This window comes from Nicotiana tabacum, chromosome 19 (assembly GCF_000715075.1).
Source record: "Nicotiana tabacum cultivar K326 chromosome 19, ASM71507v2, whole genome shotgun sequence".
Lineage (NCBI taxonomy): Eukaryota > Viridiplantae > Streptophyta > Magnoliopsida > Solanales > Solanaceae > Nicotiana > Nicotiana tabacum.
In genome coordinates this window covers 126,286,928-126,359,016 of record NC_134098.1, presented here as the reverse complement: position 1 = coordinate 126,359,016, position 72,089 = coordinate 126,286,928, and the positions used below count along the sequence as shown (strand labels likewise).

Below are 72,089 nucleotides of genomic sequence, written 5' to 3'. Positions count from 1 at the left end.
CATGGATGAAGGTTCATTATGCGTTATGAAAACTGTTTATGAAATATATCTAAAAGAAGAAAGAAAGGAAATTGAAAATTTCAGTTGGCACAATATGTAAAATACTTGTGATTCGGAGTTGAGAACAAAATCCTCGCATTTTTATATGATGTAAAATATTTAAACCGGGCTACAAGCCGCGGTGAAAGTTGTATAAGGACGAGGTCCTTGTGGTGAAAATTTTTATGAGTTTAAATTCTCCCTTTGTGAAATTTAAATTTGTACTATAATATTAATAATAGGGAGTCATGCCTGATGGGCTTATTTGATAATTCTTGTATATCTTTCTGTGCATATTTAGCCATAATTATGCTGTAATTATTGAGTTTTAACCTATGAGGTGAGTGCCCGGGTGGCGTTAAATGTGACTCATTAATTCGGATAAATAATTATGAGGTATTCATGCCTCGCGTGTTGCTGTCAGTGTTACGAGAAGTTGAAATGAGATTTTGGTGAATATGAGATTAATTGAGGATGTTGGAATTGATTATAAACAACTATTATGACCAGAGATGTGGTTATGGACATGTGTGTGATGTGTGCGTAGGCACGAATTGCTACAGCCGGCTGGGACTAATACCGTGTGTTGATGTGAGGAATTTGAAATTTATTGGAGTGTAAGGAAATTGGCTTTAAAGCTTACAAGTGTGAATAAAAGAAATAATCTCCACTGAGATGATGTTGTCGGACCCCTGTTAAATTTACGGTGACGTAGAATCACCCGTGAGTATGTGTGAAATAATGCACTCAGTAATTTAATGTCATCAGAATAATTCTTGGCACGTTCGAGGACGAACGTATGTTTAAGAGGAGGAGAATATAACGACCCGACTTATCATTTTAAGAATTAACGCCCGCTCAGTGACTTAAGGTCTCGAGAAGTTTCGCAATATATATTATGACCCGTGGGTGTGGTCGAGTTTGATTTTCGAAAGATGCAGAATTAAATTAAAAGAACAATTCTTATTTAAAAGCTTAAATAGAAAGAGTTGACCAGAGAGTTGACTTTTGAGCAAACGACCCCGGAATGGAATTTCGATGATGGCAATAGCTTCGTATGATGATTTCGTACCTAGGCGTATATTCGGATTTGGATTTGGAAGTCCGTATGACAATTCGACGTATTTTGGCGAATAATGAAAAATAGAAGATTTTTGGAAAGTCCGACCGAAGGTTGAATTTTTGATAACGAGGTCGGATTTCGATTCCAAAAATTTGAATAGCTTCATTATATCATTTATGACTTGTGTGCAAAATTTGAAGTCATTCCGGATTGATTTGATATGTTTCGGCACAAGATATAGAATTTAAAAGTTCAAAGTTCATATATTTTGATTTGAGGTGCGATTCGTCATTTTGATGTGATTTGAGGCCTCGAGTAAGTCCGTAATATGTTTTCAGACTTGTTAGTATGTTCGGACGGGGTTCCGAGTGGCTCGAGTGAGTTTGGGGTGGTTTCGGACCATTTCTAGTTGCTATTTTTTGGGCACAAAGGTATGCATCGCGATCGCGGACAAACGGTCGCGATCGCGAAGAGCAATTTTGCTGTTTGGACACTGTGAATCGCGATCGCGTAGAGGAAATTTATGTTACAGTGACCCGATTTTAGAAGCTTATATCTCGCAATCTATAAGGAATTTGGAGATGATCCAAAATTGAAAGTTGTATCCCTTTGTGTCTAGTTTTCAGAAAGGTAAACCATTTGTCATTTGGAGTTGTGTACAAAAAGTTGTGTTGGATACACTATAGGCTGTCTGGGAAGAGTTTGGAAATCTCTATTGTACAGTACTGATTTTGGAAGCTTATATCTAGCAATCTCTAAGGAATTAGGAGATAATCAACAAATGAAAGTTATAGTCCCTTGGTGTCTAGTTTTCAGAAAGTTAAACCATTTGCAATTTGGAGTTTTGTACAAAATGTTATGACCATTATACTAGAGGTTGTCTGGAAGAGCTAGGCACTTGTTCTTCGCGATCGCGAAAGGCAAATTTTGGACTGAGAAAAGTTGTGCTTCGCGATCGCGAAGCATTTTCCGCGATCGCGAAGAGTAAATACCTGGGCAGTAGCTATATTTCGAGGTTTCAGCCATTTTTAATATATTTGAAGCTTTGGAGCTCGGATTGAAGCGATATTTTAGGCAATTTTCACCATATGGATTGGGGTAAGTATTCTATATCCTAAAGTGTTTATATTTCATGAATCTATGATTATATTCATCGTTTAATTCAGATTTTAATGGAAGAAATTAAGATTTTTGGCAAAATCTTTCAAAAACGAAAAATTTAAGATTTGGAGGTCGAGTTGTTATCGGAATTTGATAAAATTGGTATGGTTGAACTCGTATAGGAATGGGTGTTCGAATTTCATGAAAGTTATGTTAGGTTCCGAGAGGCGGGCCCCGTGTTGACTTTTGTTGACTTTTAGGAATAAATTTTTAAGTCGACGTATTATTATTCAGAATTGTTTCCGATGAATTTTAATGAGGTTGTATAATTAATTTGGATAGATTTGAGCTATCCGAAGATCAATTCAAGCAAGAAGGCTATTTTGGAATATCGGCCTAACTTCAAAAAAAAGGTAAGTATCTTGCGTAACCTTGAGTGGGGGAATTACCCCTTAGGCATTGAGTCTTATGTGGAAATTATGTGATTGGAAGCCGTGTACGTGAGGTGACAAGTACATACTCGAGCTTATATGTGCAAATTTTATTGGTTTAAAGTTTTAGGCATTGTTATGTATTAAATTGGATAATTGTTGGCATTTAGTAAATTCTTGAATTATCACGCCTCATTCTTTATTTGTCAAGTTTGTATTTTATATAATAATTTTGTGTTATTGTCACTTGGATTTTAAGTGAATTCTGTGTGTTTGTTGATTTGATATTTTTCTTGAAATTAAATTCATGATGGAATCCTTATTTGTAAATATTTATTAAATAAGTTTAAATTTAGGAGTTAATATAATTATCAAGAATTTGGATTAATGAAGGCGTTGCCCTATACTGAGTATTTTTCACCCCTGTTGATTGTTTTGAGGTTTTATATATGTTGTGTGGAGCCTTTGGCTATTTATTGAGAAACTTATTGATTCTGCTACATATTTGGAATTTGGTTGTGGTCAGTGGCAAATTGTAATATAAATTGTTGTATTGTGTTGTGGTTTGAACACTCTCCTTGATATTATTTATGCTTTCTACCTTGCTTGTTAATGATATACATGTGCTTGGTAAGGAAGAGTGTAAAGCACGAAGGGTGATGTCGTGCCATTTGAGAGTGTAAAGTACGAAGGGTGATGCTGTGCCATTTGGAATTATGTTATCATGTGAGGAAGAGTGTAAAGCACGAAGGGTGATGCCGTGCCATTTGAGAGTGTAAAGCACGAAGGGTGATGCCGTGCCATTGAGAGTGTAAAAGCACGAAGGGTGATGCCGTGCCATTTCATTTATATTATCAGGTGAGGATGAGAGTAAGAACACGAAGGATGATGCCGTACCATTATTTTTATATTATTATATATTCATGGCATGAAGGGTGTTTCCGTGCAGGCGAGGACGAGAGACATACATTATATTGTGATATCGTTTTGTTGTGTATACATTCATGCCTTTATCTTGAGATGTTATTGTGCACCTACGTTTTCTATGTGACTTGTAGTCGTGGTTGCTTCCTGTGTGCCTCTCCCTTTATTTCTTTTTTTGTTATTGACATTTTCCCCAGCTAGTTGATATTGTTATATGTAAGCACTGTGAGAAAGAGATAAATCCACGAAGGGTGTTGCCGTGCCAATTGATTTGATCTACGTATATACATTGGGTGAGAATGAGACAAGTACACGAAGGTATTGCCGTGCCATTTGATGTGATATATTGAATATATTTCTCACACCAGGAAAATTAAATGAGGTGTCACATGGTGACTTTTACTTGAAAGAATTATATTCGAAAGATATTTATTTGAAAGAGATTTACATGAAAGAATTATATTTGAAGATATTTATTTGAAAGAATTGTATTTGAAAGAGATTTATTTGAAATAATTATATTTGAAATATATTTATTTGAAGGGATTATATTTGAAAGAGATTTATTTGAAAGAATTATATTTGAAATATATTTATTTGAAGGAATTATATTTGAAAGAGAATTATTTGAAAGAATTATAGTTGAAGATATTTATTTGAAGGAATTATATTTGAAAGAGATTTATTTGAAAGAATTATATTTGAAAGATATTTATTTGAAGGGAGTATATTCGATATATATTTATTGGAAAATATTATATCTTGAATATTATTATTTGAAATGCATATAGGCGAAAGATTTATATTTGAAGGACTTGATTAATTGATTGTACTTGTACTTATTATTTGTTGAACAATATTAATGGTGTTCTTGTTGCCCTGCTGTGTATATCACTGGTTGATTAGTGTTGCCATCATTGTTATTTGTTTTCTATTATTTTTATATACTATATTGCACATGTTATCAGACTAATGAGTGCCTTGACTGTACCTCGTCACTACTCCACTGAGGTTAGTCTTGATACTTACTGGGTACCGACTGTGGTGTACTCATACTACACTTCTGCACATTTTTGAACAGAGCCAGGTATTGGAGATATCGAACTCGGAAAAAGTTAGAGTGTGATCGCAAGGATTCAAGGTAGAGCTGCTTGGTCGTTGCAGTCCCTTGGAGTCTTTTCATTTTATGGTATTGTTAATTATTAATCAAACAGTATTGAGTATTCGATCCTTGAGATCATTTCATATATTCAGTTAGAGTTCGTGACTCAGTATTACCAGTCTTGGGAGGTTGTATTAAATTATATGTTTTACAAAAAAAAAATTGGCTTGAATTGTAATTATAATCGGCTTACTTAGTCTTAGAGACTAAGTGCCATCACAACGCCTGTGGTGGGATTTTGGGTCGTGACACCCGAAAAGGGTAGAGAGGCTGTTTCTGGGAGACTCTCGGCTCAACAGAAGAGACAATAATATCAGAAAAGAAATAAAAGAAAAGGCTTGTAACAACAAAAGATGCCAGAAAGATAATAGCAGCAACGAATAAGTGAAAGTACAATAACACAAAACTATGCAAAATAACAATATGAACACAACATAGGCCTCTAACAAACCTAAATAAAACTCTATCAGATTACCCGGTACAAAGAGGGAAGAACTATCGACTACCCCTAGCCTACTACCCTAATGCTCGACCTCCACATGTTCCTATCAAGAGCCATGCCCTCGGAAATCTGAAGTCGCGCCATGTCCTGCCTGATCACCTCGCCCCAATACTTCTTAGGCCACCCTCTGCCTCTTCTTGTACTTGCCAAAGCCAACCGCTCACACATCCTAACCGGGGCATCTATGGTTCTCCTCCGTACGTGCCCGAACCACCTAAGCCTCGCTTTCCGTATCTTGTCGTCCACGGGGGCAACACCCACCCTCTCTCGAATATCTTCATTCCTTATCTTATCTAGTTTAGTATGCCCACACATCCATCTCAACATCCTCATTTCGGCTACTTTTATCTTCTGGATATGTGAATTCTTCACTGGCCAACACTCAACCCCATACAACATAGCCGGTCTAACCACTGCTCTGTAAAACGTACCTTTGAGTTTCGGTGATACTTTCTTGTCACACAAGACTCCAGACGCTAACCACCATTTCATCCACCCCTCCCCAATATAATGCGTGACATACTCGTCGATCTACCCATCTCCCTAGATTATTGACCCTAGGTACTTGAAACTTTCTCTCTTGGGGATGACTTGTGAGTCGAGCCTCACTACCATGTCCGCTTCCCCCGTCACGCTGCCGAACTTACACTCCAGATATTCCGTCTTTTTTCTACTCAACTTGAAACCTTTGGACTCCAGGGTCTGCCTCAAAACGTCCAGTCTCTCATTAACGCCTCATCGCGTCTCATCAATCAGAACTATATCATCAGCGATCAACATACACCATGATACCTCCCCTTGAATATGGTGTGTCAGGGCGTCCATTGCCAGGGCAAATAAGAACGGGCTAAGCGCAGATCCATGGTGTAACCCCATAACTATCAGAAACAGCTCTGAGTCACCTCCCGCAGTCCTGACCCGTGTCCTAACTCCATCATACATATCTTTTTATCGATCTAATGTACTCTACCGGCACCCCTTTCACCTCCAGGCATCTCCAAAGCACGTCCCGAGGGAATTTGTCGTACGCCTTCTCTAGGTCAATAAACACCATGTGCAAATCCATCTTCCTATCCATGTACTGTTCCACCAACCTCCTGATAAGGTGGATAGCTTCCGTAGTAGAACGTCCCGGCATGAACCCGAACTGATTTTTAGAAATAGACACCACCTTCCTTACCCTCCCTTCCACCACTCTCTCCCAAACTTTCATGGTATGACTTAACAACTTGATGCCCCTATAATTGTTACAATTCTGGATATCACCTTTGTTCTTGTACAACAGAATCATCATACTACATCTCCACTCATCTGGCATTCTTTTTGTCCTGAAAATAATATTAAACAACCCAGTCAGCCACTCTAGTCCTACTCTACCCACATACCTTCAAAATTCTATTGGAATCTCGTCTGGACCGGTCGCTTTGCCCCAACTCATCTTACACACAACTCTCACTACCTCCTCCATCTTAACACATCTACAGTACCTAAAGTCTCGGAGACCCTCAGAGTGCCCCAACTCCCCCAGCACGATGTTACCACCCCCCTCTTCATTCAGAAGTTTATGAAAGTACGTTTGCCATCTATGCTTAATCTGGGACTCCTCCGTCAACACTCTACCTTCCTCGTCTTTGATGCACCTCACTTGATCCAGGTCACGAGCCTTCCTCTCTCTCGCTTTTGCCAGCTGAAATAACTTCTTGTCCCCACCTTTTCATGATGTAGAAAAAGTATTTTCTTTCGTTTCAACAAAACGCATACTTTCTTTTCATGATGTAAAGCAAGTATTTTCTTTCATTTCAACGAACTGTGTGTTTTCTTTTCATGATGTAGAAAAAGTATTTTCTTTCATTCAACAAAATGAGTAATTTCTTTTTATGTTGTAGAAATGATACTTTCTTTTTTTTAAAAAAAGTATTTTCTTTTTAGTTATCGAACTCAAATTTTAACGTTGTTCTTGTGTGAAAAAGTAAAGTACAGTAACACATTAGCTCCTTTAGGTTTGTGTGAATTTTGAAAAGAATAATTAAATTTTTAAAAAAAATAGAGTTCCGGGGGGGCAGCACAGGAGACATGCATACAAAATTATTTTCCTAAAAATATTTTATACTCTCTAGCTAAATACTAGAAAATATTTTCTGGAAAAAGTTTTCACTCACCAACCAAACAAGGGAAAACAAGTGATAAAACTAATCATTTTTCATAAAATATTTTCCATGGAAACACATTTTCCTTAATACCAAACACACCCGAAATATTGACTATGAGACTATGACGGTGAGAAACGATGAATACGAATAGAACATTTAGATTTATTCCTCCTTTTAACTCCCAAAATATAGCATAGATATTCTTGTTGCAAATATTAACCAAACTAGTATTAGTACCCGCGTGATATGCGAACATAAATCATGTCAAATTATGATTTGGGTAATTTGGATATGTGCAAATAACCTTAAAATTAAACCTTCTATATAGAAATTATAAATAATTATTAGATATTAATTAAAAAGCATGACATGAAACTATTTTTCAAATCTCAAAGTAGATAACTTGTTTCCTTTTTCTATACCGTAATAACCTAACCTCTTGATTTTGGCACTTGTATTTTATTTTACGGTCAGTATTAAAGAATACTGAACATATAACGTTGTGATCTGTCTTATTTGAGCACATTACACTCATTCAACAAAATAAGTAATTTTTTTTCATGTCGTAGAAAGGATACTTTTTAAAAAAAAAAGTATTTTCTTTTTAGTTATCGAGCTCAAATTTTAACGTTGTTCTTGTATAAAAAAGTAAAGTAACACATTATTTCCTTTAGGTTTGTATGAATTTTGAAAAGAATAATTAAATTCTTGAAGAAAATAGAGTTTTGAGGGGGGGGGGGGAGGGAGGAGCACATGAAACATGCATAAAAAAATATTTTTCTAAAAATATTTTATGCTCTCTAACCAAATACTAGAAAATATTTTTCGGACAAAGTTTTTACCCACGACAAACAAGGAAAAACAAGTGATAAAACCAATCATTTTTGGGGAAAACATTTTCCTTTCATACCAAACACACCCAAAATGTTGACTGTGACTGTGAGAAACGATGAATATGAATAGAATATTTAGATTTATTCTTTCTTTTTAACTCCCAAAATATAACATAGATATTCTTGTTGCAAATATTGACTTCATTAATTTCAAATTGTTTGCTAGGTTTACCCAAAGATGCGGCATTATTAAATACCAACATTTTGCGTCATGCCTTAAAGTCGTACTGTATAGACGGTATTTTTTTTATTTTTTTTTGGTTCAAATATAGACGGTATTCTACTTGTGAATAAACAAGAGTAAGAAAGACTAATGAAAAATAAATAAATGAGCAAAATGCATTTTAATTATTTATATATAGTTTTAACATATTATAGTACCTTAGATACCATTTTTATTAAGTTACCATCTAATACTTATCATAACAATTTACTTGCACTCACCATATTATAACTTGATTATATAAATTTTTTTGGCATTATCTGTGCATAAAATTTAAATTCCTTAATTTACGGGAGTAACACGTCTTATTATCTTTTTCTTTTTGTGAGAGAATAAAGCTCATCAATTAACTTCAAAATCTACTTCTAATCTCTAATATGCCCATTTAAATTTGAAAACGAATGAAATCTATAGACTAAAGTACAAAAAGGCACATTTCAAGAAATATATAGGACCAGAAAGTATGACTTGAATTTATATATATTTTATACAAAACGATACAATTTACTCAAGGAATTACAGGGGGGAAAAGGAAAGGATTAGCACAAAAGGAATCGAACACATTCAGTTGCATAAACCATAACGTAGACTCATCAACAAGAAAATATCATTTCACCAACCACAGAAAAATATATATACAAATGAATGAGGTGAGATTGAAAGCAACAAATAAAAAAGGAGGTTCCATGACACATTGCAATTAACTCAAATTCAGAGTAACAGTAACTGAATCTATCTATAAGACAGAAATGTGATTACAACTCAAATATCAAAATGCAACAATTTAGTAACAGAATTACAATAGAAATTGGAAGTAAAGTAACTAGGGATATATAGAAGATGGGGATGAGACATTGAGAAGGTTAGACTTAGAGAATGGAAGACGAGGAGAAGCAAACACTTTTCTCAGCAATATGCATAATCTCCAAAATAACCGACTACTATCCCTTTTTAACAAAAACTTCTTTGCGCCAATACTCAACCTGGATCCCAAATCAATTTGGCCATATTGCTTGTTTTCGGTCCAATAGCTCTTCTCACCCCAATAATTATCTGTGTGACATTGGGCTGAGCCTTATTCATAACAATACTCATGTCCTCAATGAGAACTTGTCCTCAAGGTTCGAGTCAAGAATAGTGTTAGAAGCATGACCGCCAATTGCAACCCAACCACAATGTCCGAAGTTGCCAAAGAATCGCATGTGATCCAGTATACTTCTTGCAACAACGACCGATATGGAAACAACAAGAAATATGTTCTGCTCATTATCAAACCCCTCATAGGCAAATAAGATCTTTTTCTAACACAAATGGAGTGTAAACGTTTGCACCCATAAATGGTGTAGCACATGTAAAAACAATTGCGCATTTGAAAGGAGAATATATGACCCCAATAGCAACCAAGCCACTGATATGTGCCATGTCCCCCAAGAGAACAATTTCTTGCTTGTTACATAGTTTGCGGGTACATGCATAATTATAGAGGCGATCACAAGCACTTACCCTAGCAACGAGATAATTTGCTGTACAATTTGCATGAGGCTTAAATAAAGCAGCGTACACTTGAAAGTTAGCAGGGGTTCCAGTTAACAACTGAGCATTGTATTGGGCTCCCATTATCCATGTTTTAGTTGTTTATGTGTGGGCGTGCGGGATGGTGTTAGAGTACCCCAGATTAATTAAGGGAATGGACTGTTGTGTCATCTTTTCAAAAGCCCAGACCATTCTTCTGGATCAGCATTTTTCCTATTTCAGGTGCAAGGGAAGAACCAACCTTTAGTCAATAGGAGCCCTACCTCCCTTTTTCCGACCAATTCATTACATGGTCTTGGATAATCTTCAATTCATGAGTTGACTTTTGGGGTTGAATTAAGTCCAAATTTTATTTTTTAACAGTTCACTGTTCACCGGTTCATATTTTAGTTGATTCCACTTACCTGATTTTGTAGGTGGCAATTGAATTGCCATATCTCTTAGCCCAAACTCTTGTATTTACTGTCATCACATATCCGATGATTGGATATTATGGGTCAGCCTACAAGGTTTTCTGGTTTGCACACTCTTGTACTTCACTTACATGGGAATGATGCTTGTTTCAATGATGCCAAGCTTTCCAGTAGCTGCAATTCTTCAGTCAGCCTTTTATGTATTGTTCAACCTCTTTAATTTGCTGGATTCTTGATGCCAAAGGTTGTTAAGTGGTTCAGAATTTAAGCCACTTTAATCTAGAAATCAATGAGACAACTGCAATTACCTCTTTCTACATATGCTTTTACATTTCAATATTGCAGCAAATCCCAAAATGGTAGATCTGTTTCTATTATCTTAACACCTACATCATGGAATGCTTGCTTCACAGTATGGAGATATAGAAAAGGAGATTACCGTGTTTCAAGAAAAGAAATCAGTAGCAGCCTTTCTTGGGGACTATATATTTCGGATTTCACCACAATCAATTACCTATTGTAGTAGCTGTTGTTTTGATTACGTACCCCCTAGTCTATTTGCATTTTTCGTTGGGAAGTTGAACTTCCAAAGGAGGTGGTGTTGCAGCCTATTCATTTGTATTCCAAATTAAATAACATCCCTGCTTCTTTAGTTCTTTTTGTACATTAAACTGGTGGCGAACAAGGTTATGGTATAGTCATAATCAGTGTGGTGGTCAAGAGGGCGAAGTGCACAAATATTCGCTTTTAGGACTGCTATTTAAAGCATACCCGAAATTTTGCTCAAGTGTTTAAAATTTAGTCATCCGTCTGTCACAAATCTCTTTTAAGAACAGAAGTGCGTATAAAACTAGATAAGTCTAATGGATTCAGCACTAATTTGCTGATTGAAGCATCAGTAAAAGACAAAGGGAAAAAAGGATGGAAAAACTCAATGCTCCTTCATCACGAGCTCAACAAAGCTCCATCTTTGCAATTCGCATCAGGAAAATCCCCTATCTTGTTTCCCTTATGATTCGTGTTGGTATCACATGATTTGCAGCTCCAAAGAGAAAATTACCGAGGCAAGTATCGGAATATCCTGGAGAGTTTGGTGTACGTGGCTTACCCTATTTCGTCTGTCTACAGCTAAAGTGGAGAGCAATGATACAATAATGAAGATGGAGATTTTCTTCTCCCAAGTTGGTGAAGACACCAAATGTCTACTACTATTACTACTACTACTACTACTTAAAATGGTGCCTCCTTATACGATTTGATTGGCTATGGAACTATCAGAAATCTTCTACCCACAAGGGTTAGGGCTGCCATGTGAGTATCAAGCCAAAGTTTTGAGCTTTTTGCTGCTATTAAAATATTTCTGTCCACGTCATTGGGTCTAATTTATGTTCTGGGAATTTCAATTAATATATGTTTCGGGAATTTATGTTGTTGTGATATTAATATTGTGTTCCTTTTTGTCCTTTTGTCTTTTTATTTTTTTGAGCCGAGGGTCTTTCGAAAATAGTCTCTTCAAAAATAGTCTATCTACTCCTTCGGGTAGGGGTAAAGTCTGCGTACACATTACCCTCCCAGACCCTATTAGTGTGATTTTACTGGGTTGCTGTTGTTGTTGTTGTTGTTGCTGTATGTTCCGGGAATTTAGTTACAAGTGAAAAACCAGGGAGAAGAAGGTTAGATTTTTTCTTGGTCCGATGTTAAACATTATTTTGTCTCCGCTAAGACCAATGATTTGGAAAAAGAAATTGCAAACTTAAAGGACTTGTAATGTTCAGTAACAAATTTGAAGGACTAAAATAGTCCAACCCATAAACTTATGGGACCATTTGAGCCATTCTTTATTCTAGCTCTAGACATGTAGGTTGATGAATAATTATGATATTTAGGTACGTAACCCATCCTTAATTTGACGTAAAACATAGCATTATTTAGTATTGGAATGAATTGGACCAATAGAGCTAGCAAATACTAATGATTAATTATGCAGATGGCAATTGATCAGGCCTTACTTAGATTATGTAGTAGTTGACTGTTCTTTCACTGATAAATGTTCATTTGATTGATACTAATATAGTTTTGCTGTGTTGTAGTACTGTAATATTCATCTTCCTGGGGACCTTCTATTTAGCTGGGATGTCTCACGCCTTTACAAGAGCTGACATACAGAACTCACCCTCCCCCACCCACCTCCCGCCAACTACAAAGAATAGTTGGAATATTATAATACATGCCATAAACAAAGCAGTAACGGGCATGACCCAGCTATAATGAAGCTCTATTGTAGATAAAGGAAGACCCTAGCTCCTAGTTTAAGTCTTTGAACTTTGGAACTTATGAACTTACATGTCAGAACCTTAGAATAATCATTTCTTTTTTGTCCTCCTAGGAAAGTCAACTGACTCTGTCCCTTGAGGAGTTAGAGAAATGTGCAGCACTCTTTTGTTTATTCAAAGATTTTTCTTTTGTTATTCTCCATAAACAAGCCTTATTTCATTTATTATCAACTGTAAACATCTGTTTACTCTCTAGGTATGTCTCTTTAATTTACGTTATCTATATAAAGAAATCAAGAATGCTTTTATTCATAAAAAAAATGAATGATGTATTTCCTTACCTCATCTATGTTACGGTCTAAATTTAGCTGTTCAAGCAAGCAAGAATATTTTATGTTAGACATGCACGGTGCACCCCTCTTTGTTTTCTCCCTATAAATACAGCTTTGGAGCGGAAAATATTTTACACCAAAAATGGCTCAGTTGGTTGGTTCAGATGAAATAGAGTCATTTAGAATGGATCTCGCAGAGATTGGAAGAAGCTTGAGATCATCATTTAGGGGCCAGTCTTCGAGTTTCAGGAGCAATTCAGCCTTGAGTGCTTCTCAGAAGGACGACGCTGTAGATGAGGAGAACATGTTGGCCTGGGCAGCAATTGAGAGACTGCCAACATTTGATAGGTTGAGATCATCTCTCTTTGAGGAAATCAATGGCAACGACGCCAATGTTAAGAGGAAAAGAGTAACTGATGTTACCAAGCTCGGAGCTCTAGAAAGGCATGTTTTCATTGAAAAGATGATTAAGCACATTGAACATGACAACCTTCAATTGTTGCACAAAATCAGAAAGAGAATTGACAAGTAAGATTTCTGTTACATAACTTGGCTGTAAAAGACATCGAAAGGTCATTGCTCTTGCTTTTGAATTGCCATCTTTTTGGTGATTGATAATGCTAATTTATGATCATCATTATTTGTATGTCTCATAGTTTGTCTTCTCATATTATCAAAGGTTTATCTGTTAGACTTAATTCAACGAACTGAAAATGTTTTTGACTCTTGTAGAGTTGGTGTAGAATTGCCTACAGTGGAAGTGAGATATAAAAATTTAACCATTGAAGCAGAATGTGAGCTAGTTCATGGAAAGCCTCTCCCTACACTTTGGAATTCTCTCAAAAGCATAACGATGGTAAGTTTTTTCCATTTGATTGAGCACCATTTATATTTTCATCAATTTGATCTCTTACATGTGTGCTAGTTCAAACTAAAGTAGCAGCTGTTTAATGCTGGATTTAAAAATTGATAATCAGGAGGCATTTATTAGGACTTCGACTAGGAGAAGACGTGATTAATTGAACCATTATTAGCTGGAAATAGTTGAATCTTTCTTGTGCTAATATATCCAGTTCGATATTCGGGTTATCTAATTTTAATAGTATTTTCCATTAGGTCATTTTACCTATATGTGACAACAATAAGTTATTTTTCTGATGCATTGCAACCAATTCTGTTAGAAAAAGTAAGAGAGAATTGATGAGCATCTTCATAGTGATCCTGGTTTCAGAGCTCAAATGTTAAATGTATAGCATAAGGTGCAAGCTCCAGCATTAGGTTATTCTATTTTGCTACTTGTGATTCTACAGGTTTCTAAATCTAGTGATTTAATTTGTTCAACAGAACCTTGCTAGGCTTCCAGGTCTACAGTCAGAACTGGCCAAGATTAAAATCCTTAATGATGTCAGTGGTGTAATAAAACCTGGACGGTATGTCGCCCGAAGCTCCTCCATCGCATATGCTCACTTTAAATAGTTATGCCAATGTAATTCACTATAAGTACGCCAACAACTTGGATTTCTAGTTTCCGACTTGCGGGAGACAGACCTTTTTCTGGTCATTGTTTTTACACTGTCAGTGATTCTCATCTCGTATCTGGTGCAGTTAGTGTCTCATCAATCCTCGCTCGTTGATTGAACAAGAATAACAACAGCAGAATCTGTGTTGGTTGTATTAAGCTCAGTTTTTGGTGAAAATGCTTGTGAACTAGTCATCCTTGTTTTTATTTGTTGTTTGATATTTTACATAGCCCTATTCAGTAATGGCCATGTTTTGACAGCACGTAAGAGAACCAGTTATGTGAACCAAAAAAGCATTCGGCCTCTCAATCATGTATTTACCTTGGGAACATAATGTGCATTGTGTACGCAGTACAAACCTCCAGACACTGGAACCGTTTGGTTGATTAATGTTCTCAATCAATTTGATAGTTGCAACTGAGAGATGAATAATATACTTGTCGCATAGTATTGTTCTGAAGAAAATTAGTTGACTAGCATTAATGCAAGTGATTAGTTAGTGATTACATTATCATATGCATAAACTTGCAAGAGGTTCTTTTGAAGTACATTTGTTGTGAAGTGGTTTTTATTTGGGTAAGTGTCAGAACTGGTCTTGCATTCACGATAATCTTGTGATGTGAAGCTTGGTGCAGCTTACTTTTTATTGCTAATTTCAGTCTACCTTTTAGTAGTTTCTCCCTCCAGCATGTTCTGATATGGACAGTTAGTTCTTCATTTTGAAGTCATTGTTTTAAAATGTGAGTTCTTGAACCGGACACTTAGAATTTACTTAAGACATTTGCTATTTTTACAGAATGACTCTATTGCTTGGACCTCCTGGATGCGGCAAAACATCACTACTGAAAGCACTTTCAGGAAACCTGGACAAATCTCTAAAGGTCTCTTCAAGTTGTTTTGCTCTTAATGTCAGAAAAGATTAAAGTTGTTTTTGTTTTAATGTCGGCAAGAGAAAAATATAGGAATACTTTCTTAAAATAACCCGTCAGCTGATATGAAGCAACTACTTTGATCTACAACATACTGGATGTGAATTAATAGGTCTTCTTTTGTAGGAATTGTTTTATTAGTGGGTTGCTCTAGTGGTAAGCACCCTCCACTTCCAACCAAGAGGTTGTGAGTTCGAGTCACCCCAAGAGCAAGGTGGGGAGTGCTTGGAGGGAGAGAGCTGAGGGTCTATCGGAAACAGCCTCTCTACCCCAGGGTAGAGGTAAGGTCTGCGTACACACTACCCTCCCCATACCCCACTAGTGGGATTATACTGGGTTGTTGTTGTTGTTGTTGTCTTAGCCACTTTTAGTTCCTTTATATCTTTAAGATCTCAGCTAGGGAACACTTAATTGCTATCTTTCTCCCATTTCACCAAGAGAGCAGAAGCTTTATTGACTTCACCAACCCCTCCTCCAAGAAGAAACTATTGAGCAATTGCACTAATTTTTGCACCTTCACTTGAACAAGAGTGATGTTGAATTCATGGTATGGATGGAGTTCAGAATATATGGAGCTAATGTCGATCTTTTGTGTCTGCTTCTGGCCATGTCTAACAGGTTTCTGGGGAGATTTCTTACAATGGTTATAAATTGGAAGAGTTTGTCCCACAGAAAACTTCTGCATATGTAAGCCAAAATGATCTACACATCCCTGAAATGACTGTTAGAGAAACACTAGATTATTCATCTCGTTTTCAAGGAGTAGGAAGCAGAGCAGGTATGCCTTTCTGCACATAAAAGATAAACTGTAGAGATGAATGTTCCAGCACTGTTTCTAAAGCTATGCCTTTCCTTTTGAAGAGATTATGACTGACCTAAGCAGAAGGGAGAAAGAAGCAGGAGTTGTTCCTGATCCAGATATAGACACTTACATGAAGGTAGTTTTAACATCAAGTTGTTTTCATTTCATCTTTGTTGAGCTATAAGGATTGCTTGATGTATCTATCGGACAAGATTATACCATTTTTATCACAGTGTGCTTCCTGCTTCTTTGTTCAAGTAAAATGCCTGGAAATCATTTTTGCATTCCTCTGCAATCAATGTTGTAATTGATTTTAACCTTCTAAATCAAATTTCATCATATAGGCGATATCTATTGAAGGACAAAAGAAAAACCTTCAGACGGATTATATTCTGAAGGTAACTTTATTGAAGTACCCTCTTTCTTAATCCTTTGTTAGCAATCGGAATAGAAGTTAATGATTGCCATATTCTTGTCACTGTGTTCAGATTCTTGGACTTGATATTTGTGCTGACACATTGGTTGGTGATGCCATGAGAAGAGGTATCTCGGGTGGTCAAAAGAAAAGACTGACAACAGGTAATTTTAAACCACGATCTGCTTTGTAACAATGCTGTCAGTTTGTATTTCCATTAAGTAGGCTAATGTACTTGATACCATTTGCAAAACAAGTATAAAGGAACCAACTATTTGTGTGACTTAGGCGAGCTGATTGTTGGCCCCATAAAAGCATTGTTTATGGATGAAATATCGAATGGCTTAGATAGCTCGACTACATACCAGATTGTTGCTTGCCTTCAGCAGCTGGCACATATTACAGATGCAACTATACTTGTGTCGCTTCTTCAACCAGCACCAGAGACCTTTGATCTGTTTGATGATATAATCCTGATGGCTGAAGGAAAAATTCTTTACCATGGGCCAAGAAATTCTGCTTTAGAATTTTTTGAAAGCTGTGGGTTCAAATGTCCTGAAAGGAAAGGGGTGGCTGACTTCCTCCAGGAGGCAAGTCCATAGCAGCTGTTGTTAAATGGTCCTTATATTTTTCTCTGTCAATTAGAAGCTCACCAAATCTGTTCATTGTTTTCAGGTTACATCGAAAAAAGATCAAGCACAGTACTGGCATGGAACTAAAGAAACGTATAAATTTGTGTCAGTTGATATGTTATCCAGAAAATTTAAGGAATCTCCTTACAGGAAAAAGCTGAATGAAGAACTTTCTGTTCCATATGATAACTCCAGGAGTCATAGAAACTCTATAACCTTTCGTGACTATTCACTTCCTAAGTGGGAACTCTTTCGAGCTTGTATGTCAAGAGAATTCCTTCTCATGAAAAGGAATTCTTTCATCTACATATTCAAAACTGTTCAGGTAAGTGATCTGTCTTGTCTTTTTATGATGGTACTCCAAGTTACAAATATTCTCTACTCATTCGCTTTATCCTAAGCAAAGATAGAAGTCACATTTTCCTTCTTTAGATTTATCACAACTTATTGCAATCTATGCTTCTACTATGCAGCTCGCCATTATTGCATCCATCACTATGACTGTATTTTTTAGAACTCGGATGGATACTGATCTTGTACATGCAAATTATTATTTGGGAGCTCTGTTTTATGCTCTCATCATTCTTCTTGTGGATGGATTCCCTGAGCTGTCCATGACAATAACAAGACTTGCAGTTTTCTATAAACAGAGCGAGTTATGCTTTTACCCAGCATGGGCATATACAATTCCTGCTACTATTCTCAAGATTCCTCTTTCTCTATTAGAATCTGTCATTTGGGCATCTATGACCTATTATGTCATTGGTTTCAGCCCTGAGGCTGGAAGGTGAGTGCTACATGTAAATATCTTCTACTTTCTTGCTTCTATTCCTTCTACTAAATTTGTTTTGTTAGTTATATCACTATCTCCAGTAGGCTTCCGCTCAGCAGCTTGCACTTCGCTAATTCCAGTTGTATTTAAGGAATGATTTGAATAATTTCATGCATTTTCGTGACTATTCTGTCACTTACAGGTTCTTCCGGCAATTGCTTCTATTATTTGCCGTGCACATGACATCAATCTCCATGTTCCGTTTCTTGGCATCTGTCTGCCGGACTATCGTTGCTTCTACAGTTGCTGGTAGTTTATCAATCTTATTTGTCTTATGTTTCAGCGGATTCATAATACCAAGACGTAAGCATTCCTACTTCTTTGTTCATTTTGATATGATGCTCATGTGAGGGTGAGTAGCAGAACTAAACTACCGGTTATTTGACAACAGCCTCAATGCCCATTTGGCTGAAATGGGGATTCTGGATTTCTCCGCTGACATATGGTGAGATAGGTCTTGCTGTAAATGAATTTCTTGCGCCAAGATGGCAAAAGGTGAGAGTCAATAGCTCAAATATTTTCTCTCTAATTATGCAATACTGAAAAGTATTCTCTAAGGCATATGTATAAGAAAATGAAAACAATATTGGTGGTTGTTTTTTCATCTTCTGTCCTGAAATCACGCTCCGAAAAAAGAAGAGATCATCCGTTTAAGATAATGATATAAGTGTTGTAGTTTGTCAGTTCTTTTTTGTTACTAAAAGACTGAAATTGTCTAGGGAAGGTTCTAGAAGTTCAATGACAGATATTCATGTCGGTAGTTATTTAGCCCAAATCTGTAACATGCAAAGCATAAATTGTCTCTTTGATTCCAGAAACACTTGAATAAGCAATGTTCATCATATACATAACGAATCACATCTTATAAAGCATTAGTACTTTTTTCCTTGACGAGAAACAGTAATCTAAAGGCTACCTTGGACTCAAGTGCTTAATGTTCTTTTGTATTCCTGCTATAACAATCCATTCAAGCCCTTCATAGGCACTCAGTAGCAATAACTGATTTTTCTCTCCAACTAGGGTACAACAGTTTCAACTATAGCTAACCTATAAAATGTGCCATAAAATTCTGCATGATGAGAATTACTCCAAATTGATAGCTTAGCAGTCTCATTAGATGTTTACCTCATTGATACATACATGTATTAACTTGAACCAATAGCTTTATCTGTCTTATCGCAGATTTTAAATTTAGTTGTCCATATCATATTCAATACTCAGTTCACATGCTTCATATTTAAACAGACGCTACCAACAAACACAAGTATAGGGAATGAAGTCCTTGAAAGCCGTGGGTTAAACTTTGATGGATATTTTTACTGGATATCAGTTTGTGCTCTGTTTGGCTTTACAATACTATTCAACATCGGTTTCACCTTGGCCTTAACTTTCTTAAAAGGTACGTTCATCTTTTTTGTACTTCAAAGAATCTGCACAGTACACTTTGTAGTTTACGTGCTGGTTTTCTTGAAAATGCGATGCAGCTCCTGGTTCTCGCGCCATTATATCAACGGATAAGTACTCCCAAATCGAAGGAAGTAGTGACTCTATTGATAAAGCTGATGCAGCAGAAAATTCCAAGGCCACAATGGATTCTCATGAAAGAGCAGGTTACCCTCTTATTCTATTGCACAAATAATTGGCTGAGAAATCTTGTTTCTTACCATCTTTCTCATCATTTTATAGTTGCTTCCTTGCTCTTCAAAAGATGGTTTCTTCTGTTGTTTTCCAGGAAGAATGGTTCTACCTTTTGAACCTCTATCACTCGTGTTTCAAGATGTTCAGTACTATGTTGACACTCCTGCGGTATCTTCTAAATCTATCTCATTTCGTATTTAGATCATTTTTGGATAACTAAGAGTTGTTGAAGCTGAGTTTCAGTGGCTGAGGTTGTGGTTTTATGTCCATGTCAGGCAATGACGGAGCTCGGTTTCACTCAAAAAAGACTCCAACTTCTTTCAGATATTACCGGCGCACTTAGACCTGGTATCCTTACAGCCCTTATGGGTGTCAGTGGTGCTGGAAAAACGACCCTCCTTGATGTTCTTGCTGGTAGAAAAACAACTGGTTATGTTGAAGGAGAAATAAAAGTTGGTGGGTATCCTAAAGTTCAAGAGACATTCGCTAGAGTTTCAGGTTACTGTGAGCAGACAGACATACATTCTCCTCAGATAACTGTAGAAGAATCAGTTATATTTTCTGCCTGGCTACGACTTCATCCTCAGATTGACTCCAAAACGAAATATGTACGAACTAATTAACATAGAGTTTGAATTACTATTTCTTTCATGAACACTACTCTTTCTGGCTATATCTATATTTGAACTGCTTTGGCGCATCTCCAGGAGTTTGTGAAAGAAGTCATTGAGACCATTGAGCTAGATGGAATAAAAGGCATGCTGGTTGGCATGCCGGGTGTTAGTGGGCTTTCAACTGAACAACGTAAACGGCTTACAATTGCTGTGGAGCTTGTTGCAAATCCCTCAATTATCTTCATGGATGAACCCACAACAGGGTTGGATGCAAGATCAGCTGCAATTGTCATGCGCGCTGTGAAAAATGTTGCTGATACAGGAAGAACAATAGTTTGCACCATCCACCAACCAAGCATTGACATATTTGAAGCATTTGATGAGGTAAGATGCATGTAAGGAGTAAATACTTAGTAATGCAGATTGAAGTGGAGTTTGAATGACTTTCCAGTATGCAAACACTGTGATTGCATTTAATGGTGCATGTACTTAATGGTCCATGGTTGGGTGGAGAATACTTTCCAATTTGTGCACTGAGAACAATCAACAAATGCCTGCTTGAACATGCAATTTCAAGGTTTTAAGGTCGATTATATATTCATAGGCTTCAGTCAGATTACTCACAGAACCTAATGTCATGTTGCGTGATATATAAGTAGCATTTTAGAATTCTTGGTTAGTATTTCTCAATTTATGTGTATCAGTGCCTGGGGAAGTTGTCCTGGAAGCCATTTAAACGGTGACTTATGAGACCTTCCGAATTACTATTTAATAATATCTAGTTCCTTACAAATGAATAGAAGAAGTGTCGTCACATGAAGGCTAAGTCATTTATCTCTGTTGTTTCCCACATTTAAGGATGATTAAACATAGACCTTACAGTATGTCTCTTGATTTCTTCTTCACGTTGCCGTGAAACTTGCAACCTCCATTTGTAGTAAAAGCAATGACATCTACTTAGAAATAGGATGATTAAACATAGACTTTACAATATTCTTTTTTTTTATAAGCGTGGTGCTATGGCCAACTTGCACGCATCTCGACTAATTCCATGGTATACTTGCTACCTCCCACCAGTAACATGTACCAGGTAACTCTGTTCACCAAGGCTTGGACAAATGAGAAGAAATCACCTAGTGTTTTTGCCTCTGCTGGTATTTGAACTGAGACCTCATGGTTCTCAACCCACTTTATTGACCACGAAGTCACGCTCTTGGGTGCTAGAAGTTACACTATGTATCTTGATTTCTCCTTCAAATTGCCGTGGAAATTTGCGATACATCTAATCAGAAATATCTTTCAGTTTGTGTAACTATGTATCCTTCATGGATATCATCAAAAAGTTATTTGTTTTAAATGTGCTCTTTTGCAGCTGATTCTATTGAAAACTGGTGGGCGCATGATCTACTGGGGACACCTCGGTCGAAATTCTTGTAAAATGATTGAATATTTTGAGGTGAACTAATTTCCCATTTTATTAATGTTGCAGCAAGCTAGTAATAAAAGCTTCTTTGCATAGTAGTTGACATTGCTGTTTGTTTTTCTCATTTGACAGGGTATCTCTTGTGTCCCAAAAATAAAGAACAACCACAACCCAGCAACATGGATGCTAGAGGTTACATCAACATCTAGCGAAGCTGATATTAGCATAGACTTTGCTGAAGTCTATAAAAATTCTGCTCTACACAAGTTAGTCATAGCTATTCACCTCATCTAGCATTAGTTCTATAATGTATCTTACACATTGTATCACCTAAAAGCACATTTTGCACATAACTAGTGCATGACTCCTCTTTGGTTTACACTTATTACAGAAATAACGAAGAGCTTGTAAAGAAGCTGAGTTTCCCACCAGCTGGTTCAAAAGATTTGCATTTCCCCACCCGGTTTTCACAGAATGGCTGGGGACAATTCAAGACTTGCTTTTGGAAACAATACTGGTCCTATTGGAGGAGTCCTTCATACAATTTAATGCGCTCTCTGCACATGCTTTTTGCTTCCCTTGTTTCTGGATTGCTCTTTTGGGATAAGGGAAAGAAACTGTAAGTCAAAATACTGTTAAACCAAAGCTTCAATTAACTTACCGACAACATGCTTCATTATACCGTGCGAATTAAAAACTTTATACATCCTCATATAAATTTCTTGGCCACTTCTAAGTAACATATTTATCCCAAAAGTGATGCTTAAAGTGATTGTCATGACACAGTTGAAAACGGAATTAGGTCGTCTGATCCAATATTTTCCGCTCAGATATCCTTTCCTGTACAGTTTGTTAACATTCAACATTTTGGCTTAATTTTATCTTTGTTGACATCACCCACACAGCTAAAACCGAACTCTGGAGTTTCATTTTTGGTTTGTGAAGGTTGATGCAGAACTGAAGTTCTGTTTAAATGATGTGACTATCTCTCTCCCATGATAATGGACTTGGTTACATCAACTAAAATAGAGTCACTTTATATATACATGTACATTGCATATATATGTATATAGACACACACACGTATATATGTTATCTTATACTTAAGCAGCTTGATTATTTTTCTTAGACTGTTCTTTTGTTTCTCTTCCTCTTTTTTGACAGAGATAACCAGCAGAGCGTCTTCAGTGTATTTGGTGCTATGTTCACTGCAGTAATCTTCTGTGGCATAAATAATTCATCTTCTGTTTTACCATATGTGACCACAGAGCGATCAGTCCTATACCGGGAAAGATTTGCTGGGATGTATGCATCATGGGCTTATGCATTAGCACAGGTATATATAAGGATTACAAAATTGGCATGTTGACTACTTGAAGTTACTGGGGATTCAGTAATGCCAAATCTTACACTTGTCTTCAACAGTTCACTGCTTCATATTTGAGTTGAGTACCATGATTTTGTAGGTGGCAATTGAAATTCCATATCTTTTAGCTCAAGCGCTTGCATTTACTGTCATAACATATCCGATGATTGGATATTATTGGTCGGCCTATAAGGTTTTCTGGTACTTCTATTCGATGTTTTGCACATTGTTGTACTTCACGTACTTGGGAATGATGCTTGTTTCAATGACGCCAAGCTTTCCAGTAGCTGCAATTCTTCAATCATCCTTTTACACAATGTTCAACCTCTTTGCTGGCTTCTTGATGCCAAAGGCCGTAAGTGGTTCAGAATTTAAGCCACTTTGAATGTAAAAATCAATGATAATTTTGTAATTACCTCAGTCAGTGTGTGACATTTCAATTTTTGTTTCTTTTCCCTACATTGCAGCAAATTCCCAAATGGTGGATCTGGTTCTATTATCTAACACCTACATCTTGGACGCTGAATGGGATGCTTACTTCACAATATGGAGATATAGAAAAAGAAATTACCGTGTTTCAAGAAAAGAAAACAGTAGCAGCCTTTCTTGGGGACTATTTTGGTTTTCACCACAATCAATTACCTATTGTAGCATTTGTTTTGATTGCATACCCCCTAGTTTTTGCTAGTCTATTTGCATTTTTCATTGGGAAGTTGAACTTCCAGAGGAGGTGATATTGCAACTTATTCATTGTATGTTTCAAATTAAATAGTTTCCATGTTACTTTTGTACATTAGACTGGGGGAAAATAAGGTTATGGTATATTCATAATACCAGGGAGAGAAGTATGGGATCTGATAAGATGCATGAATTTCTATTCTGTCTTTTCTAAGAGTAGATGAGAGTTTAAAGATTATATTAAAACGGTAAAAACTTAAGTGTTTGAAGCAATTCCATTCACAGATATTCAGAAATTGTGGTACTGTCAAATTACCTCAAGTTGAGAAGGTAAAGGCATTCTTGGTAGGAAGTAGAAGCATTCAAACCGCAACAAAGATTTTATCACTACCGTTAATAGTAAAAATACAGTTACACTACCATTAAATGCTAAGCATAAGCATCTAGATATCATACATGTATGCACTTACGTGAGTTGGGACAAATAAGGTCCAACCCCATATCAATTAATAGCCTGAAAATGAATCTGTAGCCTACGAACAATTATTTACAATCATCTCAACAGCTGAATTGCTCAGATAAATTACTGGGGAATAAAGTTCTTAACAAATTGCACAAAATCGAGCTATGAGCAAAATAACTTAGTGCTTTCACAAATAAGATAATGGACGAGACAGATGATGGATTGCGTAGAGGTGTTCAAACACGCAGCGGAAGACAATAACAATCCTAGATAGAACTTTTCGTCTTTAAAATTTATTTACATGTCAAAGATAGGATCTAAGACGTACCTGGTGAAGAGAGTATCATTTTAGAGTTTTCTTCGATAGTGCGAACACTCTATGCGTATCCACACCGAGACTGATCCTTGCTATCAACTTTTTGATAAATGAAACCCGCGAGCAAATTGAACGAATTATTGTGCTAAAGTTCTTTTCAAAAACTTTAGCTCATAGGTGAAAGACCAAGAAACTAAATTTTCTTGTCCAAGAGTATTTCTTGACTCTTTCAATATCTGTGGCAAACCTATTATATGTTGTAGTTCATTTCTTTCCTTCTTTTTTTTTGCCTTCTTCATATATGTACTGATATATATATATATATATATATATATATATATATATATATATATATATATATATATATATATATATACTATACTTGGAAAAAGCTGCCTTAGTAACCCTTTTTCCAGTGCTTTGAAGAAAAGTTAGAGGCGGCCACTTTTTGCAAGTCTAATACCAAACGTAAATTTACAATTGAAATTGGAATTCCATTAAGTTAAGGACAAAACTCACCAACCGTGCATGCCAATTCTATAATTAGAATTTTTCATAATATTCTAATGGAAAGATACAATTCTATTCCATATTGGTGGCTGCGGAGAATCGTGGACTTTCCATGAAGTCCAATTCAAAACATTGGAATTTTCCTATAGAAAACAAGAAAACAAGTTTGAGTTGTCGACGTCCTTTTATGGACTTTCACGTTACTTCTTCAATTCAAACTTGGATTCTAATTTAGAAATCTTTTACTATTATAAAATTCAAATCTCATCTAATGAGTTGAATTTGACGAACTCTTTAGGAATTCAATTCCTAATTGAATTTCACAATCAAGTCAAAATAGTGTGTATATATATATATATATATATATATATATACACACACACACTATACTATATATACATAGTATATAAGTCATATTCGATAGTATACATATATATCACATACATATTTTAATCAAGAGGTATAATTTAAATTTCCTTTCCAAATAGAAAACTTCAACTTGTCCACAATATTAATTATATCCTCCGTACTAGCAAAGAATATAATAATTTTTTATTTGGACTAAAAATTAAATTTATTTGATTAATTAAATTCTTTAATTTAATTATCAAATAATAAAATAATTAATCATTTAGTAAAGATCAGAACACTCGTTAGTGTGCGATCCCATAGATTAAATACTAAGCCGGTAGTAAATTGATCATCAATATACTAATCAAGGGTGGTGTCTAGAAACACTCCTTAACGACTGGATAACATGAAGTATACAATTTACTTTCATGAACCCGTAGAAGAATAATGCATTAATTCCTTCTGTTCTTATAGCTCTGAGTCACCCTAGGATATGGTTTAACTGTCAAATCCTAATAGGCGACCAACTATGTGTTCATGTCAAAAAATAATCGATCATTGAATGACCTAAGAAACTCTTTTCTACTTTCATTCAATCGCCCTGACCAAGGTCTTAATTTTGTCGGTTATAATTCATTACAACATGGAGCTTAAACTCATTACCAAGAGTTGACAGATTCCATCTTGATCAATTACTAATTCTACAAGTATTTAATCATACCCAATATCCTTTCAATTATCGCCCTAGGGCCATATGTGTCTAGTATCAAAACACAATAAATAACTTGTCAATTACTATGATGATATTAGGTCAAAGGAAACTCTTACATCACATTCTTCAAGAGAATATCTTATTGACACTTTATGGTAATTCTAACCATTAGGAATTATCCAATGAATCGGTCCAATGATCATATCTCTATATGCATCATCTATTTATGTGATTCAGTTAATGAGATCAACTAATCTTATCCCATAAAGACGATCACATAAATATTGATTTAACCGAATTACTAATGTCCAAATCAATAATCCTACGATCAAGAACAAAATTTAGATTAAGTTGTAAGAGACTTTACTATCATTATTATGATCTCCATCATGATGACAACTCTCAAAATTTAATCAAGGACCTTATTAAATTAATCAAGCAATTAATAATAACTATGATAAACGAATATCAAATGCCATATATTTTTATATCAAATAACATACACAAAAATATGTTCAAATCATCAAATATGAGATTGGATCTAGGGCATATCTAATATATCCCTAACAATCCCCCACTTGCTCTAGAGCTAATCGCTCTTGTACTTCATTCCCAATTCCCACTTGTGCTTGTTAAACTCTTTTGCTCCAAGAACTTTAGTGAATGGGTCTGCATCATTTTTCTTTCCATTAACCTTTTGAATCTCGACGTCTCCACGTTCAATGATCTTTCTTATCAAGTGATACCTTCGCAGAACATGTTTGGATTTTTGGGGTGATCTTGGTTCTTTTGCTTGAGCAATGGCTCAAGTATTGTCACAAAATAATGGAACTGCACCTTCTATTGAAGGAACCATACCAAGTTCAGTTAAGAACTTTTTCATCTATACAACTTCCTTAGCAGCTTTACTAGCTGCTATAAATTCTGCTTTAGTCACTGAATCAGCTACTATAGTTTGTTTGGAACTTTTTCAACTCACTGCTCCACCATTTGAGGTGAATACATAACCAGAAATAGATTTGCTATCATCTCTATCTGAAGAGAAGCTTGCATCGGTATAACCTTCAAGTTTTAACTTAGAATCTCCATAAATGAGGAATTGGTCTTTAGTCCTTCTTAAGTACTTAAGAATGGTCTTTACCACCTTCCAATGTTCCTCACCAGGATTTTCCTGATATCGGCTAGTCACTTCTAGTGCATAAGCCACATCAGGACGTGTACATGTCATGATATACATGATAGCTCCCACTGCACTAGCGTATGGGATCCTACTCACGCGTTCTCTCTCTTCAGGTATTTTAGGACAATCCTCCCTACTGAGAGTAATTCCAGTACCTATCAGTAGATAACCTCTTTTGGAATTATCCATATTATACCTCTTTAAGATGCTATCAATGTACAAGGACCGGGAAAGCCCAAGCAGCTTCCTAGATCTATCTCTATAGATCTTTATTACCAATATATAAGCTGCTTCTCCCAAGTCTTTCATGGAGAACTGTTCAGATAGTCAAATCTTGGTACTTTGCAATGCCGGTATATCATTTTCTATGAGCAATATATCATCAACATACAATATTAAGAATATGATTGTGCTCCCACTAACCCTTTTGTACACACAACGCTCTTCTTCGCATCTAACAAAATTAAACTTTTCAATTGTCTTATTAAAGCAAATATTCCAACTTCGAGAAGCTTACTTTAGTCCATAAATGGATCTATGTAGCTTGTAAATTTTATTATGATCAGGTGGAGATGTGAAACCTTCAGGTTGTGTCATGTACACATCCTCTTCAAGCTCACCATTAAGAAAATCTGTTTTCACATCCATTTGCCATATTTCATAATCGTAGTATGCTGCTATAGCAAGCAAAATCCGAATTGATTTGAGCATTGCCACGGGATAGAAAGTCTCATTATAGTCGACTCCTTCTTTCTGACGATATCCCTTGGCAACAAGACATGCTTTGTAGGTCTCCACCTTTCCGTCTACTCCAATATTTTTCTTAAAAACCCATTTACAACTTATAGGTTTTATATCCTTTGAAGGTTCAACTAAAATCCATACTTTATTTTTCTTCATGGATTCCATGGCCTTTTGCCATCTCTCATAGTCAGAACTTTGTATAGCCTCTTCATAGGTCTTAGGGTCATCATCATTATGATCAATCTCATTTGACACATAATCTTGCACCATTAGATTTAATCTAGTTGGTACATGACGTTCTCGTGTAGACCTTCTAAGAGGTGCTTGTGCAACTTGCTCACCTTGTGTTGGATTTGGTTGTTCTTCAATTTGGTTTGGAACTGGTTCATTAACCTGTTCTTGAACTACATTTAGTTGTTGAACTTCAACCACTTGCCATGGCAACTTCCTTGTCAACTTCAAAACATCCAATAAAGGTTCTTCAACTTGTGTCTCATGATCTTGATATTGTGTTGATTCATTGATTTCTTGAACTTCATCAAGTTCTATTTCTCTGCTATGATTTCCTTCTAAAAGAAATTCCCTTTCCCAAAAGGTTGATCCTCTAGCCACAAACACTTTATAGGGTGATAGAAATAATATCCCATTGTTATTTTTGGGATACCCAATGAACCTACACTTATCAGATCTTGAGTCAAGTCTATTAGATTGCAGTCTCTTAACATAAGCTGGACAACCCCAAACTTTAATATGCTTAAGGTTAGGCTTATGTCCTTTCCATATTTCATATGGTGTTGTAGATACTGACTTAGTGGGAACTTTATTAAGTAATTATGTTGTCGCTTCCAAAGCATATCCCCATAAATATATTGGAAGATCAGTGAACTCCATCATAGATCTCACCATATCTAATAAGGTTCGATTTCTCCTTTCAGATACACCATTATGTTGTGGTGTTCCTGGAGGTATCCACTGTGAGAGAATCCTATTCTCTTTGAAATGCCTTGTAAAATCTTCACTAAGATATTCTCCACCTCTATCAGACCTTAGTACCTTGATACTTTTACCCGTCTGTTTTTTAACTTCACTATGAAATCTTTTAAACATTTCAAAAGATTTAGATTTGTGTTTCATAAGATACACAAATCCATATCTTGACATATCATCAGCGAAGGTGATGAAGTAAGAATATCCACCTCTAGCTTGAATTTTTATGGCCCCACAAATATCTGTATGAATTAGTCCCAATAATTCAGTAGGTCTTTCTCCACTTTCAGTAAATGGAAATTTGATCATTTTTTCTTTGAGATAAGATTCACAAGTTGGATATGATTCAAAATCATACTTGTCAAGGTACCCTTCCTTGTATAACTTGTTAATTCTTTTCTCTCCAATATGACCAAGCCTACAATGCCAAAGGTATGTATGATTTACTTGATCATCTCTTTTTCTCTTAAGACTTGAAACATGCATAATCGAATTAGCATTCACATTAGGTAAGACATAAACATCATGTTGGAGGTAGCTATTCACATATAAATTATCACCATAATAAATAGAGCAAATACCATTGCTTATAATAATGCGAAAACCACGTTTGTCTAACGTAGAAGCTAAAATTATGTTCGAAACAAATTTAGGAACGTAATAACAATCATCCAACATAAGTACTTTGCCCGTAGGCATTATTAAAGAAATTGATCCTATAGCTACGACCACAACTTTTGCATCATTTTCAACTTGTAGATTAATTTCTCCTTTCTTTAACCTTCTACTTATTTGGAACTCCTGCAATATATTGCAGATGTTATAACCACTGCCAGTATCTAATACCCACAATGAAGCATTAGTAGTAGTTAATGAAACTTTAAAAATATTTTTCATTTGAGTTTTACCTTGTTTCTTGTCATTTAGAGTTGCCAGATACTCCTGGCAGTTTTTCTTCCAATGTTCTATCTTCTTACAATGGAAAAATTCAGCATCAGATTGGTCAGCTTTGCCTCCTTTGCCTTTGGGTTTGGTCATACCACCCTTAGGCGCATTAGGCTTCTTCTTGGGTTTATTTTTACCCTTACACTTCTTTTTAGATGAGTTTCCAACCAACATGACAATTCCTTTCTTTTTCTCAGATGCAAGTTGATTCTCATAATCAATTAGCATGTTAAGTATCTCATGAAGATCACAATCCATTTTATGCATATTAAAATTAATAATAAATTGTGAAAATGATTCAGAGAGTGACTGCAAGTTCAAATCTTGAGAAAACTCTTTACCCAGTTTGCACCCCAACTTCTCAATTTCTTCAATAAGATCAATCATATGATTGACATAGGGTCCAACTGGAGAGTTTCCAGTCAATTTGGATCCAAATAAAGCCTTAGATAGTTGGTATCTAGCTGTCCTGCTTTGTGTACCAAACATCTTCTTAAGATGTTCAATAATTTCAGTTGGATCCATATCCTGATGTTTCCTCTGGAGCTCAGAACTCATAGAAGCGAGAATGATGCATTTAGTAGTAAGACATTCTTCCAAGTATTTCTGATAAATCTTGGTAGCATTATCATCATCCTCATCTGGGACTTCCTTGGCAGACTTATCAATTATATCAATAAGCTTTTCATGCATGAGAACAATTCTGAAATTTCTGTACCAATCATCAAAATTTGGTCCTACCAACTTGTTGGTCTCAAGTATTCCATGCATTGATATAACAAACATATTAAGAAATTTTAAATTAGAAAGAAAAGACAATATTATAAGAATATATTTACACATATTATAAAGACATGAACTTTTATCTAAATGATATTTTCACTAATTATTTTAAACTAGTTACCCTTATTATAGTTTAGGAAATCTTTATTTCTGTTAGTGGAGTAAAGGAATCCTTTAACAATATGTACGAGCCACTTGGAAGTCAAGTCGTTTCTCACATATATTTTAAAAGTAGGTACGGTTACTAATTGCATCCCCATACAATTTTCTTAAATAACTATATGTCAATTAGTCCCCTGGTAGTCAGGTCAATCCTATTGGCATAGTTGAGTTCAACCATCATGATAGCAAAGAACTTATTAAATTTTATACTCCCCGGGTGGTCCAGGCGTCTAGTGTAAAATTAAATAATTCTTTCAATCCATGCATCTAATGCAATAAATAATTTTAACATATTCTCAACCTATAAGTCTCCTGGTTGTCAGGCAGCTCCTTATAAACAAGAAGTAAATAAAATTATTTCTTTTGATGAATAGCTTTACAATAAAATATCTAATATTTTATTAGTAAGAACTCAAATTTTAACAAGAGGGAATTGTTACTAAAATAAATTTTAATAACAAGATGATCCAATCTTTTATAGAACATTAATTTTGTTCAAATTGTTTACATGCTTTGTCCTAAATTAATTTACATCACATGTAATAATAATTCAAAATCATATAACGAACAAGCACGTGACATAAAACTAAATTCAGCATACTTCTAACATGTTTATCTTATATATCACATAAAATAATTCATGCTAGAACATTATTATTAATTTATATCTCATAAACTAATAACAATTAAAATAATTGTATAATCTAATAACCTATTATAGATTACCGTCGTATCTTGTACGAAATTTCAAATTCAAGTTACGAACTATCTCAGTAGTTTAACTTATATGAATACATATTTTATTCACAATAAAATAATATCAATCCATATGCATTCAAACAATTTGACTATTGCACAAGACACATGTATTATGGTTTGAACTCTTCAAATATAATCTTAAAATATTTCGTAAATAAATTTTAGACACAATAAACCACGGCTCTGATACCACTGAAGGATTGCGTAGAGATGTTCAAACATGCAGCGGAAGACAATAACAATCATAGGCAGAACTTTACGTGTTTAAAATTTATTTACATGTCAAAGATCGGATCTAAGACGTACCTGATGAAGAGAGCCTCGTTTCAGAGTTTTTTTCGATATTGCGAAGACTCTATGCGTATCCACACCCAGACTGATCCTTGCTATCAACTCTTTGATCAATGAAACCCGCGAGCAAATTGAACGAATTATTGTGCTAAAGTTCTTCCCAAAAACTTTAGCTCATATGTGAAAGACCAAGAAACTAATTTTTTTTTCCAGAGTATTTCTTGACTCTTTCAATATCTATTGATGTGGCAAACCTATTATATGTTGTAGTTCATTCTTTCCTCTTTCAATATCTATTGATGTGGCAAACCTATTATATGTTGTAGTTCATTTCTTTCCTTCTTTTTTTTTTGCCATATATATATATATATATATATATATATATACTACGATTATAAAGGTTGCCTTAGTAATCCTTTTTCCAGTGCTTTGAGGAAAAGTTAGAGTCGGCCACTTTTTGCAAGTCTAATAACAAACGTAAATTTTTAATTGAAATTGAAATTCCATTAAGTTAAGGACAAAACTCACCAACCGTGAAGACCATTTCTATAATTGGAATTTTCCATAATATTCTAATGGAAAGATACAATTCTATTCTATATTGGTGGCTGCGGAGAATCATGAACTTTCCATGAAGTCCAATTCAAAACGTTGGAATTTTTCTATAGAAAACAAGAAAACAAGTTTGAGTTGTCAACGTCCTTTTATGGATTTTCACGTCACTTCTTCAATTCAAACTTGGATTCTAATTTAGAAATATTTTACTATTATAAAATTCAAATCTCATCTAATGAGTTGAATTTGCGGAACTCTTTAGGAATTCAATTCCTATTTGAATTTTACAATCAAGTCATTAATAATATTTATATAGATATCCCTTATATTAATAACTATTAATTATATATATCACATATATATTTTAACCAAGAGATGTAATTTAATTTTCTTATTTAAAATAGAAAATTAAACTTGTCCACAATATTAATTATATCCTCTGTGCTAACAAAGAATATAATAATATTTTATTTAAACTAATAACTAAATTTATTTGACTAATTAAATTCTTTAATTTAATTATCAAATAATAACGTAATTAATCCTTTAGCAAATGTAATGACCCAACCGGTTATTTTGACTTTTAGAACTCCGTTACCCTAAATAAAACTTTCCGAATATATTTTTAATAATTTACGACTTACGGGGGTGATTGGTTCAGAATTTGGAAGTGATTGGGTTGAAATCGGAATAATTGGTTCCTTAGTTTGGTTTTAAAAGGCCAAGTTTGACTTCGGTCAACATTTTGAGAAAACGACCCCGGAATCAGGATTTGACGGTTCCAATAGGTTCGTATGATGATTTCGGACTTGGATGTATGTTCGAATCGGGTTTTGAATAACCCGAGAGCGTTTTAGCGCTTAATAGTGAAAATTAACTATTTGAGGGTTTAAAGTTCTTTAAATTTGGTTTGGAATAGGTTTTGGAGTAATCGAGGTCCGTTTGAAATTCTGAGTCTCGGAATAGCTCCGTATAATGATTTAAGACTTGCACGCAAAATTTGGTGTCATTCCGAGTAGTATAAGTATATTTCGGCGCATTCAAAGTAAATTTGTAGAATTTGAAATTTCTAAGTTGAATCAATTTGGTTTGGAGTATGATTCTTAGATTTGATATTGTTTTACATGTTCCGAGAGTTTGAGCTAGTCCGTTTTATGATTTCAAACCTGTTGGTATATTCGGGCGGGGCCCCGGGGGCCCCGAGTGTTAACCAGACGAGGCTCAGATCAATTTTGGAATTTTGAAGAAGAGCCGAAGCCTTCTGCTTCTGGTACGTTCGCACCTGCGCTTGGACAGCCGCAGGTGCGACCCTCGCAGATGCGAGTTCTTGTACGCAGAAGCGAAAAAGGGAAGGGACAATCGACCGCAGATGCGAATATTTTTGCGCACCTGCAAACGCGCCTGTGCGAGGCAACGCGCACAGATGCGAGAGAGGGGCAGTCAAGAGAAACTCGCACCTGCTAGGCTTTTTCGCAGATGCGAAAGCCACAGGTGCGGTACACCTTCGCAAGTGCGAAACCCCTGCTTGGCAGAATGTGTTAAAATCGGGGCTCAATCATTTTGAGCCCATTTTTTTTCATTCTTGGGCGATTTTGGAGCTTTTTGAGAGGGGATTTCAACTGGCAATTTGAAGGTAAGTTAATTCTACACCCCTTGAGTTAAATACATAGATTATGGGTAGATTATAACTGGTAAATCTTAAAAATTAAAGGTTTAGATGAAAAACCTAGATTCTTATAAAAACGAGATTTTAACCACGAAAATGGTTATGGAATTGGATAGAAACTATATATTTGAGTTCTTGAGATTATGGGCACGGGGTGAATTTTAGAAATTTTACCATTTTGGGTTGGATAATTAATTCAATAGAATAAATTCGAATTAATGAACATATATTAATTATTTTATATAACTTTTGGATAGTTTCGGATTTTTCGGCATCAAATTGAGGTTTTTACGTGACATTTTGATCGAAAAGTGGACTTCGAGACAAGGTAAGTCTCTTGTCTAATCTTGTGAGGGGAAAATTATCCCATAGGTGATTAAATTAATAATTGTTGCTAATTGTGGGGGTTACGTACACACGAGGTGACGAGAGTCCATACGTAGCTACTATCTATGCTAAAAGTACGGGTAGTTTAGGACTCAAAGCATGAATTATGTGTATAAATTGTATCCTTTATTTAATTAAATTATTTGAAATATATTTTGAATTGTTAGGGATAGATAGTAAAAGATGAAAATCTGATATACTTAATTTTCTGCTTAAATTAATTAATTGTTAAAAGAATTGTTCATCCTCTCGAATTTACCTATAATAAATATACTCTCCTTTCGGAGGTATATAAGAAAATGTCCTCCTTTCTTGTAGTGCGGGCCGAACGCCTCGACAGTATAGATGCATCTATGGATCGTGCCGCACGTCCCTCGACAGTGTACACGACACTCTGGAACGGGCCGTACGACCTCGACAGAAATCATGCCTAATAATAATAATAATTACACGATACCTCGATATTTTAATTGCATCTTGTGAATTTAATTAATAGATTGGAAATTGTTGCATTTGAAAGAATTTAATTATTTTTGCTGGTTAAATAGTTACTATTAACTTTGTGAATCATGTTGATTTAAATATTCCTATTTTTATTTTATTTATTATTGTTGACCTTAGCGAGTGTCAAAGTCGACCATCTCGTCTCTACCTCTTCGAGATTAGGCTTGATACTTACTGGGTACACGCTGTTTACGTACTCATGCTACACTTGCTGCACTTTTTGTGCAGGACCTGAGATAGGTGCTATAGTTGGACCTATCGGCGCGCACCCACGATATCCAGAGGCTTATTGGTGAGCTGCCCTTCTGAGTCATTCTGCAGCAACCAAAGCCTCTTCCTGGAGACTTTATTCTGTCTATTTTATTTCAGACAGTACTTGAAATTTTTGTATAATCTACTAGATGCTCATACATTTGTGACACCAGGTCTTGGCACACACACTGGTAGAATTTGGATTTGTATTATTTTCTTGGATTTAAATTAATTAGTATCTTTTCTATTTTCATTAATTATTGCTAGGAAAAGAATAAAATTACTAAGAAAATTATTAAAGAATGATTGATATATGTTTAATTTATTAGTTGGCTTGCCTAGCTGTAGTGTTGGGCGCCATCACGACCTTTAGATGAAATTGGGTCGTGACAGCAAAGATCAGAACACTCGTTAGTGTGCGACCTCATAGGTTCAATACTAAGCCGGTAGTAAATTGATCACATCAATATACTAATCAAGGGTGGCGTCTAGCAACACTCCTTAACGACCGGATAGCATGAAGTATACAATTTACTTTCATGAACCCATAGAAGAATAATGTATTAATTCTTTCTGTTCTTATAGCTTTGGGTCACCCTATGATATGGTTCAACTGTCAAATCCTAATAGGCGACCAACTATGTGTTCATATCAAAAAATAATCGACCATTGAATGACCTAAGAAACTCTTTTCTACTTTCATTCAATCGCCCTGGCCAGAGTCTTAATTTGGTCGGTTGTAATTCATGACAATATGAAGCTTAAACTCATTACCAAGAGTTGACAGATTCTATCTTGATCAATCACTAATTCTATAAGTATTTAATCATATCCAATATCCTTTCAACAATCGCCCTAGGACCATAGGTGTCTAGTATCAAAACACAATAAATAACTTGTCAATTACTATTATGATATCAGGTCAAAGGAAACTCTTATATCACATTTTTCAAGAAAATATCCTATTGAAAGTTTATGGTAATTCTAACCATTAGAAATTATCCAATGAATCGGTTCAATGATCATATCTCTATATGCATCATCTAATTATGTGATTCGGTTAATGAGATCAACTAATCTTTATCCCACAAAGACGATTACATAAATATTGATCTAACCGGATTACTAATGTCCAAATCAATAATCCTACGATCAAGAACAAAATTTAGATTAAGTTGTAAGAGACTATAGTCTCATTATCATGATCTCCATCATGATGACAAGTCTCAAAATTTAATCAAGGATCTTATTAAATTAATCAAGCAATTAATAATAACTATGATAAACGAATATCAAATGTCATATATTTTTATATCACATAACATTCACAAAAATATGTTCAAATCATCAAATATGAGATTAGATCTAGGACATATCTAATATATCCCTAACAATAGATCCCCCTTTGGCTAACTTCAGGTCAACTGCACAGTATACACAACACTACCAACACAAGTAAGAAATAAGAGACTACTGCTAAATGAAAAGGAAGAGAGCTAGACTATGTGACGGAGGCGCTTGGTGTAAGGCTGAATGGAGTTATACAGAAACAACCCTCTCAGAGACCAGCATATTACTAGTTCACCGTCTAGAATGCTTGAAGGCTTTACAAACTGTGCCATGCCCAAACTCCTCAGCTCAGGTCCGCAATAATAAGAAGGCAAATGATAAGGAAAAACATTCACATCAAAATTAAGATTAACCCTGTAGCTCCAAGATCCATATGTCCATTGCATTCTCATGAACACACAATTGGTAGAAAGACAAACGCTCTCCCTTCACTAGGAGAGACATGGTTTCATGTGTTCGGCATTCACGTGATTGTCTAGAGCTACATTGTGTTCAGGATGAGGCATGAGGGAGAGTTCTGTATCCAATCTAAACATCAAAATTGCAATTGAGCAAGGAGGGATGTCATCTTCTTCTCCAAATTCTCGATCCATAATCCAATGCATTGCAACTTTAACAATTGCAGGAGAGAGATAAGTCAGGATGGAATTCAAAGAAGGTGAACGAATTCTCCTCCAAGTTTGACTCCTGAGAGTGTAGATTAAATATTGACAGCTACTACCTCGTACTTTTGTATAAAGAATCTTAAGTTCCCTAGTCAATGGACACAAATAAAAACCACAGATGCTGCCAGCGCCGAGTGTGTGTCTTATGGTTATTTCCTCTTGTGTTATGGGGTTAAAACAAAATATGTAGAAGGGAAAACATGGTCACCGAAAAGTAGTAGTCCTTGACAAGAATGTAAAAGACGAGGATAATACTTCTTCATTGTAAGTTCAGGTTTGAGGCTTACTTTCTTGAGCACCTTCTCTTTACTATCATTTTCCTCTAGCACGAGAAATTCAAGTTCGTCATATTGTACGAAAAGCCTCCCTATCATGATGTAAGGTGGAAAACTAACGTGATGAGATTAAAGCCTGCCACAGCCGATAGACCCTTCGACATGACATAATGCAATCTATGGGAAGCCGACTTAGAATATTGATGATGACACAACAAGGTAAACGTTCAAAAACTCCATAATTCGTACTAGTCAAATTATATTTAGTGCTTGTGGAAATAGTTGAACCAACTAGCAAACTCAAGAGACACGGAACCCATGTGAAGCTTTGGCGTTTCATGACCTACAAAGTAGACAATGGTAAGATTGTTGAGTTATGAAATTTTTATAGACCAATAAAAAAGAAAACAGAGGATTGATCTAGTGAAAGAGACCCTCCACCTCCAAACATAAAGTTGGGAGTTTGAGTCGCTCCAACCATTTCCGGATGAATCAGATACGCTATGAGTGAATTACACAAAACATCTAACATTTGCATCAATAAACTCAGTGTCAAAGAATGATATGAGAATGGAATCAAGTACTTAAATCAATAAAATCTGTCAGAAACAAGAAGGCACGTTCTTAATGAGATTGTAATCCTATGCTGTTTTGCTGATAAAGCCAGGGAGAATTGAGGAATACAAGAAGGGGCATTGGCAGGTGAAGATTAAAAGAGAGGTGGGGGCAACACAGAAAATGCAAAAACTAGGGCGTATTTGACAGGACTTAGAAATCGCAAGCTCAGTCAGCTTCCTTGCATAAGCAGGTCCACCCTACATAATTTTTATTTTTTTTATAAGATAAATAATTTTATTAATGGTGGGGAAACCCCCTATACAAGAAGGATACTAAAAGTTGATAAAACTGCATCAAAATATGGTTCTCCAAAAGAAACCCAATAATCTATATACATATAGAAACACCTTACATAATATATACATCTCTTTTCCTTTTAATAATAAATCTCTATTTTGTATACACACAAAGAGAGAGACACAGATAAACCATTTTAGCGAAGAAGCTTTCACTGAACTAGGTGCTAGACATGAGTCCAGTCCTAGTCAAGAGAGAGAGGCATCTATAGCTTGGCATTCACTTTTATTCTTTTTACGACTTTTCGGCTATTTAACTTTTAGCAACGTACAAATTACTTGTTCGCTTCTTAGGAATTACTTCTATGGTTTTGCCCTTAAATAACAAGTAAAGGTTACTTTAAACAACTAAACCCGCTTCATTTTTTTCTCCTTCAAATTATTGAAAAAAAAAGGCCACAGTCAATCATGAAATTTGAGGCTAGCCTCTACATAGTCATCTCTCACTATCTTTTTTAGAACTCAATATCCTTCTTTGACAATCAAGTCTGATAATGATGTCTAGATTTATGCTTCTCTTACTTCATTCCTACGAGGCTGTTTCTCAATTTGTCATTACTTTTTACTTTCATTCTGGAGCCGGTTGTGGAAACCATGGTCCAAAGGAAGACAAAACATGGGAAAATGAAATAGAGAAAAGAGGATATAGGTTTATCAATTACGAAAAAAGAAAAAAAAGGCAAGTATTTCTTTTTTATGCCTTTTGTTTTAGTTACTAGCTGCCATACAAAATCACCATTAATAGCAAATAGAAGGCATCTTAACAAATATGTAGAGTGCCATCTAAAAGGCGTCATTTGATTAACTGAATTGGTTGCTCTCACTTAAATTATCTGAAGTATATATCTTTTTTCCTTCAACTTTTGAGTTGCATGGATTGACTTTCTTTTGCTTTCCTTAGTCTTCTGGTCCTCATACTGCATCTACACTAATTAAAGCAAATAGAAAAGTTCCCTCTTCTTTTCTTCATGTATCAACCATTACTCGCTCTCTTCATTATTTTACAAAGATCAGAAACAACCGACGATCACATTTTTTCTGAAAAACTTAACAATGAAACTACAGTTCTAGTAAATAGTAAACCAAGAAAGGATTTGGTCAACATTATGTTAACCTTAAAATAACTATCAAATTAACACTAGAGCTGCATCAGACACGTAAAAGCTATATATATGGCTAATTAACTTTTCCATCATAGTCACCTTCAGAGACGAATGTGTTGAAGCTAAAACATTAGACACCTAGATGAAGCCACGCATTGAAATTAGACATAAATTAAAATTTTTAGTTTTAAAGAATAAAGGAATTTAGGTGAGCAGTTGCCTGATAGGGTTCTCCTCTCAGTCGAAGGGTTTCAGAATAATCACAACTTGGAGCTATAAATTATAATATTAATGACATGGACGCAAAAAAAAAAAGAAGAAGAACGCAAAGCAACTAGATAGTTACAATCATCATGCAAAAAGGGGAGTTTGAGGGATTTCTATATGCATGTAACCAAACTCAACTCCTATTCTGCTAGAAAAAATAGAGAAAGAGATTCGGGTTCAAGAGAAAGAGGGGAAACTTACAATTTGATTTCACTGCTGCAGAAAGATTATCACACCAGGAGTCAGGAATTCGCCGGAGAAATGGATCAAGTAACTAGAACACTGCATTTTCCTCTACTATATTACAAGTGAGAGTAGAAGTGTAGAACCAATAGCATTTGCCATGGGATTTAATGGGACTTCTAAAACGCATTCAGTTAGGAGAATAAAAGAATGAAATAGTTTGATAATTGATATTTGTGGACTAAAGCCAAACTTCAACAAGGGGCCATAAGATTTTTGTTGTAGAAGAAAACTCATAATTTTATTTGAAATTTATTTTTCTAGCTTTTTGAGATGCAAAATTATTAATAATTTATTTATAATCGATTTCTTATAATAATTCTTTTTCAATTGATAATGTAGGTAATCCATTTAATCTATCTTGAGACATTATTGATCTTAAGTAAAATTTTATTAATTTTAATTTTGAAAAACTACTTTCCGCTTAGGAAACTGTTACAGAAATTGTTAACATTATTCTATAAGCATTTGGAAAAGAATCAAGTCTTTTTATATGATTAAGTATATCGATTAGAGTATCATCTTCTACATGTATTATTTCCCTTAAAACTTTTAATTCAGAAAATAAGTCTAAACCATCAATATCAGAGTGACTATTATATTTCAAAGATTTAAAATTTTTACTATTCGCTACAAATTTATCAAGTGCTCCTTTTGGGGATTGTATTAGAGTTTCAATTCTTTTCCTCTTTTGACGTTTTGAACATCCGGATTTATATTTTCTAGTTGACAACTCTAATAAATAACTAAAAATACAATATATACTTACAAAGAAAATATATCCAAAAAATTAAAAAGTAGATGTAAATAATAAAATATAGAACAATCAAACCTGATTCAACAAATAGATAATTTAATAAGCTTTTGCTACTTCAATTTTTTTTGATGCAACGCAAAAATACTTGAGAATAAATAAAACAAATGATACTTGTGTTCTGCTCTTTTATTCCGTGATAGTGATTCAATGAGATTGAAATGTAGAGAAGACCAAAGAAACAATAGAAGAGTAAAAGTTACTAGACTTTTGTAGAGAAAGATAAAAAGAGATAAAAGAATGTGGGTCCATTTATAATAATGATGGTACATAAATGAGTCAACATTGTGGAATGTTCACGCGTAAATAAGGCATGAATCCCAAAAATATATTCCTTTTTCAATTGTTCTCCAACGCCCCCTTCCCTTAAAACTTGCATTTTTTTTTCTTTTCAAATACTTAATATTGTTAAAAAAATGGACAAGTACATTAACTGTTAGAAAATTTTGGGCCCTAAAAATAAGGGTCCCTAAGCAACGACTTTATTTGCTTGGCCATTAGGCCGACCCCGGTGTTTGTCTTTATATACAAAGAAGAAGGAATCTTTCGATAACTAACTATGCCACTTGGCCTATGATTATTAGCTACTCTATAACAACTTATAAGATAAATACAGAAAATGATAATTTATCTACAAGGAAAGAATCTACACACAATCTTCTCTTCTCTTCTAGTACGCCCAAGAAACTTCAAACGAATTGGGCCCAATGGAAAATGGATCCATTTGAAATAACAACACCTCGAGCCCAATCAACTAGTAATACCCAGTTGTGAAAGTTTTCATTTGTGTCCGTTGGATTGAGGACACACGTTTTCATCTCGTCAAATCCTGAAGCTTCCAAATATCTTATGCATCTATTTTATTTGGACAGAACTCATCAACCTCGTTTGTGTCGGTCTTCTTCTTCATAATTTCAACTTCGTTTACTTTGCAATTCTTCTTCGAAGCATCATTAATTTCTGGAAATTGTGAAGCTCCGACTCCAACATCCCCCTCAAGTTGGAGGGATGTGAAACAACCCCCAACTTGCCCAATACAGATTTATGGATCGGACCAGAAAGGGATTTTGTGAAAACATCGGCAATATGAGAGAAGGAGGGTACAAATGCTAAAGAGATGAGGCCAGCAAGGTATTGCTGTCGTACAAAATGACAGTCAAGGTCGACATGCTTGGTGCGTTCGTGAAATGTGGGGTTTTTGGCTATGCGGATAGTGGCCTGATTATCGAAGTGAAGAGGCACAGGGATAGAAGGGGTAAGGGAAAGATCTTCAAGAAGACGAAGGAGCCAAGTGAGTTTGGCGACAACTATGCGCATAGACCGGTATTTCGCCTCGGCGGAGGATAGGGATACCAAAGACTGCTTCTTGGACTTCCAAGAAATTGGAGAAGAACCAATGAAGATGTAATAGCCACTTATAGATCTTCGAGTGTCTGTACATCGACCCCAATCGGAGTTACAAAAAGCAACAATCTTGAAAGAAAGACTGGATGATAAGAAAAGGGTATCTTAAACAGCGTAAAGCAGCATCAAAATGAGGATGACGAGGCGATTTCATGAATTGACTGAGGTGCCGGACAACAAAGGACAAGTCAGGGCGGGTATGAGTTAGATAATTGAGCTTGCCCAAGAGTTTGCAATAAATGAAAGGATCTGGTAAAAGAGCACCCTCGTTGATACGCAAGTGGCAACAAGGATCAAGAGGAGAAGAGGCTGGTTTGGAATCCAAGCATCCAAATTCAGAAAGAAGATCCAACGTAAATTTCCTTTGAGTTAATCTCGATACCCAAAAAATAATGTGCTTGACCCAAATCCTTGACTTTGAACTCAGAGTCTAGAAACAATTTAAGAGAGTCAATTTTTGTAGGGTCATCTCCCGTTAGTAAGATGTTGTCGACATAGACAACAATGATAGTAGTCTTGCCTGCTGATTTCTTGAAAAATAGTGAGTAATCGTTGAGTGAATGAGAGTAACCCTTGAAATTTAAAGCGGCAGTAAGCCTGGCATACCAATGTCTAGAGGCTTGTCTTAACCCATAGAGAGATTTGCGCAACTTGCAAACATGAGCAGGGGTGGGAGGAGTAAGCCCAGCAGGAAACTTCATGTAGACCTCCTCCTGTAAGTCACCACGGAGGAAGGGATTGTTGACGTCCAACTGGTAAACACCCCATTGCTTCTTAACTGCCACTACCAACAAACATCAGATCGTGGTCAACTTAACAACTGGGGAGTAGGTCTCATTGAAATCAATTCCTTCCCTTTGTATGTCACCCCTAATGACCAACCGGGCTTTAAATCTCTCCACTGAACCATCCTTCTTATATTTCACCTTGTAAACCCATTTACAAGGCAATGCTTTCCTATCCTTAGGCAATTTCACAACCTCCCAGGTTTTGTTTGCCTCTAATGCTGCAAATTCTTTGTTCATGGCTTCCTGCCAACTTGGATGAAGACAAGCTTAGGAAAAGGAAGCGGGTTCAGAAATATAGGAAATAGTGTTTAGAATATTTTGGTTAGAAGAAGATAGGGCAGAAAAAGATAAGATAGGAGGGGAAACATGGAAAGCAAAATAGTTGGTAGTCAGATTAGTTAAAACAACTGAATTGCAAATATAATCATCTAAATAAGAGGGTAAGTGATGTTCTCTGGTGGACCTTCTGAGAGCAGGTTGAGAAGGTAGAGGAGTAGGAAAGATTGGTGAATGAAACTGAGGAGAAGGAACCGGGGAAGAGTGAGATTTAGAGAGTGAAAGAGGAGAAGTAGAAGTGGGAGGTGTAAAGTGTAAAGGAGAAAGAGCAGATTGAAGAAGGGATTGTGGTAAAGAAACAGTTCTAGAAGAAATAGGTCTAGATTGTTAAGATGGAGAAGGCATAGAAGAGGGAGGTTCAGGTGCTGCTTCAGTAGTAGTGTCAATGGCATGGGAAGGCATTCTGACTGGAAATATAGGTGAAGGGGGCATGACAGAGGCAAAGGGGAAAATGTGTTCATGGAAAGTAACATCTCTAGAAACAAATACCTTGTGAGTTTGTAGATCAAGTAGCTTATATCCCTTCTTTCCAGAAGGGTATCCCAAAAACACACATTTAACTGATCGGGGATCTAGCTTGGATCTATGTGTAGGTAGTGTTGAAGTATAGCATAGGCAACCAAAAACTCTTAATGTATCATAGCTAGGTGGTTGACCAAACAAGAGTTCATAAGGATTCTTCATTTTTTGGACCTTAGATGGAAATCTGTTAATTAAAAAGGTTGCTGTGAACAAGCAATCTCCCCAAAACTTGAGTGGAAGATTAGATTGAAAGAGTAATGCCCTGCAGGTTTCAATTAAATGCATGTGCTTCCTCTCAAAAATCCCATTTTGTTGGGGAGAGGGAACACAAGTTGTTTGATGAAGAATACCTTGAGAGGCAAGGAACTGTGAGGTACTGTAACTGGATCCCAACTCAAGGGCATTGTCTGATCTTATAATTTTTACTTTGGTGTGAAACTATCTCTCAGTCATGGCTAAGAATTGTTTGAGCATGGTGAAAGCATTAGACTTAGCTTTGAGGAGAAATGTCAACGTCCCTCTACTATAATCATCTACTATAGTAAGAAAGTATTTGTATCCATCATAAGCGTGTGTTTTGTAAGGTTCCCAAGTATCAACATGAATAAGATCAAAGATGTGTCTAGTTATTATAGAGCTAGAAGTGAAATGTAGTTTGACTTGTCTAGCTTTAACACAAATATCACAAGGCTGAAAATTAGAAGGAGAAGAAGAATAAGAAATAGAATAAATGCATGTCATATTAGAAAAAGGCATATGTCCCAGTCTATTATGCCATAAACTTACATCTTTAGAAATAGATGCTAAACATAAACTAGAATTAGAAACTAGCGTACTAGCATTTTGATAACAAGCAGAATGGATAAAAGCCTTGATTAAATTAGAAATTACTACTCTAGGCTTGATAAACTTGACTTGACCAACTTGACTTGAATGGACTGAATTGAAGAGATAGATCCCCTTAGTGACCTTACCAAGCACCACTGGCCTCTTCAGTGAAGGGGCCTGCAGTGTTGCACCAAAAGAGGAGAAAATTAGAAGTGAATAAAATTGCAAACATAATTTGTGCACTGATAATAAGTTGTAGTTGAAACTTGGCACAAACAAAACACGATGAAGAGTAAATCCAGGTAGAATGGTTACTGATCCTGCCTGATAAACTAACACCTTAGTAGAATTAGGCAATCTTACATAGACTAGTTTAGGAAGGAGTTTGACATTAAATAGAAGCTGCAAATCAGAGGTAGGTGCTCAGAAGCACCTGAATCTAAAATCCAAGAAACAGATTGTAGAGAAACACTGATATATATTTTGGAAGAGGATGAAGAATTAGATATACCAACACAATTAGCAGACACTATGTCTTCATTTTCCTGCTCACTTTGAGAACCAACTTTCACATGTTGAAGCAACTGGTAAAGGCTGTGGAATTGATCTTGTGTCATGGTTTGATCTCCTGCATTGCTTGTCTGAGAGTCTGATGTTTCCATATAAAGTACTACATTGCTCTTAGCTCCACTGAATCTTTTGGATTTAGTAAACTTAAAATCTGAAGGAAAACCAATCAATCTATACTAGTTTTCTATAGTGTGATTCTGCTTATTGCAATAGTTGCAGAACTGAGTTCCTTTCTTTATTTCTGTGTTGAATTTCTTAGCAGAGGTCACCTTTTGCCCTCCATAGGACTGTTGAGCAGCAACAAAGGAACTTTCAACTGGATGGTGAGAAATATATACTTCTCTTTGCTTCCCATCTCTGATAAGTAAAAAGTAGGCATGGTTGACTGAAGGCAATGGTGATAGCATAAGTAGATTGCTTCTGGCTGCTGCATAAGCATCATTCAGTCCGATACGGAACTGAATGAGTCTGCTATCTTGCTGAGATTTAAAGTTTTTTATTTTACCACCACATCTACAGGGACAGGTGCAGTGTTGACACACATCCAGGCTGTCCAACTCATCCCAGAGCCTTTTCAGCTTAGTATAGTATCCTGCTATATCTAAATTTTCTTGTGTTGACTCAGTCATCTCCTTTTGTAGGTGATAAAATTGTGGTCCATTACTCTGACCAAACCTTCCTTCAAGCTCATCCCAGATGTCCTTTGCTGTCTTGGAGTATAGAACACTCTCTGCTATTGCTTTAGAAAGAGAGTTCAATAGCCAAGAAATGACAATGTCATTACAACGGGTCCAAAATTTGAAAACATCAGAAGAGATTTTGGGTTGAAGGAAGATTCCATCAATGAACCCTATCTTGTTTTTCACAGACAAGGCTATGAGCATTCCTCTTCTCCAACCCCCATATACTTTTCCATCAAAAGCAGTTTTAACAAGAAGCATGCCAGGTGAATCTGAAGGGTGAAGGTAAAAGGGATGAGAGGAGTCAAGAAGTACAGAACCAGCTGGTGAAGCACTAACTGTTGTCATCTGAGGAGAGCTTGTTTCTATCACAGATGGTGAATTGAGCTCGAGTTGGTCTCTCATGGCTGAGTTAAAAACAACAAAGAAGGAGAGAAAAGAATATTAGATATATTGAAGAAGGATCGAGCACTAAAGCTCTGATACCATGTTATGAGAATAAAAGAATGAAATAGTTATTAAGAGAATTTTCCGTGTATTTGATAATGAACTCTGTACAGTGCTTGTCTTTTAGCACGATCCGAAATTCCCACCTTCGGACCGTGATGGCGACTAATATTTTACTTGCTAGGCAAGCCAACGTTAGAATAATATTAATCAATTTTTTAAACAATCTTTAAATCATTAATAATCAAAGAAACAAATGCGGAAGCAAAGTTTGAGATATAGTTAAATAATCCAAAAAATAACAACGGTGTCTAAATACCATCCCAGAATTGGTGTCACAAGTGCACGAGCTTCTAGAATAAATACAAATAAAGGTCTGAATAAAATAAAGCTGTCTAGAAATAAACACACAGCTAAAATAAAATAGACGGGGACTTCAGAACTGCGGACACCATGCAGTTATACCTCAAGTCTCCTCTGATAGCTGAAATCCGAGCAAGTCTATGGTACGCCGCTGGGACCAACTCCAAAATTTACACAAGAAGTGCAGAGTGTAGTATCAGTACAGTCGACCCCATGTACTGGTAAGTGCTGAACCTAACCTCGACGAAGTAGTGACGAGACTAAGGCGGGTCACTTACATTACCTGTATGCAATATTAGTAACAACAACAATAGTAGAAATAAATCAGGTAACTCGTTTATAATAATTGAAGCCAACTCAGCAATCATAACCAATTATCATTTCTATAAATTCTGTTACAGCGTGTAACCCGCTCTCACAATATATTCACATTCAATTCTGTTGCAGCGTGCAACCCGCTCTCACAATATATTCACATTCAATTCTGTTGCAGCGTACAACCCGCTCTCACAATATATTAACATTCAATTCTGTTGTAGCGTGCAACCCGCTCTCACAATATATTCATTTTAATCAAATCTGTTGCGGCGTGCAACCCGATCCCCCAATATATATATATATATATATATATATATATATATATATATATATATATATATATATATATATATATATATATATATGTCGACTTTTTAATAAGTGTGTTGCGGCGTGCAACCCGATCCTCCAATATAGACTTTTAATAAGTCTGTTGCGGCGTGCAACCCGATCCTTCAATATGGACTTTTAATAAGTCTGTTGCGGCGTGCAATCCGATCCTCCAATATGGACTTTTAATAAGTCTATTGCGGCGTGCAACCCGATCCTCCAATATATTCATTATAATCAATCTTGTTGGGGCGTGCAACCCGCTCCTCCAACATTTTCATTTACCAATTCTTATAGAAGAATTTTCCCAATTAATGCAACAATTAATATAAAATTATAAGACAATAAGCATACACTAATTATGATTTAATTACGAACAAACAAAGGCAAATAGCAAATTATTATAGAAATCAAAGAGAAAATATACAGTTTAATATTTAATATGCTAAATGTCAAATAACAATTAAGGCACATAATTCAAATAGCATGTAACAATTAATGCAGGAATTCAAGAATTAATATTTGACAAAGAATAGAAGAGAAACAAATATTATAACAATTAATTCATAATTTAAAATAATTTATGATTTTTCAAGTAAATACGCACACAATTAATTTGATGATGTATAGACACTCGTCACCTCGCCTATACATCATTCACATGCATTTCACACAACAAATAATTTAAGGGTTCTATTCCCTCAAGTTAAGGTTAACCACGACACTTACTTCGCTTTGCAAATTCCAATCAATTACTCAACCGCAACTTTTCGTTTTAAATTTGTCTCTGAAAGCTTCAAATATATTCACAAATAATTCAATATACTCAATACGTATCATAGGAATTAATTCCATATGAATTTACAAATTTTCGGATAAAAATCCGAAATTCATTTAAATATTCGACAGTGGGACCAACGTCTCAAATCTCTTCGACAGTGGGACCAACGTCTCAAATCTCAGGAAACCTTACGAAATCCGAACACTCATTCCGAGACGAGTCCAACCATATAAAAATTATCCAATTCCGATGTCAAATGGAGCTTCAAATATAAATTTTTTATTTTTGAAATGTTTTACAAAAAATCCAATTTCTTCCGTCTAAATTCAAAATAAATGATGAATATAGACTTAGATTTATGAAATACAATTACTATATGATAAAGAACACTTACCCAGTTCGAAATCGTGAAAAACTCCTTAGAAATCGCCCCTAAGCCGAGTTATAATTGAGGGTTTATGAAAAATGAAAAAACTCCCGTTTTGGTTCTGTTTTAAGCCATAGGCGTCAGGCCTTCTTCGCGTTCGCGAAGGGCCTGTCACATTCGCGATGGGCCTGTCGCGTTCGCGATGAATAGAAGCTCGTGGCTTTCGCGTTCGCGAGTTCTCCTTCACATTCGCGAAGGCTTTTTCCCCTGGCATTCGCATTCTCGTGCCAGTGCTCGCGTTTGCGTAGAAGGACAACTGACCCCTTCCCTAGGCCTCTAAAGCTTTGTGTTCATGACCCAATCTTCGCGTTTGCGAAGAAGGAAATTTCAGTCTGCCCATTTTGCTCTTCGCGTTCGCAAGAGTACATTCGCGAACGCGATGAAGGAAATACCAGAAGCCTGAAGTTGCAGAAAAACCAGATTTTCTAAGTTCAAAATCATCCAGTATCCTATCCAAAACTCACCCGAGCCCTCGGGGCTCCAAACCAAACATGCACACAAGTCTTAAAATATTATACGAACTTGCTCGCGTGATCAAATCGCTAAAATAACACCTAGAACTACGAATCGGACACCAATTCAAAGGAAATTTTCAAGAAAACTTTAAATCTTATATTTTTACAATAAATCTAATATCAGTAATTTCTTAAAAATCATTAAGCTTAAAACTTTTAATTTTTCATCAAAATTCCATATCTCGAGTTAGGGACCTCGGAATTCGATTCTGGGCATACACCCAAGTGCCAAATCACGATACAGACCTACCAGAATTGGCAAAATACTGATCCGGGTCCATTTTAAAGCTCTATTTCACATTTTAATCCATTTTTCACATAAAAACTTTTCGGAAAATTGTACGGACTGCGCACCCAAGTCGAGGAATGATAAATGGTGCTTTTTGAGGTCTTAGAACATAGAATTACTTGTTAAATTTAAAGATGATATTTTGGGTCATCATATTCTCCACCTCTAAAACAAACGTTCGTCCTCGAACGGAGTTAGAAAAAGTACCTGAGCTGGAGAAAAGGTGTGGATATTTACTCCGCATGTCCGACTCGGACTCCCAAGTAGATGCCTCTACTGGCTGACCTCTCCATTACACCCGAACTGAAGGATAACTCTTAGACCTCAACTGGCGAACTTGCCGGGCTAGAATTGCCACTGGCTCCTCCTCGTAAGTCAAATCCTTGTCCAACTGGACAGAGCTGAAATCTAACACATGGGATGGATCACCATGATATTTCCGGAGCATAGACACATGGAACACCGGATGAACCGCTGATAAACTAGGTGGTAATGCAAGTATGTAGGCTACTTCACCCACCCTTTCAAGAATTTCAAAGGATCTGATATACCTAGGGCTCAACTTGCCCTTCTTTCCGAACCTCATTACACCTTTCCTAGGTGAAACCCGAAGCAATGTTTTTTCTCCAACCATGAATGCAATATCACGAACTTTACGGTTGGCATAACTCTTTTGCCTAGATTGAGCTGTGCGAAGTCGATCCTGAATAATATTGACCTTATCCAAGGCATCCTGTACCAAATCGGTACCCAATAACCGAGCCTCTCCCGGTTCAAACCAACCAACTAGCGATCGACATCGCCTTCTGTATAAAGCCTCATATGGAGCCATCTGAATACTCGACTGGTAGCTATTATTATAAGCAAACTCCGTAAGTCGTAAGAAATGATCCCAAAAACCTCCAAAGTCTATAACACAAGCGCAGACCATATCTTCCAATATCTGAATAGTACGCTCTGACTGTCCGTCTGTCTATGGATGAAATGATGTACTCAACTCCACCCGCGTGCCTAACTCACGCTGTATAGCCCTCCAAAAATATGAGGTAAACTACGTACCTCGATTTGAAATAATAGACACGGGCACACCGTGAAGGCGGACAATCTCACGAATGTAAATTTCAGCTAACCTCTCTGAAGAATAGGTAACTGCCACTGGAATGAAATGTGCTGACTTGGTCAACCTGTCCGCAATAACCCAAACTGTGTCAAATTTTCTCTGAGTCCGTGGGAGCCCAATAACAAAATCCATAGTGCTACGTTCCCACTTCCACTTAGGAATTTCTAACTTCTTAAGCAAACCACCAGGTCTCTGATGCTCGTACTTAACTTGTTGACAATTCAGACACCGAGCTACATATGCGACTATATCCCTTTTCATTCTCTTCTACCAATAATGTTGCCGCAAATCTTGATACATTTTGGCGGTACCTGGATGAATAGAATACTTGGAACTATGTGCTTCTTCAAGAATTAATTTACGAAGCTCATCCACATTAGGCACACAAATATGACACTGCATTCGCAGAACCCCATCTTCCCCCACAACAACCTGTTTGGCATCACCGTGCCGCACCATGTCCTTAAGGACAAGTAAATGATGATCATCATACTGCCTCTCTCTGATGCGCTCATATAAAGAAGACTGAGCGACTGTGCAAGCTAGAACCCGACTGAGTTCTGAAACATCTAACCTCACGAACTAATTAGCCAAAATCTGAACATCTGCAGCTAATGGCCTCTCACCAACCGGAATATACGCTTGCCCATACTCACAACCTTTTTTCTCAAAGTATCGGCTACCACATTGGCCTTTCCGGAGTGATACAAAATGGTGATATCATAGTCTTTCAATAACTCCAACCATCTTCTCTGCCTCAAATTAAGATCCTTTTATTTGAACAGATACTGGAGGCTACGACGATCAATAAATACCTCACACGAGACACCGTAGAGGTAATGCCTCCAAATCTTCAGCGCATGAACAATTGCTGCCAATTCTAAGTCATGAACAGGATAATTCTTCTCGTGAACTTTCAACTGCCGCGATGCATATGCAATTACCTTGCCATATTGCATTAATATTGCACCAAGCCCAATGTGAGATACGTCACAATATACCGTATACGATCCTGAACCTGTGGGTAATACCAATACTAGCGTCGTAGTCAAAGCGGTCTTGAGCTTCTTAAAGCTCAACTCACACTCGTCTGACCATCTAATTGGAGCACCCTTCTGAGTCAATCTGGTCTTAATAGTTGTTCATAATCAATTACAGAATCGTCAATTAACTTTATGCTAACAAAAATCTTGTTTCAAACCTTCACAATACTAATAACGAGATACGAGGCATGAAGACCTCATAATTATTTACCCAAATTAACGACTCACATTTAACGCCACCTGGGCGGGCACCTACCTCGTAGGTTATAACTCAATATTACAACACAAATTTGGCAAGTATGCACAAAGAATTTCATACAAATTATTTTAAATAAGCCTAGCAGGCATGACTCCCTATTAGTACTATAGTACAAATTTAATTTCACAAGGGAGAATTTAAACACAAGAACTTTTTTATCACAAGGATCTCGTCCTTATATAACTTCCACCGCAGCTCATAGCCCGGTTTAAACATATCAATTTATTTTAAAATACGAGGACCCCGGCCTCAGTTCTGAATCACAAGTAATATGCACATCTTGCCAATCGAAACTTTCCATTTTCTCCTTTTAAATAACTTTCATTAAACAAAATCACAACACATAATGAAGCCCACACCGGTAGGGCATATAATTCACGATTTGTAATTAATTATCCGGAAATACATCAAAACATACCTAAATAAGTACCAGAATGGCACCTTTAGTCTCACAGATCTTATTAGAGTTCATCATGGAATGATAGGTATAGTTATCTCCATAAAACTTCCCAACAGAAGTAAACACATAAGTAGATTATAGAATTACGAAGCTCACTCGTAAGTGGAGCACAATAGGAGGACTCGTCTTGATACTCAAAACCGAATCAAGTTAAGGAAATTATTCCTTTATTTTAAATCGAGGTCGTACCTATAACGACACCATCTGATGTAACGACCTCCACCATACCATAAAATAAATATAACAACGGCTGGGTCTCCACCTCTAGGACGCCTTCTACCCGCCTGTCCTCCACCCTTAACTGATCGTGTGGGTGGTGTAGTACCTGCAATGGGGCATGTAGCCTGAGTGTTTTAATGAAATATGCCTCTCCCAAGTTTTGGACAATTTTCTCATGATGTACCTAGTATCGCCGTATTCATAACAACCCCTTTGCGGGTTTGGCTGCTCATATTGAGTCTGTGCCAGATAACTGGGATAACCATTGTAGGAAACTCATGTCAGTGGTGCATTAAAAGAACTTACTGGAGCACCTCGATTAATCCGATGTGCGAACTAGACTGGCCGACTACCCGAGCCCCCCGCCATAATAATTTATACTCGCAGAGTAGAATCCACTGAATCCCCCAGATCCTCGAGACGTCTTGATCTCCTTAGTTTCTTTTTTTTCCTCACCCCGAACACGTTCTAATATCTTGGCAATTTCTACCACTAGTGGAAATGAAGTATCAATCTATAGTTCCCGCGTCATACAAAATTTTACGATCATAATTAAGTCCTTTAATGAGTCTGTGGACTCGCTCTCTGGTTGTAGGAAGCAAAGTAGGAATATAACGGACTAACTTATTGAGCCTGATGGCATATTATGACACTGTCATGGTGACCTGACGCAATCGTTCAAACCCTATGCGCCATGCATTACGGAGAGTCCGGGAAACAAACTCTTTCAAAAGTATTTCTGAGAACCGAGCCAAGTGGGCGGTGTTGTATTGGCTGGTCTGCCCTCTTCATAGGCTTGCCACAAACTCTTGTGGAGAATTATCTCTCCCAAGGCTAATTTCCTCTTTTGTTATGCTGACTCAACACTGTTGAGCTGACTCATTTCTTAACATACTCTTCGATTCTTCTTTGGGGTAAACTTTACCCCTATTTATATACAATGATCACAAAAGTAGAGCTCCATACAGACAATTCTTAGTCTAGAATCTCGTCAACCACTGTACTTCCTCCGAAGCACCCCAAAATCCACAACCGTGACGTCCACGCTGAGTAGACCTTCTGTAAATTTAATGTTGTTTCTCTAACTCCTTTGGTACTGAAGTATAAGATTATTTCGGAGGCGGACATACCGCAAGTCCCAACCTTATCCTCTACAAAATCTCAGGCCTTAAACATATGTAAATTCTTTTGGGGGAACCTTTCAGTACCACATATATACATTTCAGGCCAAAACTGATATAACACATGACTCGCAATCCATTCATTGATATTGGACTCCCCCACTCGGCGCGAAGTCATAGTTCACTACATCCGATGGTCCACAATATTAACCTTCACAACTCGTATAAATCAACCAGATACCAAGGTACGTTGCACCCCCCACATTATTCACTGGGTGATCTCTTTATACGTCTGCATCTTCAGTTGGAATCACACGTTGAGGAAGTGTTTGAGCATCTCTGGCTCCCTTGTAGTTCATCTGTGGCATCACGAACCGTCGACGCACAACTGATACCGAGTGCGCAATGTCATACACGAGTAGATACAAAGGAATACGAGATATAGGTTTCAAGCAAAATCAATGCCGCACGATAAGGAATGAAAGAAGTGATATTGTTCCTAAACTTCATAGCCTCTGAGAGAGAAGTACAGACATCTCCGTACCGATCCTTCAGACTCTACTAATCTTGCTCGTGACTCGTGAGACCTATGTAACCTAGTGCTCTGATACCAACTGTCACGACCCGAAATTCCCACCTTCGGACCGTGATAGCGCTTAACATTTCACTTGCTAGGCAAGCCAACGTTAGAATAATATTAACAAATTTTTTAAACAATCTTTAAATTATTAATAATCAAAGAAACAAATGCGGAAGTAAAGTTTGAGATATAGTGAAATAATCCAAAAAAAAACAACGGTATCTAAATACCATCCCAGAATTGGTATCACAAGTGCACGAGCTTCTAGAATAAAGACAAATAAAGGTCTGAATAAAATAAAGCTGTCTGGAAATAAACACATAGCTAAAGTAAAATAGACGGGGACTTCAAAACTGCAGATGCCATGCAGTTATACCTCAGGTCTCCTCTGGTAGCTGAAATCCGAGCAAGTCTATGGTACGCCACTGGGACCAACTCCAAAATTTGTACAAGAAGTGCAGAGTGTAGTATCAGTACAACCAACTCCATGTACTGGTAGGTGCTGAGCCTAACCTCGACGAAGTAGTGACGAGGCTAAGGCGGGTCACTTACATTACCTGTACGCAATATTAGTAACAACAACAATAGTAGAAATAAATCAGGTAACTCGTTTATAATAATTGAAGCCAACTCAGCAGTCATAACCAATTATCATTTCTATCAATTCTGTTGTAGCGTGCAACCCGCTCTCACAATATATTCACATTCAATTCTGTTACAGCGTGCAACCTGCTCTCACAATATATTCATTTTAATCAAGTTTGTTGCGGCGTGCAACCCGATCCCCCAATATATATATATATATATATATATATATATATATATATATATATATATATATATATATATATATATATATATATGTTGACTTTTTAATAAGTCAGTTGCGGCGTGCAACCCAATCCTTCAATATGGACTTTTAATAAGTCTGTTGCGGTGTGCAACCCGATCCTCCAATATATTCATTATAATCAATCTTGCTGCGGCGTGCAACCCGCTCCTCCAAAATTTTCATTTACCAATTCTTATAGAAGAATTTTCCCAATCAATGCAACAATTAATATAAAATTATAAGACAACAAGCATACACTAATTATGATTTAATTACGAACAAACAAAGGCAAATAGCAAATTATTATAGAAATCAGAGAGAAAATGTACAGTTTAATATTTAATATGCTAAATGTCAAATAACAATTAAGGCACATAATTCAAATAGCATGTAACAGTTAATGCAGGAATTCAAGAATTAATATTTGACAAAGAATATGAGAGAAACAAATATTATAACAATTAATTCATAATTTAAAATAATTTATGATTTTTCAAGTAAATACCCAAACAATTAATTTGACGATGTATAGACACTCGTCACCTCGCCTTTACGTCGTTCAAATACATTTCACATAAAAAATAATTTAAGGGTTCTATTCCCTCAAGTCAAGGTTAACCACGACACTTACCTCGCTTTGCAAATACCAATCAATTACTCAACCACAACTTTTTCTTTTAAATTTGTCTCCGAAAGCTTCAAATCTATTCACAAACAATTCAATATACTCAATACGAATCATAAGAATTAATTCCATATGAATTTACAAATTTTTCAGATAAAAATCCAAAATTCATTTAAATATTTGACAGTGGGACCCACGTCTCAAATCTCAGAAAACCTCAGGAAATCTGAACACCCATTCTGAGATGAGTCCAACCATACAAAAATTATCCAATTCCGATGTCATATAGACTTTAAAATCTAAATTTTTCGTTTTTGGAAGGTCTTACAAAAATTCTAATTTCTTCCGTCTAAATCCGAAATAAATGATGAATATAGACTTAGATTTATGAAATACAATCACTATATGATAAAGAACACTTACCCAGTTCGAAATCGTGAAAAACTCCCTAGAAATCGCCCCTAAGCCGAGTTATAATTGAGGGTTTGTGAAAAATGGAAAAAAATCCCGTTTTGGCTCTGTTTTAAGTCACAGGCGTCAGGCCTTCTTCGAGTTCGCGAAGGGCCTGTCGCGTTCGTGTTTTCCCCCTGGCGTTCGCATTCGCGTGCCAGTGCTAGCATTCGCGTAGAAGGACAATTGACCCCTCCCTTAGGCCTCTAAAGCTTTGCGTTCGCGATGAGCTGGTCGCGTTCGCGAAGGGTAAAGTCCCCACAGCTTCGCGGTCGCGAAGTAGGAAATTTCAGTCAACCCATTTTTCTCTTCGCGTTCGTGAGAGTACATTCGCGAACGCGATGAAGGAAATACCAGAAGCCTGAAGTTGCAGAAAAACCAGATTTTCTAAGTTCAAAATCATCCTGTATCCTATCCAAAACTCACCCGAGCCCTCGGGGCTCCAAACCAAACATGCACACAAGTCTTAAAATATCATACGAACTTGATCACATGATCAAATCGCCAAAATAACACCTAGAACTACGAATCGGACACCAATTCAAAGGAAATTTTTAAGAAAACTTTAAATCTTATATTTTTACAACCGGACGTCCGAATCACGTCAAATCAACTCTGATTCTCATCAAATTCGGGAGACAAGTCATAAATATTATAGTGAACCTATACCGGGCTCCAGAACCAAAATACAGACCCGAGGTCAATAAATCCAGTATCAGTAATTTCTTAAATATCATTAAGCTTTCAAGCTTTTAATATTTTATCAAAATTCCATATCTCGAGCTAGGGACCTCGGAATTCGATTCCGGGCATACGCCCAAGTCCCAAATCACGATACGAACCTACAGAAATTGTCAAAATACTAATCCGGGTCCGTTTGCTCAAAATATTAACCAAAGACAACTTAGTTAAGTTTTAAAGCTCTATTTCACATTTTAATCCATTTTTCACATAAAAACTTTTCGGAAAATTGTACAGAACTGCGCACGCAAGTCAAGGAATGATAAATGATGCTTTTCGAGGTCTTAGAACACAGAATTACTTGTTAAATTAAAAGATGATATTTTGGGTCATCACATCTTTATATACAAATAAGGGGCCCTAAGCAACGACTTTATTTGCTTGGCCATTAGGCCGACCCCGGTGCTTGTCTTTATATACAAAGAAGAAGGAATATTTCGGTAACTAACTATGCCACTTGGCCTATGATTATTAGCTACTCTATAACAACTTATAACATAAATACAGAAAATGATAATTTATCTACAAGGAAAGACTCTACACACACAATCTTCTCTTCTCTTCTAGTACGCCTAAGAAGCTTCAGACGAATTGGGCCCAATGGAAAATGGATCCATTTGAAATAACAACACCTTGAGCCCAATCAACTAGTAATACTTAGTTGTGAAAGTTGTTCATTTGTGTCCGTTGGATTGAGGACTCGCGTTTTCATCTCGGCAAATCTTGAAGCTTCCAAATATCTTATGCATCTATTTTGTTTGGACAGAACTCATCAACCTTGTTTGTGTCGGTCTTCTTCTTCACAATTTTAGCTTCCTATACTTTGCAATTCTTCTTCGAAGCATCATTAATTTCTAAAAATGGTGTAGCTCCGACTCCAACACATTCATTAAATTCGACTTGTCCAACTCATTTACTAAATGCGACATGTAAGGTATCCGACATAGCCCATTTTCTAAAAAGGTTTTTGTGATGACCCAAAATGTCATCTTTAAATTTAATAAGTAATTATGTGTTCTAAGACCTCAAAAAGTACCATTTATTATTCATCGACTTACGTGCGTAGTCCGTACAAATTTCCAGAAAATATCTATGTGAAAAATGGATTAAAATATGAAATAGAGCTTTAAAACTCAACTAAGATGACTTTGGTCAACATTTTGAGCAAACGGACCCGGATCAATATTTTGAGAATTCCAGTAGGTCTGTATCATGATTTGCGACTTGGGCGTATGCCCGGAATCGAATTCCGAGGTCCCTAGCCCGAGATATGAAATTTTGATAAAACATTAAAAGCCTAATAATTTTTAAGAAATTACTGATGTTGGATTTATTGATCCCGTGTTCGTATTTTGGTTCCGAAACCCGGTAAAGAATAATATTTATGACTTGTCTCCCGAATTTGGTGAGAATCGGAGTTGATTTGACGTGATTCGGACGTCCGGTTGTAAAAATATAAGTTTTAAAGTTTTCTTGAAAATGTCCTTTGATTTGGCACCCGATTCGTACTTCTAGGTGTTATTTTGGCGATTTGATCATGCGAGTAAGTTCGTATGATGTTTTAGACGTGTGTGCATGTTTGGTTTGGAGCCCCGAGGGCTCGGGTGAGTTTCGGATAGGATACGAGATGATTTTAAACTTAGAAAAATCTAATTTTCTGCAACTTCAGGCTTCTGGTATTTCCTTCATAGCGTTCGCGAATGTACTCTCGCGAACGCGAAGAGCAAACTGGGCTGGCTGAATTTTCCTTCTTTGCAAACGCAAAGATTGGGTCACGAACGCGAAGTTATGTGGACTTTACCCTTCGCAAACGCGACCAGCTCAATGCGAACGCGAAGCTTTAGAGGCCTAGAGGAGGGATCAGTTGTCCTTCTACGCGAGCGCGGGCACTGGCACGCGAACGCGAAGGGGGGGGGAGGGGGAGGGGAGGGAAATGCCTTCGCAAACACGAAGGAGGATTTGCAAACGCGAAAGCCACATACTGCTACTCATCGCAAACGCGAAGAAGGCTTGACGCCTATGACTTAAAACAGAACCAAAATGGGATTTTTCCCATTTTTCACAAACCCTCAATTAGAACTCGGTTTAGGGGCGATTTCAAAGGCGGTTTTCACGATTTCGAACTGGGTAAGTGTTCTTTATCATATAGTAATTGTATTTCATAAATCTAAGTCTATATTCATCATTTATTTCGGATTTAGATGGAAGAAATTGGAATTTTTATAAATCTTATAAAAACGAAAATTTAAGATTTGAAGGTCCATTTGACATCGGAATTTGATAATTTTGTATGGTTAGACTCGTATCGGAACCGGTGTTCGGATTTCATAAGTTTTTCCGAGATTTGAGACGTGGGTCCCACTGTTGAATATTTTAATGAATTTCGGATTTTATCCGGAAAATTAGTAAATTCATATGGAATTAATTCCTATGATTCGTATTGAATGTATCGATTTGTTTGTGAATAGATTTGAAGCTTTTGGAGACAAAATTAAAAGGAAAGGTTGTGGTTAAGTAATTGATTGGAATTTGCAAAGCGAGGTAAGTGTCGTGGTTAACCTTGACTTGAGAGAATAAAACCCTTAAACTATTTGTTATGTGAAATGCACGTGAATGACGTATAGGCGAGGTGACAAGTGTCTATACGTCGTCAAATTAATTGTTTGCATAATTACTTGAAAAATCATAAATTATTTTAAATCATGAATTAATTATTATAATAATTGTTTCTCTCCTATTCTTTGTCAAATATTAATTCTTGAATTCCTGCATTAATTGTTACATGCTATTTGAATTATGTGTCTTAATTATTATTTGACATTCAGCATATTAAATATTAAACTGCCTATTTTCTCCCTGATTTCCTTAATAATTTGCTATTTGTCATCGTTTGTTTCATAATTAAATCATAATTCTTGTATGCTTATTGTCTTATAATTTCATATTAATTGTTGCATTCATTGGGGAAATTTCTTCTATAAGAATTGGTAATAAATATATTGGGGGATCGGGTTGCACGTCGCAACAGACTTATTAAAAAGTCCATATTGGAGGAACGGGTTGCACGCCGCAACAAACTTATTAAAAAGTCCATATTGGAGGATCGGGTTGCACGCCCCAATAGACTTATTAAAAAGTCCATATTGGAGGATCGGGTTACCCGCCGCAACAGACTTATTAAAAGTCAATATTTGGGGGATCGGATTACGCGCCGCGATAGACTTATTTAAAAGTCAATATATATACTTGATTAAAAATAACTATATGAGGATGGAAAATGAATATATTGTGAGAGCGGGTTGCACGCCGCAACAGAATTGAATGTGAATGTATTGTGAGAGCGGGTTGCACGCTGCAACAGAATTAATAGAAATTATAATTGGTTATGACTGCTGAGTTGGCTTCAATTATTATAAATGAGTTTACCCGATTTATTTCTATTATTTGTTGTTGTTACTAATATTGCGTACAAGTTAAAGTAAGTGACCCGCCTTAGCCTCGTCACTACTTCGTCGAGGATAGGCTCAGCACTTACCAGTACATGGGGTCGGTTGTACTGATTCTACACTCTGCACTTCTTGTGCAGATTTCGGAATTGGTCCCAGCGGCGCACCATATACTTGCTCGGATTTCAGCTACCAGAGGAGACTTGAGGTATAACTGCATGGCGTCCGCAGTTCTGAAGTCCCCGTCTATTTTACTTTAGCTGTGTGTTTATTTCCAGACAACTTTATTTTATTCAGGCCCTTATTTGTATTATTCTAGAAGCTCGTACACTTGTGACACCAATTCCGGGATGGTATTTAGACACCGTTGTTTTTAAGGATTATTCACTACATTTCAGACTTTACTTCTGCATTTGTTCTTTGTTATTAATAAATTTAAAAATTATTTTAAAAATGGATAATATTATTCTAATATTGGCTTGCCTAGCAAGTGAAATGTTAGGCGCCATCACGGTCCGAAGGTGGGAATTTCGGGTCGTGACAGTTGGTATCAGAGCACTAGGTTACATAGGTCTCACGAGTCACGAGCAACCTTAGTAGAGTCTGAAGGATCGGTATAGAGATGTCTGTACTTATCTCTCAGAGGCTATATAGTTTAGGAACAATTTCACTTCTATTCTACTCTGTCGTGCGATTTTATTCTATCATTGACGATTGAACTCTTATATTCTTGTACTCTCGCAAATGTCGAGAACACGCACTACGTCTACAACCGGACAGGAGCCAGAGCCCCCAGTCACAGCTACGACTAGGGGAAAAGGCCGAGGCTGAAGTCGCGCCAAAGGCTGAGGTAGAGGCTGAGGTAGAGCTCAGTCTAGAGCTCGAGCAGTCGCACCTGTTGTAGAACCTCAGGTGGATCTTCAGGAGAAGGTTCCAGTTCAAAATGTACCAATTGGACCAGTTCAGGTCCCGGAAGGTTCATAGCCACTCTAGTGCTTCAGGACGCTCTAGTCCGTTTGGTGAGTCTTATGGAGGGCGTGTCCCAGAATGGTATATTTCCAGTGGCGCCAACCGTCTCACAGGCTGGGAGAGGAGCACAAACTCCCACTACTCCTGCTCCGGAGCAGATAACTTCTCAGAATCAGGCTCCAACAGCCCCGCCAGTTGGGGTAGTTCAGTCAGTTGTTGCGGCATAGACCGGTGATAGGCCCGCCATGTCTTTTGAGGCCTTACCGAGACTGGATAAGTTTACCAAGCTCTTTCCAGTTCACTTCAGTGGTACATCTTCTGAGGACCCATAAGATTTTCTTGAACGCTGCCATGAGGTGCTACGGAACATGAGTATAGTTGAGACCAATGGGGTTGGTTTTTCTGTATTTGAGATGACGGGTTCTGCAGGAGGTGGTGGATGGATTATACATCGACTAGAATAGTTGGATCGCCTGTACTTACCTGGGAGTAGTTCTCTCAGCTATGTCTAGAGAAGTTCCTTCATATTACATTGAGGGAGGATTATCGAAAGCAATTTGAGTGTCTACAACATGGCAGTATGACTGTTACTCAGTATGAGTTCCATTTTGTGGATTTGACCCGTCATGCTCTCCTTTTACTACCTACAGAGGGAGAGAGAGTGAGGAGGTTTATTGAGGGACTCACTCACCCTATCAGGCTTCAGATGGCCAAGGAGACCGGAAGTTAAATTTCTTTTCAGGCGGCTGCTAATGTCACGAGGAGGATCGAGATGGTTCTTGCACAGGAGAGAGGGCAGAGGTCTGATAAGAGGCCTCGTCAGTTCGGTAGTTTTAGTGGTGCCTCGTATGGATGCAGGGGTACTTATGGTAGGGGTAAGGGAGGTCAGACTGTTAGAGGTGGAGGACAGACGGGTAGAAGGCATCCTAGAGGTGGAGACCCAGCCGTTATTATATTTGTTTTATGGTATGGCGGAGGTCGTTACATCAGATGGTGTCGTTATGGGTACGACCTCGATTTAAAATAAAGGAATAATTTCCTTAACTTGATTCAGTTCTGAGTATCAAGACGAGTCCTCCTATTGTGCTCCACTTATGAGAAAGCTTCGTAATTCTATAATCTACTTATGTGTTTACTCATATTGGGAGATTCTATGGAGATAACTACGCCTATCATTCCATGTTGGTCATTAATAAGAGCTGCAAGGATAAATGTGGCTTTCTGTTACTCATTTCGGTAAGTTTTGATGTAATTTATGGATAATTAATTATAAATTATGAATTATATGCCCTACCAGTGTGGGGTTCATTATGTGTTATGATTTTGTGTAACCAAAATTATTTAAAAGGAGAAAATGGAAATTTTCGATTGGCAGGATATGCATATTACTTGTGATTCAGAACTGAGGATGAGATCCTCCCTTTTTCAAAATAAATTGATATGTTTAAACCGGGCTATGAGCTGCGGTGGAAGTTATTTAAGGACGGATCCTTGTGATGGAAATTCTTGTGTTTAAGCTCTCCCTTGTGAAATTAAATTTGTACTATAGTACTAATAGGGAGTCATGCTTGTTAGGCTTATTTGAGAATTCTTGTATGAAATTCTCTGTGCATATTTTCCAAAATTCGTGTTTGTAATTATTGAGTTTTAACCTACGATGTAGGTGCTCGCCCAGGTAGCGTTAAATGTTACTCGTTAATTCGGGTAAATAATTATGAGGTCTTCATGCCTCACATCTCGTTATAAGTATTGTGAAGGTTTGCAACGAGCCTTTTTGTTAACATGAGGTTAATTGGCAATTCAGTAATTGATCATGAACAACTATTAAGAACAAATATCCGCTGACAAGAATTGATGACCTATTTGATCAGCTTCAGGGTGCCAAGGTATTTTCGAAGATTGATTTGAGGTCTGGTTATCATCAGTTGAAGATTAGGGCATCTGATGTCCCTAAGACAGCTTTTCAGACTCAGTGTGGGCATTACAAATTCCTAGTGATGTCATTTGGGTTGACAAATGCCGTATCAGCATTTATGGATTTGATGAATCGGGTGTTCAAGACCTATTTGGATTATTTTATGGTTGTATTCATTGATAATATCTTGATTTACTCCAGCAGTCGAGAGGATCATGAGCAGCATTTTCAGAGTGTGCTTCATACTTTGAATAATAATCAGTTATATGCCAAAATTTTAAAATGTGAGTTTTGGTTAGACCAGTTGCCTTTTTGGGGCATGTTGTATCAGTAGAAGGCATAAAGGTGGATCCTAAGAAGATTGAGGTTGTTCAGAACTGGCCTAGACTTACTTCAGTTACAGAGATCCGAAGTTTCCTGGGTTTAGCAGGTTATTATCATCGGTTCGTGAAAGGGTTTTTATCTATAGCAAGTCCATTGACCAGATTGACCCGGAAAAGTGTCCCATTCAGATGGTCAGACGAGTGTGAGTTGAGCTTTCAGAAGCTCAAGACCGTTTTGACTACGGCGCCAGTGTTGGTATTACCCACAGGTTCAAGATCATATACGGTATATTGTGATGCATCTCACATTGGGCTTGGTGCAGTATTAATGCAAGATGGCAAGGTGATTGCATATGCGTCGTGGAAGTTGAAAGTTCACGAGAAGAATTATCATGTTCATGACTTAGAACTGGCAGCCATTGTTCATGCACTGAAGATTTGGAGGCATTACCTCTACGGTGTCTCGTGTGAGGTATTTACTGGTCATCACAACCTTCAGTATATGTTCAAACAAAAAGACCTTAATTTGAGGCAGAGAAGATGGTTGGAGTTATTGAAAGACTATGATATCACCATTTTGTATCACCCCGGAAAGGCCAATGTGGTGGCCGATGCTTTGAATAGAAAGGCTGTGAGTATGGGCAGTCTTGCATATATTCCGGTTTGTGAGAGGCCATTAGCTGTAGATGTTCAGACTTTGGCTAATCAATTCGTAAGGTTAGATGTTTCAGAACCCAGTCGGGTTCTAGCTTGCACAGTCGCTCGGTCTTCTTTATACGAGCGCATCAGAGATAGGCAGTATGATGATCCTCATTTACTTGTCCTTAAGGAAACGGTGCGGCACGGTGATGCCAAACAGGTTGTTGTGGGGGAAGGCAGAGTTCTGCAAATGTAGGGTCGTATTTGTGTGCCTAATATGGATGGGCTTCATGAATTAGTTCTTGAAGAGGCACACAGTTCCAGGTATTCTGTTCATCCAGGTACCGCCAAAATGTATCAAGATTTGTAGCAACATTATTGGTGGAGGAGAATGAAAAAGAATATAGTTGCATATGTAGCTCAGTGTCTGAATTGTTAGCAAGTTAAGTACGAGTTTCAGAGACCTGGTTGTTTGCTTCAGAAGTTAGAAATTCCTGAGTGGAAATGGGAGCGTATCACTATGGATTATGTAGTTGGACTCCCATAGACTCAGAGAAAATTCGATGCAGTTTGGGTCATTGTGGACAGGTTGACCAAATCAGCACATTTCATTCCAGTGGCAGTTACCTATTCTTCAGAGAGGTTAGCTGAAATTTACATTCATGAGATTGTCCGCCTACACGGTGTGCCAGTGTCTATTATTTCAGATCGAGGTACGCAATTTACCTCACACTTCTGGAGGGCTGTACAGTGTGAATTAGGCACGCGGGTTGAGTTGAGTACAGCATTTCATCCACAGACAGACGGACAGTCAGAGCGCACTATTCAGATACTGGAAGATATGCTTCGCGCTTGTGTTATAGACTTTGGAAGTTTTTGGGATCAATTCTTGCCACTTGCTGAGTTTGCTTATAATAATAGCTACCAGTCGAGCATTCAGATGGCTCCATATGAGGCATTATATGGAAGGCAATGCCGTTCGCCAGTTGGCTGGTTTGAACTCGGAGAGGCTCAGTTATTGGGTACCGATTTGGTACAAGATGCCTTGGATAAGGTCAAGATTATTCAGGATCGACTTCACAGCTCAGTCTAGGCAAAAGAGTTATGCCGGCCGTAAAGTTCGTGATATTGCATTCATGGTTGGAGAAAGAATATTGCTCCGAGTTTCACCTATGAAAGGTGTAATGAGGTTCGAAAAGAAGGGCAAGTTGATCCCTTGGAATATCGGAACCCTTTGAAATTCTTGAAAGGGTGGGTGAAGTAGCCTATAGGCTTGCATTACCTCCTAGTTTATTAGCGGTTCATCCGGTGTTCCATGTGTCTATGCTCCGGAAATATCATGGTGATCCGTCCCATGTGTTAGATTTCATATCAGTCCAATTGGACAAAGATTTGACTTACAAGGAGGAGCCGGTGGCTATTCTAGCCCGGCAGGTCCGACAGTTGAGGTCTAAGAGTTATCCTTCAATTCAGGTGCAATGGAGAGGTCAGCCGGTAGAGGCATCTACGTGGGAGTCCGAGTCGGACATAAAGAGTAAATATCCACACTTATTCACCATCTCAGGTACTTTTTTCTAACTTCGTTCGAGGACGAACGTTTGTTTTAGAGGTGGAGAATGTGATGACCCAAAATGTCATCTTTAAATTTAATAAGTAATTCGGTGTTCTAAGACCTCAAAAAGTACCATTTATCATTCCTCGACTTGCGTGCACAGTCCGTATAATTTTTCGAAAAGTTTTTATGTGAAATGGATTAAAATATGAAATAGAGCTTTAAAACTCAACTAAGTTGACTTTAGTTAATATTTTGACCAAATGGACCCAGATCAGTATTTTGACAATTTCGGTAGGTCTATATCGTGATTTGGGACTTGGGCGTATGCCCGGAATCGAATTCCGAGGTCCCTAGCCCGAGATATTGAATTTAGATGAAAAATTAAAAGTTTGAAATTTTAATGATTTTTAAGAAATTACTGATGTTGGATTTATTGACCCCGGGTCCGTATTTTGGATCCGGAGCCCGGTAAAGGTCCACAATAATATTTATGACTTGTCTGCCAAATTTGGTGAGAATCGAAGTTGATTTGACGTGATTCGGACGTCCGATTGTAAAAATATAAGTTTTAAAGTTTTCTTGAAAATTTCCTTTGATTTGGCGTCCGATTCATAGTTCTAGATGTTATTTTGGCGATTTGATCGCGCGAGCAAGTTCATATGATATTTTAGGACATGTATGCATGTTTGGTTTGGAGCCCCGAGGTCTCGGGTGAGTTTCGGATAGGATACAGGAGGATTTTGAACTTAGAAAAATCTGATTTTCTGCAACTTCTGGCTTCTGGTATTTCCTTCATCACGTTCGCGAATGTACTCTCGCGAACGCGAAGAGCAAACTGGGCTGGCTGAATTTTCCTTCTTCGCGAACGCGAAGATTGGGTCGCGAACGCGAAGCTATGGGGACTTTCCCCTTCGCGAATGCGACCAGCTCAACGCGAACGCGAAACTTTAGAGGCCTAGAGGAGGGGTCAGTCGTCCTTCTATGCGAGCGTGAGCACTGGCACGCGAACGCGAAGGGCAGGGGGGAATGCATTTGTGAACGCGAAGGAGGACTCGCGAATGCGAAAGCCATAGACTGCTACTCATCGCGAACGCGACAGGCCCTTCGCGAACGCGAAGAAGGCCTGACGCCCGTGACTTAAAACAGAACCAAAACGGGATTTTTCTCATTTTTCACAAACCCTCAATTAGAACTCGGTTTAGGGGCGATTTCAAAGGCGGTTTTCACGATTTCGAACTGGGTAAGTATTTTTTATCATATAGTGATTGTATTTCATAAATCTAAGTCTATATTCATCATTTATTTCGGATTTAGATGGAAGAAATTGAAATTTTTATAAATCTTCCAAAAACGAAAATTTAAGATTTGAAGGTCCATTTGACATCGGAATTTGATAATTTTTGTATGGTTAGACTCGTATCGGAACCGGTGTTCGGACTTCGTAAGTTTTTCCGAGATTTGAGACATGGGTTCCACTGTTGAATATTTTAATGAATTTTGGATTTTATCTGGAAAATTAGTAAATTCATATGGAATTAATTCCTATGATTCGTATTGAATGTATCGAATTGTTTGTGAATAGATTTGAAGCTTTTGGAAACAAAATTAAAAGAAAAGGCTGTGGTTGAGTAATTGATTGGAATTTGCAAAGCGGGGTAAGTGTCGTGGTTAACCTTGACTTGAGGGAATAGAACCCTTAAACTATTTGTTATGTGAAATGCATGTGAACGACGTATAGGCGAGGTGACGAGTGTCTATACGTCGTCAAATTAATTATTTGCATAATTACTTGAAAAATCATAAATCGTTTTAAATCATGAATTAATTATTATAATAATTGTTTCTCTCCTATTCTTTGTCAAATATTAATTCTTAAATTCCTGCATTAATTATTACATGCTATTTGAATTATGTGTCTTAATTATTATTTGACATTCAGCATATTAAATATTAAACTACCTATTTTCTCCCTGATTTCCTTAATAATTTGCTATTTATCATCGTTTGTTTCATAATTAAATTATAATTATTGTATGCTTATTGTCTTATAATTTTATATTAATTGTTGTATTTATTGGAAAAATTTCTTCTATAAGAATTGGTAATGAATATATTGGGGGATCGGGTTGCACGCCGCAACAGACTTATTAAAAAGTCAATATTGGAGGAACGGGTTGCACGCCGCAACAGACTTATTAAAAAGTCCATATTGGAGGATCGGGTTGCACGCCGCAACAAACTTATTAAAAGTCAATATTTGGGGGATCGGATTGCACGCTGCAATAGACTTATTTAAAAGTCAATATATATACTTGATTAAAAATAACTATATGAGGATGGAAAATGAATATATTGTGAGAGCGGGTTGCACGCCGCAACAGAATTGAATGTGAATGTATTGTGAGAGCGGGTTACACGCTGCAACAGAATTGATGGAAATGATAATTGGTTATGACTGTTGAGTTGGTTTCAATTATTATAAATGAGTTACCCGATTTATTTCTATTATTTGTTGTTATTACTAATATTACGTACAGATTAATGTAAGTGGCCCGCCTTAGCCTCGTCACTACTTCGTCGAGATTAGGCTCAACACTTACCAGTACATGGGGTCGGTTGTACTGATACTACACTCTGCACTTCTTGTGCAGATTTCGGAGTTGGTCCCAGTGGCGCACCATAGACTTGCTCGGATTTCAGCTACCAGAGGAGACTTGAGGTATAACTGCATGGCGTCCGCAGTTCTGAAATCCCTGTCTATTTTATTTTAGCTGTGTGTTTATTTCCAGATAGTTTTATTTTATTCAGGCCCTTATTTGTATTATTCTAGAAGTTCGTGCACTTGTGACACCAATTTTGGGATGGTATTTAGACACCGTTGTTTTTAAGGACTATTCACTACATTTTAGATTTTACTTCCGCATTTGTTCTTTGTTATTAATAAATTTAAAAATTATTTTACAAATAGATAATATTATTCTAATGTTGGCTTGCCTAGCAAGTAAAATATTAGGCGTCATCACAATCCGAAGGTTGGAATTTCGGGTCGTGACAGTTTTCAACGGAAGAAATATGGACAACCTCCTTTATTCATTTTCTTTTCTTTCTTCAACTTTCAGAGTAAAGATGTCGATGACGAAGTCAATCAAGAGGCCGCCGACAAAGTTAACGATGTCATCGGAAAATAAATCTCCGGCGGTGGATAACCTCATTTACCCATCTTTTCCTTCAATTTTCAAGGTGAAGAGGTCAACGACAAAGTCAGCGTGGTCATCGGAGAATGAATGTCCGGTGGTGAATAGCCATTTTTTACCCACTTTATGTTGTTTTTGTTCTGCCGGAAAAGATTTCACTTAAAATTGAATCTTTTTTGTGTTTTAGCAAATGATTTGCTCTGGTGTTGTATTCAGACAATTTTCAAGTTAGTCAGATGTTTAAGTTATTTATATTACTTCTTTTATAAAAAAATTCATCTCCATCTTCTCCTCTCTTTAATTTTCAGATCTAACTTCCTCTGAAAAACTCTCTCTTTTGATATTTTGGTGCTGAAATGGAGGTGTAATAGTCGATATAAGATGTTTTCTAGTATAAATATTGTATAACCACTGTTTATATACACTTATACATTATTGTATAATTGTGTATAAATGTGTACATTTATATATAAACTAGTAAATTTTCTGTACATACAATAGTGAACTTATAGTATTTTATTTTTATAGATTTAGTTTAATTTAATTCTATAAATTGATGAATCAAAATATTAAAGTGTATTATTATTTGAACTTAGGCTAATTGCATTTTTCTTTACCATATTTTGTTCTATAAGAAAAAAGAAAAAGATTTCAAAAAATTTTACTTTTAATAAAAATTAACACTATGGTCCAAATCCTTCAGACGAAGAAAAAAGAAACCACTCGAGAACAAAGCTTCCATCAAAAGATAGTAATAATATAATTAAAAGAAAAACATATGTATGAAATGTTGATTGCTGCTTGATATTTCTCTTTCAAGACAAAAATTTATTGTTCGATATTTATATCGTATGCTTTTCATTTCCAATTTTAAATAAAGCAACATCATTTTTACTCTACATTTGGCCTGGCTAAAAGAAACGGCACCAAGGAGAGCAATAGAAGCCATAATATAAAGATGTTAAAGTAACTGCCTAAACTCTAATGAAATAGATGGTCATAAATAAGGAGAAAATGATCGAATTTACCTTAAGCTACATTTCTTGATTTAGAGGCCATTATTCCCATACTAATAGCAATTTTTCTTGTAGTGACAGCTTCTCCGTGGTTGTACCGTCTGGCCTTGTATGACTACTTTACCATATAATTGAGCAAACTGAAAGCGTGCATGATCAAAGAACTTAATTCATACTACATATTGGGGATATATCATATGCATTCAGAAGAAAACGGTAGTGGAAAGCTCTGCTTGTTGAATTTATCAAATGTCAATTAATAAAATGCACGTTGAACCACAATCAAAAATAAAATTACTCAATTGTACTGTATCAACGTCCAAGATAAATAGTAAGATTGAGTATATCTATCTAGTTTTAATTTCACCGAAGGTCATCCAATTTATCATTTATTTCACAAAAGTCACTTATCTATTTTTCATCACTTAAAAGTCACTCAACTTTAATTTTGTAACTTAAAAGTCATTTTAGTTCAAAACCTATAAAATATCCAATAAAAAAAAAAGACATGGCATTACATTTAATTAAAATACCTAACAATAATGCCACATAAGCTTAAATAGACCATATCCAAGTTAGACCCATTTCTTCCTCAGCCCGATTTTGGTTATTTTTTTGAATATTAGTTTTAATTTATTTTATATGAAAAACCGACCAATTTCTTAAAAAATAAATTTCGCGGGATTCTAAAATAGTTTCTCGCATTTTTGCGCCAAAAAACAATCGACCGAAGTCGGTCGGTTTCGTAAAAAACAAAAATGGAAAACCGACCGACCGAAATTTATTTTTTAAGAAATCGACCGAAATTGGACTGAGGAAGAAATGGGTCTAACTTAAATATGGTCTATTTAAGCTTATGTGGTATTATTGTTAGACTTTTTAATTAAATGTAATGTCATGTCATATTTTTTATTGGATATTTTATAGGTTTTGAACAAATGACTTTCAAGTTAAAAATGTAAAGTTGAGTGACTTTTAAGTGATGAAAAATAGATAAATGACTTTTGTGAAATAAATGATTAGTTGATGACTATGGGTGAAATTAACCCTATCTATATATATATGGTAGCGTACTCTTTAGCAGTTATGCAAAACTCAGTCGAATGCATGTCCTGTGTCCACCTCCTTATAAAAGAGGAAAATTACATGCAAAAAGGAAAGTATAAGAAATGATATCAAGTGCATAAATATAAAAAACCAAGGTGGCGTACCTGCTAACAAAGTACATGGAATTTCATGTGTTCATTCCCCAGGAACTTTCTCTCTAAATTTTGAATCAAATAGATACGAAGGGCTTTCTTCCCTTGGCTTACTCAATTCCCCAAAATAATTTATAACCGCGGGCTCATCAAGATTTCCCCATTATAGCATCCCATTATAGCCATTTAGGTGTCATTTTAGTTATAATTGCTTATTTACAGAGACGTTTAATGTTTAATGTTCAGTTACATAAGCGGTGGGTCAGGTTTCCTTTGGGCTTCTTCAATAAAATAAACGGTGATTTTTTATTGTCCAAGTATTATTTACCGCAGTAAGGGATCAGTATGTTCAAAACTCTTGATCTTCTTCAGTCAAGTAAACGGTGAATACAGGGTTTTCTCTTTAAGATTTTTGTTTTTTAAATAAGATTATTAACTTATAAATAATAGGAAGAATATCCCAAAAAAGGAGAAAAAAGATAAATGGGATTCCTAGTCAATGAGAGGTGTCACATCAAAATTTTAGTTTGCGCTTATATTTAAAGACTAGGGAATCCGTTCGCGCTTCGCACGGTTTTGAAAAACTTAAATGAATTTATAGAATGACTACTATTTTTTTTTGTGTGTATTTAGTCAAAACAGAAGAGATGGAAAGTTTTGTATATATGCATACAAAAATTGAATTCTATGAATTGATTA

The 72,089-nt window shown here is 36.5% G+C and overlaps 3 protein-coding genes across 3 annotated transcripts; 1 reads left to right on the top strand and 2 right to left on the bottom strand.

The window, feature by feature from the left end:
* The first annotated feature begins 11,311 nt into the window (after positions 1–11,311).
* On the top strand, positions 11,312–24,065 carry LOC107764055 (pleiotropic drug resistance protein 3). Its single transcript, XM_075238584.1, has 24 exons — positions 11,312–13,567; positions 13,772–13,895; positions 14,384–14,469; positions 15,356–15,440; positions 16,107–16,266; positions 16,350–16,426; positions 16,635–16,688; positions 16,779–16,869; positions 16,994–17,295; positions 17,381–17,662; positions 17,811–18,124; positions 18,312–18,472; positions 18,561–18,664; positions 19,415–19,568; positions 19,654–19,779; positions 19,902–19,975; positions 20,083–20,415; positions 20,515–20,805; positions 21,794–21,877; positions 21,977–22,110; positions 22,236–22,463; positions 23,009–23,180; positions 23,311–23,565; positions 23,678–24,065. The coding sequence occupies exons 1-24, from the start codon at positions 13,182–13,184 to the stop codon at positions 23,942–23,944; spliced, it is 4,344 nt and encodes a 1,447-aa protein (XP_075094685.1). The 5' UTR covers positions 11,312–13,181; the 3' UTR covers positions 23,945–24,065.
* Positions 24,066–29,935: 5,870 nt separating this feature from the next.
* On the bottom strand, positions 29,936–30,867 carry LOC107801544 (uncharacterized). The gene is made up of 2 exons (XM_016624889.2): positions 30,060–30,867; positions 29,936–29,952 (listed from the first exon to the last, which is right to left on the bottom strand). The coding sequence occupies exons 1-2, from the start codon at positions 30,865–30,867 to the stop codon at positions 29,936–29,938; spliced, it is 825 nt and encodes a 274-aa protein (XP_016480375.2).
* A 14,843-nt stretch (positions 30,868–45,710) lies between these two features.
* LOC107801543 (uncharacterized) lies at positions 45,711–46,619 on the bottom strand. Its single transcript, XM_016624888.1, has one exon. It carries the CDS (start codon positions 46,617–46,619, stop codon positions 45,711–45,713), a length of 909 nt encoding a protein of 302 aa, XP_016480374.1.
* Between the last annotated feature and the right edge of the window lie 25,470 nt (positions 46,620–72,089).

Coding starts and splice junctions, on each gene's coding strand:
- LOC107801544 (XM_016624889.2), bottom strand. CDS start 30,867: ATGCATGGAATACTTGAGACCAACAAGTTGGTAGGACCAAATTTTGAT.
- LOC107764055 (XM_075238584.1), top strand. CDS start 13,182: ATGGCTCAGTTGGTTGGTTCAGATGAAATAGAGTCATTTAGAATGGAT. Junction 14,470..15,355: donor GGTGTAATAAAACCTGGACG/GTATGTCGCCCG, acceptor CTATTTTTACAG/AATGACTCTATTGCTTGGAC. Junction 23,566..23,677: donor GCTTCTTGATGCCAAAGGCC/GTAAGTGGTTCA, acceptor CCTACATTGCAG/CAAATTCCCAAATGGTGGAT.
- LOC107801543 (XM_016624888.1), bottom strand. CDS start 46,619: ATGAGAGACCAACTCGAGCTCAATTCACCATCTGTGATAGAAACAAGC.